General features: G+C 42.4%; 1 protein-coding gene across 1 annotated transcript; it reads right to left on the bottom strand.

Annotated features, from left to right (window-relative positions):
- Nucleotides 1-42,901: 42,901 nt before the first annotated feature.
- On the bottom strand, nt 42,902-69,199 carry LOC124622367 (leucine-rich repeat neuronal protein 2-like). The gene is made up of 4 exons (XM_047148045.1): nt 69,130-69,199; nt 63,409-63,755; nt 47,758-49,157; nt 42,902-43,149 (listed from the first exon to the last, which is right to left on the bottom strand). Exons 2-3 carry the CDS (start codon nt 63,741-63,743, stop codon nt 48,632-48,634), a joined length of 861 nt encoding a protein of 286 aa, XP_047004001.1. The 5' UTR covers nt 63,744-63,755; nt 69,130-69,199; the 3' UTR covers nt 42,902-43,149; nt 47,758-48,631.
- Between the last annotated feature and the right edge of the window lie 2,890 nt (nt 69,200-72,089).

The following is a 72,089-nucleotide window of genomic DNA, read 5'->3' as shown; positions in this document are numbered from 1 at the left end:
TAATCGAATTGCCCCCATTCTCTACAAAGCACCAGAGGCAGCTTGTATTACGTAAGTGTTAAACGCATACGAGCTGAATTTGCGATAAATACGGGCAATTTTTGCTAGTCTCAGCCTGTTCTGAGAAACGCACACCTGCGTAACTTTTTGCACTTGTCGTGATGGTGATGTGTGAAAATACGTACAGGATAACAACAGTTCCGTAATTTCCGTACCAAGTACGCTAAACATCCTCCAAGTAGGCCTACAATTTATGAGTGGCATAAATGTTTTGTAGCAACAATATGCTCGATAACACATGGGAAATCATCAGATCGTCAGTGAGAACCACCACATAGTGCACCTGGTTATGCTACAGCAATTTTTCGTACCACAGATCGATGAGGATGACGAAGAACGTAATTACCTCATGCATAATGGTGCAACACCCCACTACCTGGGTGACGTCCGGAATTTTTCAGGTCAATGGATTCGCCGTGATGCAGCAATTGCATGGTCCCCATATTCCCCAGACCATACCCTACTTCTCTTTTATGGGGATTCATCAAGGACATCGTGTTTGTATGTTCTGTGCCGGCTTTTGCACCCGAACTTAGAGCAGGAATTTACGCCGCCACTGAGCAATGCTACAGCGAGTTTATATCTGATTGGATAGTGCAGGAAAACCAACGGAAGCCATATACAACATTTTTAAGGTAAAAAACGTGATGTGTTTTCCTACAGAATAACACTAAACCCAGTTCTATATCTTCTTTCAATAAATTTGCAAGAATTTTTAAAGTTGTGACGTTCTGTATTGTTTGACGGGATGGTTTAGCTGTGCACGACTAGACAAATTGCAGAGCGCTGTGAAACAAGGTGGCAGCGGTTCTGTAAGATATTTGTTAGCCGACGCCACATAGAAGCAAGCAGCAAAACATTGTTTATTAGTAATTAAAACACTTATCGTGCAACCATAGACTGAAACACGTGCTTATCGATTACTTCGTTCATTTCTATGTTTGATATTATAAATATACCACATATTTTGTGCTCTACAATTAGTCATCCACTTTTGTCACCTCCAAAGGAACGTTACGGTTCATTTATGAACGCAAATTGTTTACGACAGATGTAACCTTAGAATGCACTTGCTAAAACTTAGGGAGCCGTAATGCAATTTTGGAAATGGGTTCAGTTGTATCACAGTCCAAAGAGCTGTAATATAGCGCTTCTGCGTCATATCTGTTGCAGGCTGAGTTGTCTATTAAAGCTGTATGCGTAGCGTGCCGAACACGATGTGCTGTTTGACTGCTCTTGTGGCCTATTCCAAGCTTCAGGACTGAGTTCGGCATGAAGACATGGAGGTACCTCGTCCCTCGCGTGGTGTAACAGTCGGTTCAACTCGCTCAGACTCGCCAGCCATTCACTTTACAAATACGGAATATGCATCAATGTGTTCTGGAAGAACTGCAATATGTTTTTTAGTTTTATCTGAGGCAACAAATTATACAGGGTGTTACAAAAAAGTACGGCCAAACTTTCAGGAAATATTCCTCACACGCAAAGAAAGAAAAGATGTTATGTGGACATGTGTCTGGAAACGCTTACTTTCCATATTAGAGCTCATTTTATTACTTCAAATCACATTAATCATAGAATGGAAACACACAGCAACAGAACGTACCAGCGTGACTTCAAACACTTTGTTACAGGAAATGTTCAAATGTCCTCCGCTAGCGAGGATACATGCATCCACCCTCCGTCGCATGGAATCCCTGATGCAGTCTTGGAGAATGGTGTATTGTATCACAGCTGTCCACAGTACGAGCACGAAGAGTCTCTACATTTGGTACCGGGGTTGTGTAGACAAGAGCTTTCAAATGCCCCCATAAATGAAAGTCAAGAGGGTTGAGGTTAGGAGAGCGTGGAGGCCATGGAATTGGTCCGCCTCTACCAATCCATCGGTCACCGGATCTGATGTTGAGAAGCGTAAGAAATGTGCAGGAGCTCCATCGCGCATGAACCACATGTTGTGTCGTACTTGTAAAGGCACATGTTCTAGCAGCACAGGTAGAGTATCCCGTATGAAATCATGATAACGTGCTCCATTGAGCGTTGGTGGACGAAACTAAAATGAGCTCTAACATGGAAATTAAGCGTTTCCGGACATATGTCCACATAACATCTTTTCTTTATTTGTGTGTGAGGAATGTTTCCTGAAAGTTTGGCCGTACCTTTTTGTAACACCCTGTATACGGGCAGCTTCAGAAAAAGCTTTTTTTCTGACGGCTGTCCGAAGTTTCGATATTGAGGAAACATTTTTGTTATTGGAGTTATGTGAAAACGTTACGGGAATGTACTCTCAGAAACATATCAAATTTTCATCTACTCCAAACCGGAATTCTGTCTGACTTTTCTAATATGATCTAATTTCAGTTAAATTCGAAGCACAACGTGGGTCGAACAGTAAGAGATCGCACGTATGGTTTCGTTCCGAGAAAGGGATAGCTAGGTTATAATTAACCTGTTATTAACTTTTATGATCTACTAGCTTATTTATAACATAATACAAATTTACGATGTTTTATCGCGGTGAGAAAACGTCTCTCTAAGTAGTCAAGATACTACTCGGGAAATTGGTTTGGCTATTACAATGCGGCAAACAAAGCCATTACTGCACGTTAAACGAGAAAATATGAATGTAATAGTACCCGTGCCAATATGGATAATGTTGTATTTTTCCCACTCGTCAGATATGGGGTGCCTAGGAAACCTGCTTTCTTGGATCCCTGGACAATAATTCAAGCAAATCGAATTAATGGATTTTATTTACGAAAAATAAATGACAATACTTAACTTTGAGAAATCCAGATGTGTCGCGGGCAAAGGGCGACAGACAAATCTCATAACACAAGGCAAGTCATTGCTTCTAGTCAGATCGCTGGTCCTGACGCTTCTCCTAGTGGTGCGGCGCTGTGTAGAGGGCGCAGCTGTCGCGTTGTGGTACTGGAAAGGGGTCGGTCAGAGTGGAATTGGCCGACGTCGTCTCACAGCCCTCTCTGCTCTGACATTCCCGTCTTGCTTGGCGGCGCTTGACTTTACTCCGGAACAGATATCATAGGGAGAATGAATCAGTCACACCACAGCCTTGACCAGCAACATACCTGTCCGCCAGACAGGCCCCGACATGAATGAAAGGCCAATTCTATCCCAATTAACGCACGGTTCTTGTCTCTGAAGCACGATATTAGAAAATAGTTCTTCAGCTTACCCATCGAAGTTATCCTCTCACAAATAAAAGTAAGCATCGGATATGTTCGTTCACATACAGAGTGTCAAGGCAGTGACGCAAAAATTCGTTGATGTTTCTCTTACGATTTGCGGAGGCTTTCAGTTTATAACACAAAAACGACATCAAACACAGCGTACAATGCATTACGGTGACAGTACTCACTAGCTTCAGTATGCTACCAAGACTTTCATTGTTCAACTGATGTACAGAGGTTTGAAAAAAGACATACAGAAACACTGCAAGAAACTCATGTTTCAATACAAATGCAGAATCTAGCTGTTCTGCAGGTTGTGCTGCTGTATTTGACAACGAACGGTTCCCGTGCAGTTTTCATGTGTTGGTGGCGGCCAGAACGGTGAATTACGTCAGAGTTCATTGCGTTCGATCGCGTTCACATTATTGGCGTTTTCCGTCATCAAAATAACCGAATTGTTTGGTATTTCAAAGATCAGTACCGCACACAGGGAAAAGTGAAAAAAAAAAAAAACATCATTCGCCTAGTCTAACGTGGACGAAAGTGAGTGTTTATTGATTATGACAGAAGTTATCTGAAGAGAATTATAACGGAGAGTAAGAGGACGACAGCTGCAAAAGTCATTGCAGAACCAAATGCTGTACCGCCCAAAATAAATAAATAAAAAAAAACGCGACAATTTTACATTCTCGAATACTGTTTCGGAATACAAAATTGCGCTGATCTTTCGGAAATGAAGTGTTTATTATATTTTACTTATTTATTTAAGATATTTGTTTAAGAAAATTCTCTGCTTGTTATTTTTTTTTTTTTGTATTCTTAGTTATGAGTTCTAGTGGTTTTATTTAGGTTTTAGCTTCAGTCTTTTAAAAGCTAAAGAATATAAGTCTTTGGTTTACCACAGGAGAGCTAGATATACAGGGTGAGTCACCTAACATTACCGCTGGATATATTTCGTAAACCACACCAAATACTGACGAATCGATTCCACAGACCGAACGTGAGGAGAGGGGCTAGTGTAATTGGTTAATACAAACCATAAAAAAAATTCACGGAAGTATGTTTTATAAGACAAACCTACGTTTTTTTAAAATGGAACGCCGTTAGTTTTGTTAGCACATCTGAACATATAAACAAATACGTAATCAGTGCCGTTTGTTGCATTGTAAAATGTTAATTACATCCGGAGATATTGTAACCTAAAGTTGACGCTTGAGTACCACTCCTCCGCTGTTCGATCGTGTGTATCGGAGAGCACCGAATTACATAGGGATCCAAGGGAACGGTGATGGACCTTAGATACAGAAGAGGCTGGAACAGCACATTACGTCCACATGCTAACACCTTTTTATTGATCTTTTTCACTGACGCACATGTACATTATCATGATGGGTGAGGTACACGTACACACGTGGTTTCCGTTTTCAATTACGGAGTGGAATAGAGTGTGTCCCGACATGTCAGGCCAATAGATGTTTAATGTGGTGGCCATCATTTGCTGCACACAATTGCAATTTCTGGCATAATGAATGTCATACACACCGCAGTACATCTGGTGTAATGTCGCCGCAGGCTGCCACAATACGTTGTATCATATCCTCTGGGGTTGTAGGCGAATCACGGTACACATTGTCCTTTAACGTACCCCACAGAATGAAGTCCAGAGGTGTAAGATCAGGAGAACGGGCTGGCCAATTTATGTGTCCTCCACGTCCTATGAAACGCCCATCGAACATCCTGTGAAGGGTCAGCCTAGTGTTAATTGCGGAATGTGCAGGTGCACCATCGACATACGTCGACGCTTTTCCAGTGGGACGTTTTCGAGCAACGTTGGCCGATCATTCTGTAGAAACGCGATGTATGTTGCAGCTGTTTGGGCCCCTGCATTGAAGTGAGGACCAATGAGGTGGTCGCCAATGATTCCGCACCATACATTTACAGTCCGCGGTCGCTGTCGCTCTACCTGTCTGAGCCAGCGAGGAGTGTCTACGGGCCAGTAATGCATGTTCCGTAGATTCACTGCCCCGTGGTTTGTGAAACCCGCTTCATCGGTAAACAGGTAGAACTGCAACGCATTCTCTGTTAATGCCCATTGACAGATTTGAACTCGATGATTAAAGTCATCACCATGTAATTGCTGATGTAGCGACACATGAAACGGGTGAGAGCGGTGACGATGCAGTATGCGCATGACACTACTTTGACTCAGTCCACCGGCTCTCGCAATGTCCCGTGTACTCATGTGTGGGTTCATGGCAACAGCAGCTAACACACCAATTGCACCCGCTTCTCCTGTGACGGGCCTGTTACGGACCCGTTTGCGTGCTACGACCATACCTGTTGCATACAGTTGGCGGTAGATGTTTTGCAATGTGCGGCACGTTGGATGCTCTCTGTCCTGGTACCGTTCTGCATACACCCTGCAGGCTTCAGCTGCATTTCGTCGACACTCGCCATAGATGAGTATCATCTCCGCCTTTTCAGAGTTCGAATACACCATGGTCACAGTTCCTACAACACTACACTATCAGAGACGTCTGGTAACACGGTGTACTACAGTTGGTCTGCGTGCGGAGACGAATCCAGAATAACAGTAGCAGTAAGCGCTACATGCGGACACTGCGACAGCTAGACCAAACCACAACAGTGCACTACAGCCATACTCGTAAACACGGTCGTCATCGTAAAAACGTTCCTGCAGATGCTGCTCGCCGATCGTTGCCGATGTTTGTTACAACACGCAACTGAACGTCGGAGGTTTCAAGCGTCAACTTTAGGTTACAATATATCCGGATGTAATTAACATTTTACAATGCAACAAACGGCACTGATTACGTATTTGTTTATATGTTCAGATGTGTTAACAAAACTAACGGCGTTCCATTTAAAAAAACGTAGGTTTGTGTTAAAAACATACTTCCGTGCATTTTGTATGGTTTGTATTAAACAATTACACTAGCCCCTCTCCTCACGTTCGGTCTGTGGAATCGGTTCGTCAGTATTTGATGTGGTTTACGAAATATATCCAGCGGTAACGTTAGGTGACTCACCCTGTATATCCCGCAGCGTCGATCTCGCCGATACTCCTCGTCGGAACTGCTAAAATGTTTATTTCGCTGCGAAGATCGTTCGGCACAACTAGGTGCTATGTTGTGTGATGCCTATGGATTGATATGTCCAACTTTTTATCAATGAAAAGTTTATTGCTTCTGAGATATTCTCTCGAAGAATATTGACCGTGAAAAGATGCAAGCTCGCACCATCATTCCACACTGCACCTCCGACCGATCTACGTCACGTGATATCTGAAGAATATTTGTCAAATCTTTTATGATTGATAAATACACACCACGAATGCGTATTATTTCGTTGAATTTGTTTATTTTGCCATCGACTAACTAAACATTCACAATGGGGCTTAATAGCGTAGCACAACAATAACAAAATCTCTCCAACATAAAACACGTCCGATCTCTGTAATCGCTTCACACAGAGTCCCCTGATATACAGCCTTGATTACTTATTCCAGAGAGATGCGCCCGTAGCACGGAACGTCCAATTCTCGCAGGCAGTTTGTACTACTCTCGGCCGGCCGGAGTGGCCGAGCAGTTCTAGGCGCTACAGTCAGGAACCGCGCGACCGCTACGGTCGCAGGTTCGAATCCTGCCTCGGGCATGGATGGGTGTGCTGTCTTTAGGTTACTTATGTTTAAGCAGTTCTAAGTTCTAGAGGACTGATGACCTTAGAAGTTAAGTACCATAGTGCTCAGAGCCATTTGAACCATTTTTTTTTACTACTCTCGGCGTTAATAATTCGTCGCATCTGTCTATAAAGTTTTCACCATTTTCGTTCCATCACAATGCCCCTTTTTGTGCGCGGATTTTCTTTGTAAGACAATACAGGGCCAAAACTGTAACAAAATTGACTCTACTGTTTCCTATATTATCACTGAGTGGAATATGCTGGCGGCTGATGACAACTTTTTCCGCTTATGAACTTTGTGTAGCTTTCATAATCACTCGCTACTTCTCATAAGGTTAAACATTTTGACATTAGCCATTTAAGTAACTCTGTAAACAGCTCATGTGGTCATGGACTTTCGATCATAAGAGCCTTCCCATTCGGGCAAGGGTTCCTAAGGGGAGCCATGGAAAACCTGGAACAAGGCTAATTTAACCTTATGTCCCACCCAGTAATTTACATAATTTAATTAAAAGTTTAAATAACGGATCTGACATTGTCTTTATATAGTGTATTCTTCCATTGGTGGAGTCGGGTAAACATGAAGATGTCTTGGTAGCGACGTCAGCACGACGTCTGATGTAGGCTGCAGGACAGGTGTGTGTAGAGATGGAGAATGACCATCTTGCTAGTGTGTGTGGGTTGGCAGGGATGGTCAGGAACGGGGTTGATCCTCAGGTAGCAGGACGGTTGGATTATACCCACGTAGGGTCATTCACAGGGCAATGATGTGTGAACATGTAACATACCCCGGAACAAGTATCAATGCTAATCATTACTGATGGGAAAGCGGTGTGAGAGAACTGGTTGGTACAAATACTCACGCTACTGGTCTGAATTTAGTGATTCGGAAGAAATAATATACCTTTTATTACTCAATATTCGGGTAATCTTTCACCACAATTTTCGATTGTTTTCTCCTTTATACATTTGTACACCTTCGTGAACTTTGGTGATAATTCGCAATCGTGACTTCACCTTTTTCTTCAATTAAGCAAAAATTGTTTTCGAATCTGATGCACATGAGTATATTCTTGCTTATTAGCACACAAATAACTACTCTCGTGTCTCATCACTAGTTTCTTTTTATGACACTGCACCAACACGGGTTCATAATTTAGTTTGTACCCGGAAACACACAGCACTTCAACGTGAAGTTCGTTACTGTTCACAGACTCCATCGGTACTCCGCACTTCTATCAGTCTTCGAAATTAGTTTTAACCGTTATAGAATATAATTACGAATTTATCTACTTCGACCAAATCTACACAAATCCAGTCCAGTCGTTTCTCCTCGCTACTTATCATACTTCAAATAATTACAATTTAATACCAAACACCCCACAACGGTCACACCACATCTCTGAATCTGGTCCAGCATCGTCCTTCCGAATACATTCTTTGGTAATCTGTCTCAATAAAATTTCCCGAAATTCCACCCAGTGAATTGACTTTTTCTTTAAAATTATTAATCTGCTATATTGCTGTGTCGTTATATATTTCTAGGGTGTTACAAAAAGGTACGGCCAAACTTTCAGGAAACATTCCTCACACACAAAGAAAGAAAATATGTTATGTGGACATGTGTCCGGAAACGCTTACTTTCCATGTTAGAGCTCATTTTGTTACTTCTTTTCAAATCACATTAATCATGGAATGGAAACACACAGCAACAGAACGTACCAGCGTGACTTCAAACACTTTGTTAAAGGAAATGTTCAAAATGTCCTCCATTAGCGAGGATACATGCATCCACCCTCCGTCGCATGGAATCCCTGATGCGCTGATGCAGCCCTGGAGAATGGTGTATTGTATCACATCTGTCCACAGTACGAGCACGAAGAGTCTCTACATTTGGTACCGGGGTTGTGTAGACAAGAGCTTTCAAATGCCCTCATAAATGAAAGTCAAGAGGATTGAGGTCAGGAGAGCGTGGAGGCCATGGAATTGGTCCGCCTATACCAATCCATCGGTCACCGAATCTGTTGTTGAGAAGCGTACGAACACTTGGACTGAAATGTGCAGGAGCTCCATCGTGCATGAACCACATGTTGTGTCGTACTTGTAAAGGCACATGTTCTAGCAGCACAGGTACAGTATCCCGTATGAAATCATGATAACGTGCTCCATTGAGCGTAGGTGGAAGAACATGGGGCCCAATCAAGACATCACCAACAATGCCTGCCCAAACGTTCACAGAAAATCTGTGTTGATGACGTGATTGTACAATTGCGTGCGGATTCTCGTCAGCCCACACATGTTGATTGCGAAAATTTACAATTTGATCACGTTGGAATGAAGCCTCATCCGTAAAGAGAACATTTGCACTGAAATGAGGATTGACACATTGTTGGATGAAGCATTCGCAGAAGTGTACCCGTGGAGGTCAATCAGCTGCTGATAGTGCCTGCACACGCTGTACATGATACGGAAACAACTGGTTCTCCCATAGCACTCTCCATACAGTGACGTGGTCAACGTTACCTTGTACAGCAGCAACTTCTCTGACGCTGACATTAGGGTTATCGTCAACTGCACGAAGAATTGCCTCGTCCATTGCAGGTGTCCTCGTCGTTCTAGGTCTACCCCAGTCGCGAGTCATAGGCTGGAATGTTCCGTGCTCCCTAAGACGCCGATCAACTGCCTCGAATGTCTTCCTGTCGGGACACCTTCGTTCTGGAAATCTGTCTCGATACAAAAGTACCGCGCCACGGCTATTGCCCCGTGCTAATCCATACATCAAATGGGCATCTGCCAACTCCGCATTTGTAAACATTGCACTGACTGCAAAACCACGATCGTGATGAACACTAACCTGTTGATGCTACGTACTGATGTGCTTGATGCTAGTACTGTAGAGCAGTGAGTCGCATGTCAACACAATCACCGAAGTCAACATTACCTTCCTTCAATTGGGCCAACTGGCGATGAATCGAGGAAGTGCAGTACATACTGACGAAACTAAAATGAGCTCTAACATGGAAATTAAGCGTTTCCGGACACATGTCCACATAACATCTTTTCTTTATTTGTGTGTGAGGAATGTTTCCTGAAAGTTTGACCGTACCTTTTTGTAACACCCGATATATATATATATATATATATATATATATATATATATATATATATATATATATATATATATTCCTTTAAATGAATATTCCCATGTACCTATTACTAACAATTACATGAAAACTGAGACAGATATGCAATATACCTACAATTAGTTTCCCTTAAGAATATACAAAATCACGTTGCTGAAAGAAAACATATATTTACATAACCATTATAATTCATCTCTTATGGATCCCTATCGACCCATCATAATATTATCTGACATCATGAAAAAATTACTTATATTACTATTAGAAAAATTATCTTCCATTTCTTATATTTCTTCATTCCCTCAGGAATGAAACTTTTAAATCGTGATGTTATAATCGCTTTATATTTCTGGAATCTGGATGTCCTAAGACATATGCTCCTGGATTTGGTATCCCAATCACTTCAAATGGTTCTTCGTGTATCAATTGCCGTTTTTTATTTGTCTTGTTTAGCAGCGACGCAGGAGGACGTGTACGTAACAATACTCTTTCACCAATTCCAAAGGATTGTCTGCGTAATATTCTTTTGTCAAAATCTACCTTCCTCTGTCTAGCTCTTTCGGTCAGATTTATTAAAGCTGTTCTTATCTTATCCTGCCATTGGGTTTCTCCTTCTAATATCTTCGGAATCTTATCTATCCATTTCTTTCTTTCTTTTCTCTCGAACACTAGTTCAGTATGTGTAAAATTTGTGGTCATATGAGGCAAACAGTTCATAATTTCCTCAAATGTATAGAGATATTCAATCTATCTTGTCTGCTTCCCATGGCAAGATGTTCCCATAAATGTATTGAATTCACGAAAAGCTCTCCGATCGGGTTCGCGCCTGGGTTATATCTGGATGTTATTATTCGTGTGATGTTGGCTCGAGCTAATACATGCCTCCACCTATATCCAGTGAAATCTGTAGCACTGTCAGATAATACTGCGTTCGGCTTTCCAACGCGCGCTATGTAGTCACTGAATAAAGGGTTCAGAATTGGCGTTGCTGTAGCAGTTTTCATTGGATAGAATTTTACATATTTTGTAAATATGTCCAAAAACCTACAATATATTTACAGCCTCCTCTAGACCTCGGTAATGGTCCACATACATCCACTGATAAAATATCTAGCAGCTTTTCCGGAATAATGGAATGTAACAGGCCTTTACTGCCTCTGTTTTCTGACATATAATACATTTTCTCAGTAGTCTGCATACTTTTATACGTAAATCTGGTAAGTAACAGTACATTCTTAGTTCGTTCGCACATTTTGCAGCATCAATGTGTCCCCAAGTGTTGTGAGTATACGTTATTAACATCTCATATTCCTCGGGTATACGTACACACCAATTCTGTCTCATATTACTTTGACGATGAAACAGTACATCATTCACTACCTTATAATACTGGTTTATTTTATCTTCTTGTGGGTTTTCTAATTTCTGTCGAATCTTCATCCATCTTGGATCACTTTGTTGGAGTCTCGTCATATCACCACATGACTCTAAATGTTATCTTCAGTTTACTTGATCTCTAATGAATAATATTGGAAATTCATATTCATTTTCATCTGAGATGATGCCTTCTTCTAATCCTTCTGGAAGACAGGATAAAGCATCTGCTGTTATATTCTCCTTCCCTTGTATGTACACAATACGAAATTGTTACTCTTGAAGAGCCATCGTCCATCTTCCTAATCTTGCAAGTAATAGCTTACAAGTTTGTAAAAAGCTAAGAGCTTGGTAGTCACAATACACAGTGTTTCTTGCTCCACATAAATAATAATTAAACTTTTTGAATGCCCACACTACTGCAAGAGCCTCTTGTTCTGTGGTAGTATACGATCTCTCACAACTTTACAGTGTCCTACTAGCGAAAGCTATTGGACAAAAGATGGACTTGCCATCTATTTTTCGAATTTGGAACAAACAAATACCCAAACCAACAGATGAAGCATCCACCATTAATCCAAATTCCAAGGATATCAGGATGATAGAGAATCTTTGTATTAGTCAAAGCTTGCTTGATTGCTTCGAATGCTCGTTGACATTCCTCTGTCCAATGGCAATGCACACTGTTCCTTAATAAATTCAGTAACGGCACAGAATTCATCGACTGATCCTCTATGAACCGACGAAAACACGATGCAAGACCTAAAAATCCTTTTAACTGCCTTTTTGTTCTAGGAACAGGAAAATTTTTTATGATGATAGCCATTTGAAAGCATTAGTAGGACCACGAGGTGTCATAAATTTGATGGTTATATCTTGCAGGTCATGAGAGACACTTATTATCTGTCCCCTGTCATACGCACAAGAAATGAAGTGGCTTACTACGAAGTCTTCTAATGTATACTGTTGTCTCTGCATTTCACACACAGTAACAGGCTGCATTTCGTGGATAACCGTTCTTGCAATGTATGTGCCACTCTGAAAAGCAACCCAGTATTGCCTTTATTGAATTTCTATCACAGGCTTCATAGAAGATCACTTTTCTTTCTTTTTTTTAAACGGAAATCCCTTAATGTACTTTCATTTAGAATTATGAGTTTCATGTTTGTTACTTATGTTGATGCTGTGTATACAGACGCAGTAGCATCTCTTGTGGCATCAACAACTTCATGCTGGAGATTAAATCTTGTTGCGAGATGTTTACAGAGGCCACCTACCACATCACATGCATTTCATCCATCACATGTTGCTGAAAATATCAGTTTTTTGTCTTAATGCCTGTTCTACATAGTCGACAGGGCTCATAAAGCTGAAATCGGTTTTTAAAATGAGATTGTTCACCATCAGTCACATACACGTATTTAGGAAAAGAGTGGTCTCTAGATACTATGTCATCAATTATCATACTGACAGCGTAACATTGATGCGTGCTGTTATGAGTGAGTTCGTCACTGACAATAGTAAAACAGTGCGACGTTCCAAGGAAGTGAGCAACACATGTTAATATTGATACCTGGCATGTGTGCACTGGTAACTTTGAATTTCGTTCTGCGAAGCAACAGACCACTTCTCAGCAAAGTCGAAATGAAGAACTAAAGTGTCAGTATTCTGGGATGTGGCTGATTTTACTTCTGCTATAAACTGTCTCTGATTCCTCCAGTTATGAAGGTGACCTATTCCTTTCATTATCCAATGCCTAACCGCTGTGACAAACTTCTCTGGCTCTACTGCTCTACTGACTTCTTTACCAACTCTCCTCCCTCCCACTATGCATAGGTTACGTCATTGTCAGTGACGTGAAGATGTAATGCTTCAACAATCGTCACTTCAGCACCATGACACATTGCACACTCCTGCAACCAACATTTATCTTGCGGCTCTTGACATATGCACAAAAGCCTCTGTGTACTTCTTTCCTGTGACACTGCTTAAGGAGAAACAAACAAGTTTCAAATCAGTGCAGTAAATACATGTGCATACTCCCTTCACTGGCTGGAACTTTACCCATTTTGGCCGTAAGGAGTAGAATTTGGTGAGACCAGTTTTTAAACTCCAGTTCTCCTTTTTCATTAGGAGATATGCTCCTCATATTAATCTTGTCATATATCTTTCTACATTTTTAACTTTTTCACTATTTTCGCTAACGGAGATAACATCAACCTTGTTAGCACCTTGCCTGCTGCAATCTTTGTCATCACTTGGCTAATATCCCAGAGCAGTAGTAAGCATATCATCTTGCAACGGATGCGAACAGCACGAATCTGGGCATGCCCAAATACCTTTCTTATTCATTATTTTACGAGCTTCTGAAATCAAATAATGTGAGGAAGTGGATATGTATTTCTGTATCTGCTGCTTAGAGTAGCTACCTGGTATCAGTATCTGTAGCTTCTCAGTACAGGTGGCTGGTGAGATAGCAGTATCCAGGTTTTGAAACGACACATCACATTTCGTACACTTATCACTATCTTCAGCTTCTGCACACTTCGCAAAGTTTTGAAGATGGTGCTTGTTTCAATTTCTTCCACTTTTCTTTTTACATACTGTTTTCTTCTCGTGCTGCTTATCTTTCCTTGACGTTTAAGGAGTGATATGGTAGGTTCTAGAGCAGAAATGCTAACATTCAACGCATCAACAACTTCACACCCAGGAATACAAACATCTGCATTGTCTTCTTCAGTTTCGCATACTGGCGATGGTGGTCGTTCAGGTGGGTTGCCACTTCTTGTAGTGAGTGTAGCAATTCCTGCGCAGTAGATGTGATGTAAATACTGTTACTTGAGGACCAATACCTTTCTGCAATAAGTCGGACAGATTTCCAATAATTGTACGGTGTTTTTCACTTTTCTTAAACACCACCTTCTTGTGTCTTTTTTCAAAGTCCACACTCCTTACTCTTTGACCACTGTATTTCCTCAGTGAGAATGTATCTAACAAAAAGTTCAAACCAAACACAAAACTCGATGCATATGGTTTATGTGCAAGTTCTCACTCGGTTGTTATGAACAGAATAGCGCTGGAAAAAATGTTGTTAGTCAACATGCACATATTACTCTAGAAATTCAGTGCTGCAAAATATGCAGAGCGTTCAAAAATTTTTTAACGCTTTACACAGAAAAATATTGCCCACGGGTGTTTGCACTGACTATTAACATATTAACCAAACAATATTTAGTGTAATTCTCAGAAGTTTTAGGATGAGGGTTTTCGAGTAAATAATTCGTAAAAACTCATGAAAATGCTGTTTTTTACATGTTTAGTAACAAATAGTTGCATAATACAGACAGCTGTAGGAGAGAAGACACTGTTCACAAATACATCAGTAGTGTCTGGTAATATGACAGAAAAGATAGAGTTCTCTGACTTTCCAAATAAGAAAAACAAAATTTGAGAGGAAAAATTAGCTTAAATTTCGTATTTCCGTCTTAAATTTGTAAGTTAAAGGAAGCCCATAAGTGTGCGGGTGTCAACTAAATTAAACTAAATTAAAGCACACTCAGAGGAAGCCTTAACGGAAAACATTTGCCAGGTCTCTAATAATTTTGGTTTATTAGTTATATTTTTTTATTCTATAATATTTTAAGAGTCACGTACTAAATACACATTTTTCAAAAGGCCATATCATTTACAAAAAGTGAAATAAAACAATAATGCATTTACGATATAGAGGTCTAATAAATATTTTTTCCACAGAAATTCATGACCACGAGTTGACGAGACCCGTATTATCTGAGATGAAGTCACCCTTTGGAAGTATCCCAGAACAACACAGCAGTCACAGTCCAGCAGCTGTCAGGCGCACTGCTGGAGAAATCGGACACCGTCCAACAAAAACTCCCTGGCAGCCTCGTGGGCTGTACGGGACCACGTCGCCACCCACAGCAATCACACGCCCTATTAAGAACCACGTCCCGTCTTTGTGATGTGCAGGGGACTATCACATACCACGGTGATTTCCCTGTAGTTATGGTCTTAGATCAAAAGTGTCATTTTCTTTCGTCTCTGTTTCTTTCAGCGTCGAAAGTGGATGTTTCGCTGGTAGCACACACTCTGTGGTTCCAATTTGTGTAAAGGGCACTAACTTTGTAGATACTGTGTGTCGAACGAAAAAAAAGAGGAATGCGAGCGTTTTGTCGAATATTAAACTTGAGGCAGCTATTGTAAACATAGCGCGAGCATCTAGAGTCAGGCTCACAAATTAATACGTACCTGTCGTAAAGCACAATGAATGTCTTTTTTGTAAGAAGGTTCACCAGAAAACTGAACGGTGTGTTGTACATCCGTTAAGTAGTACTATTAGTGTCTGAATCACATTGACGTTCGGACTATGGCGTGCAGACCTGATTTGGAAGTTCATATTAGCTGTGCGAGGTAAACCGGTCAGCTCTCTCGCGAAGCTTTATAATGGTGGCCTCATGCGGTGTGCTTAGCGCGGGCGAAAAATGCGAGTGGCGTCGTGGACGTATGTGGTAGGCAGACGCGGCCGAGCAGGTGCTCGCACGTGCCGACAGGACTGGCGCCGGGTCGGGCGGTTGGCGAGTTGTCGACCTCGGTTGGCATTACGCTGGTCATAACGTTCCGCCATCTCTGGACGCACCGCGCAGTATCGAACACCGGACCGCGATGCGTCTTGAGGGCGGCTCGCGGGAGCATCGTGCGTCATCCGTGTTGCGTCACGCGACTTACATCACTCGTCTCGAGTCATGCGCTAGCTGTCGCGTGTCTTTGTGCGGTAATATTTAATCTGGAACCTCACTGCGTTTCTGGGGCATTTCAAAAGCAATATACAGAAGTAAGATATGAGGGGAGTGGCTCTACGGAGGTCCCCTCTTAACTGGGATGTGGTATTCACTATTAGGCCAGGTACTTTGACATCCTAAACAAAGTTTTTCACTCTTGGGAGGACGGGTGGTCGCGAAGGCCTCCGGAAAACTAATCCCTCGGGTTTATTTAATAATGGTATACTTCATTCCTCATAAGAATTGCAAGCTCCCAACGACTGGTATTTAGATCGCAAATGTCGTTAATTCTCCCTGTCTGTGGCAGGCTGAGAAGGGAGTTTGCTTAATTTTATCAGCAGGGATTACTTTTATTCATTTTTACTTAAGCCTGCTGTGGAGAAGGATCTTACGCACACTTTTTCTCTCTCGGCAGCGTAACCTTCCCTGACCATTCTGCCCGCTTTAGAATTGATGTTTAGGCCCATCAAAGTTCAGAATACAATCTTATCGACTGAATTTGAAGTCTCAACGGATAACGCAATTGTGTTTTTGGGGATGGTCAGAGAAAACTACGTCCTGCACGAATCTAGTCTTATGCCAATAATTTTAGTCAAGGGGCAGCGTGATTGATATGATTCTCTTTTCTTAGGTATGGTTTAAATGAGCAAGCCGAAAACGGAAATTACTTCGAAAAACAAAGTTAATTTTCTTTTAACCAACATTAGACAAATTTATGAAGTTACTTCTTAACAATCTTTTGAATACACGTTTCACTAATTCTGCTTTGAATTTTCATTTAACTATGGACAAAGATTATTTAACTATGCACATAGATTATTTCTCCATTGAATTACAAGCCGTATTGCCTTTGATTTGCATCGTCCTGTGGGGGGAAGGAAAACCTTGGAGAGCACGTGATCACTACTACTATGTTGATACATGCACATGCACTAAGTTATCACTGAAATGCAAATATCGTAACTATTTCTCTATGCAGATTTTCTATGAACAGTGGCTGGCATCGAGCAGGACTCGTGGCTAGTATCTCCAGCGTGAAGTGCTTGAATACGAAACGATTTATCTTAGAAAAGCTACAGTCGTCACTAAATTTTCAATAAGTTGTTAAACATCGTCACACGCTAGCATAAATGTTCAGCAATCGCAAAAACTGGCTACAACTCCCTCTATTAGCTCTCTCGGCGGTTGGAGTTTGAAACTATGCACCACATGGCGGGTCGTAACGGAAATCTCGAACGGAGAAGATTATTCTTATATCGGATAAATTGAACAAAAATCAAAATATGGTTCTTAATTAATCAATCGCGAAAAAGCCTCTGATAAATAAATTGTTAACATTAAACATATTTAAACATTCAAATACCTTTGTCCTGATTTCGACGCAGCGTTCTGAAGGAACGTCTGGTCGCTCACCTGTCTTCCAACAAACTCCCCGTAACCGTTGCGCGGCTCTTTCTCCCGAGCAGCGCGAGGTGGTGGGGTAGGCCCACGACCAACCTCTGGTAAGAAAACGTTTTTCTTTAGACTTTCGCTCCTCTGGTCGAACCATCCTCTTCCTGCTCTTTGCCTTCCACTGACTGTGTTAAAGTTGGTAGAAGATTCTGAGACCCACTACATCTCTGATTTGCCTGCTACCACACTCAAAACATTCACACCTGACCACGTACATCAGGGAGAGATGTGGAAATGTAAATAGGGACACAGGACGTGCATATTGTAATGAGAATAAAAGACTTTGATCGATAATTGTTTCTACATGCATGTAATTTGGGGCTGAGATTATTTCACTGTTCATTAATTATGTAAAGTAATTGAATTTACGCTGATAATGTCTATCAGCTGATAGCAACATAACACTTATTTTAACTATGTAACGAAACCTATTGTGACTTTACAGAATAAACCCGATATACGTAAATAAACACGAACGCAGTGATTGGTCAGCAGCTACGGCGCACGTACACTGCCGTTGTTGTGGTCTTGGAGGCAGGTCCTATTTATGTATTAGATATTTTGTTGGTATGTTATGGCAAATGAAACTGTAAGATACTATAATGTGTCGGCGGCCGTCAACATATTTCTTGCTCATACTTTAGCTATAAAGTTTTTATTTCAAAAATAAAGTGCAGTCAGAGTGTCTGTGCTGTTGTGCTCTGATTGTCACGCTGTTGATACGTAGCGTGAAAATGGCTGCTGCTTCCTGCTCCGTAGTGAAACACGCGTGGAACGTCGTTGAAAACTGATGAGAAAGAGATTGTTCTCAATAATTTTCACATGTTTACAGAGGGGGACCAACTTTCGAGTTTCACCATGACTTTACTTACTAAATTCAAGGTGGTATTGTTCCTGGAATGCATAGTTGAATCGATAGCGTGTTACAATCATACTGTTAGACTAGTCCATAGACTACTGGGTCAAATCAAATTCAATTTGGAATACCTCCATCTTTTAAAGATAAAATTCATCAAATGCTAATTGATACAAATCTAATTATGATTTTTATGAAAAATGCACGTATTCTTGTTTCTAATCAAGTACAGCACGCAGAATTCCAGTTTTCATTGCTAATATAAATTCTTCAACATCTAACACTGTTTAAATTAACAAATAACAAATTAAGTTTTAGCACAATAATGGAATATTGTATACTCTTTATTTGGACTATTTTCATTGGCTTATACCACAGGCGTCGTCTCACACGAGCCAGAGTCGTAAGCGTCGTAGAAACCTGGGAAAAAATATTTTTCATTGCATCGAGCATACAGCACAAATGCTGAATTTTGCAATTGCCACCGTACCACTGCAATATGAGTTCTTGTCGCTGTTGCATCTTTAGGCTGCTCAAGATGGCGGTCATCAGCGCCCGTACGTTGACTGCACGACACGAACGGGCTAGAGTACAGAGAATGAGGATAGCCTAAAATACATCAGAACGCCACATACGCTACTTTCTGCTCTTTTTGATATGAACCCACACGACTCCTCTGAATGGTGCAGCGGAGCATGTGAGCCAAGGCAGACGATTACAACAGTGATATGAGATCTGGATGGCCACTAAGAGGCAAGTGCAAAAAAGAAGATTGGGTGATCACGAAAATACTGACTGGATGAGCCAGTTGACCACTAACAAACTAAAACCTCAGATAGAAGGGAAGACAAAACACAAAATCCTAAACAGGTGCTACATTCAGCTCATTATCACCTAAAATTGGGGTAGGTCTATCAGTAAGCCCGAGCAGTGGCGACTGGCGCTAGTTAGGCTCCACTTGAGCGTCGCTGATATCGACAATTCGCCTGCTCTTGTATCTCTGACTGTTCCGCCTTTGGTTTTCCCGCCCGGTCGGCGTTCAACGAGGCAACATGTTTTGAAGGCAGGCCCTCGTCTCTGTCCGCTATGCCTGGGTCTCGCCGTCTTCGCCGTTTTGCCGCGCGCCGGGTGTGCGGTGCTGGTAAGTCGACGCGTTTGCGTGCGAAACGGTGGCGAGTCCGTCATCTCATACTCGACATCTTCTCATCGCGTAACTGGAAGCATTAAGTTACATATAACTCATATTCTGCTGTTAACCTGTGAAGATTTGTGAAACTTGTGGTGGCATGTTGTATCTGCCGGAGATCAGTTAAGCATGGTTCTGAGTAAGAGAATGTTGTATTGAACTTCCGAAGTCTAAGGCTTCGAAGTGTTGTTTCCGAGGAGTGGAGTTTAATTATTTCGGCAAGTGAAAAGGGAATAGAGATTTACTGCTTGTTTTAAAGGTTCCTTGCAGTGTTAATTTGATGTAATATGTTAATTAGTGTGCTCTTAGCCCAGTTTTAGACTTCTTTTAATATGACTGCCTCGGGCACGGATGTGTGTGATGTCCTTGGGTTAGTTAGGTTCAAGTAGTTCTAAGTTCTAGGGGACTGATGACCTTAGAAGTTAAGTCCCATAGTGCTCAGAGCCATTTGAACCATTTTTAATACGAAGACCAGAGCTTTTGTTAAATCAGTGTAATTTTAATTGTTCTTTTATTCAGTACATGTCTGAGTTTAGTTTCCAGTTATGTTAAAGATAGTCACGTAGGTAGTAAGAGTTGCATGGTCTAGAAAAAGGCGAATCACGGGTTGAATTTGTCTGCCGCGTGAATTATTTTCTGTTGCACAAATGGTCTGGTATGTGGGGCAGATGGGATTTGTCGCCTCGGCGGGCAGGTTGAGATCGTGTGTGTGTTCGGCGTGTTTTCTGCCCTGGCTTGCAACCTTATCATCTTCGAAATGACTTGACGGTTGCTTTCTGCTCGTTTGTTCCGAGTACCACGGTGTATAAGCCACGCTTCCATCTTTTAGCTAAGTATCCGGCCTGTCCGCTGGGACGGACGAGATCTTTTCTTAAGTAACTCGAGGTGAATCATTAGCGTTGTGAAAATTTTGATTACGTAAGCAATGAACTTATTAGTGTGCTTATGGTGGTGGCCGTCTGTGATCCTTTTGCATTCAGATCTAATTATTATTTTTAAAATACTGTCTGTTATATTAATTCACGATCCAATCGCATAGTTTTCTGGTTAAAGTCAGCTGTATATATTCTTAAGACCACAAAGGTCCGAATTAAATTTTCATATTGTTATTGTGATCTTGTAATTCTGTATTAATGAAATTTGTCCTGTAGTTGAAATTAGAAAATTGTGTACCAACTACGAGTTTGTCCGTCAGCAAGGATCCCTAGATTCCTATCTCCTTTGAGTAGCTGTGGTTAAACTGCAATTTTGGTTTCTCTAGCACGTAATTTGAGCAGCAACACGGCTCAAGCCAGCTCGTTCCTTCTCGTCATTATAGAAAATGTGGCGAACTGTAATCAACACGCCACATGCTTCACAAATCGGCGGTTCTTCACGTCTAGGTCGGGGGCTGTGCCCCATTCGAAATCGCGTTAAACAGGCTTCATCAATTGTAGCTGGCCAGAAAGAGGTGCGCCGTGGCCTCACAGCCTCTTTTACTGATCTCAACTTATTTTCCGTCACGCCCAGCCAGTCTTTCCCCAAATATATACGACAGACCTTCGCAAGGGCATAGGTCGGTCGGTTTCGTTGGACAGGTTACATGCCACCTTGGCCGCAGTAGGGGCTGACTCATTCCCACTGATTCTCAGGAGTCCCGGTACCCAGAAGAATAAGACCGCCTTTCTTTGTCTGTGCAAGAACAGTATGGTGTCGTGGCTGTTCTGAACAGTTTTGTTTGGTGGGTACATAGACTGGGTTGTCTGCACTGCACTAACCGAGTCAGAGTAGATGAGGAATTTTGATCCAAGTTCACGTTTCACCAGGTCCACAGCCTTAAGTTCGGCATCAAAGAGAGTGAACTCACTGGGCTGACGGAACCTGAAGACAGGGGCAGGATAAATGACAGAATAACTGGCAGTATCCACCTGTTTTAACCCGTCTGTATATACTACATTAGAGTTCTGGTACTCAGTTAAAATGGTAGTAAATTTATTCTTAAAAACTTAGTCTGGAGGGAAAAATTTGTTGCACTCATATCTATAATTTTTCTACCCTGAAGTGCCAAAAAACTGGTATAGTCATGCGTATTGAAATACAGAAATTTGTAAACAGGTAGAATACGGTGCTGCGGTCGACAACCCCTATATAAGGCAACAAGCGTCTGGCGCAGTTGTTAGATCGGTTACTACTGCTACAATGACGGTTATCAAGATTTAACTCAGTGTGAACGTGGTGTTACAGTTGGCGCACGGGCGATGGGACACGACATCTCCGAGGTAGCAATGAAAAGTGGGTTTTCCCGTGCGACCATTTTACGAGTGTAGCGTGAATACCAGGAATCCGGCAAAACATCAAATCCTCGACATGGCTGTGCCAGAAAAGATCCTGCAAGAATGGGACCAATGAGGGCTGAAGAGAATCGTGCAACGTGACTGGAGTACAACCCTTCCAAGAATTGGTGCATATTTCAATGCCGGGCCATCAACAAGTGTCAGCGTGCGAACCATTCAACAAAACATGATCGATATGGGCTTTCGGAGCCGGAGGCCCACTCGTGTACTCTTGATGACTGCACGACACAAAGCTTTACGCCTCGCCTGGGCCCGTCAACACCGACATTGGACTGTTGATGACTGGAAACTTGTTGCCTGGTCGGACGAGTCTCGTTTCAAACTGCACGGAGCAGATGGACGTGTTCGGTTATGGAGATAACCTCATGAATCGATGGACCCTGCATATCAGGAGGGGACTGTTCAAGCTGGTGGAGGCTCTGTAATGGTTTTCGGCGTGTGCAGTTGGAGTGGTATGAGACCTCTGATACGTCTACATATGACGCTGACAGGTCTGATCATCTGCATCCATTCATGTCCATTGTGCATTCTGACGGACTTGCGCAATTCCAGCAGGACAATGCGACACCCCACACGTCATGAATTGCTACAGAGTGGCTCCAGAAAAACTCTTCTGAGTTTAAACACTTCCCCTGGCCAACAAACTACCCAGAAATGAACGTTATTGAGCACATCTGGGATGCCTTGCAGCGTGCTGTTCAGAAGAAATATCCACCGCCTCGTACTCTTACGGATTTATAGACGGCCGTGCATTATTCGTGGTGTCAGTTCCCTCCAGCACTACTTCAGACATTAGTCGAGTCCTTGCCACGTCGTGTTGCGGCATTTCTACGTGCTCTCCGGGACCATGCACGATATTAGACGGGTGTACCAGTTGCTTTGGCTCTTCAGTGTAAGTTCCAATAAGAACCAGGGTTGAGCTTTGAACCAACCCTCCCTCACTATGTTTGTCAGATACAGTCCTGTCCAATAAATGATGCTTTGCCCGCATACCGAATGATAGAGTCGTTCCAAGGATTCGCAGATATTAATAGGCACAGGGAAACGGCAGTTTGAAGCCAACAGAGCTGACTTGAAACCAAGAGAGATTTGTCGAGAGAAATAACAAGACATTTTAGCTGCCAGACGTAGTGGAACTAATGCAAGATGATTTGTCACACATCACTGCCGAATGCTGGAGGGACACAGCACGGTGCGTCATGAAAGAAGAGCAGAAAATGTGGCGCTTGGATGGCTTCGGGGATTCTGTTGTTGGTCGGCTCGTTATTAACGTAGCAGGTAACAGTTCCAGTACTGAAATGTTTTTGTCGGATTCGGATATGGAAGGAGTTCTGAATTACCAGACGTTGACGGTAAGTGACACCTTCAGTGGCTTCAGTACTTAACTGTACGACTAAATCCCTGCGATACGCCTTTGAGTCACACATAGCCTGCGCAGGAAAAATACCCTGTGATTAACTTAGGATTTTTCATTACTCTTGTCGTTGATTACAATACTACGTTAGCCAGGAACCAGAGCATGTTATGACTTCCATCTGTTCCCCTAAGAAGTGGTGCGGCATTACTAGAATTTTGTTGAATATTATTGCATTCTGTTTAAGCATTATATGACATTCGAAACTATAGGACCTACTGTTTCTCTACGCGACCCATTTTACGTCTTAACTCCAACTGCTCACATCACTGCAGGTTAGTTTGACCAGCTCGCTGGCCTGTTCTCTCCAAGTTAAATGTGCCGGTAAAGCTGTTGTCTTGCAGCATTTCTCAGTCGATGTGCGCGTAACGTACAGCGTAAAACATATCAATTGTATCGTAATTGACAGTACTCGAGACACCTTGGCTTCCGTTCAACGTGAAGCGAAATCCAATGGGATTCCAGCAAAAGCTGAAGAGTAGTGTGATGTTTACATCAGGTTTATTCTTATAACGAAAACAGTATAGAATATTCGACTAATGAATAGTTCACAGTGCGGAAGTTTGTAATCAATTACACCAACAGCGTTTCGATTTCAAATCAGTCGCAGGAAAAGTTCGGAAATCTCGTTTTATGTAATCACAGATTGGTTAGCAAATGAATATTCAATACGACGGACAGTAAACTGGTTAACAACATTACACGAAAATTTCACATCGACTCCAGTGAACCACAAGCTGGGGTAGGGATGGTACGTAGCCTGGCTGCCGAACGTGAGCACTGTTGATATGTTCGACCGACAAAAATATTCTGAAAATTTCCCGGAAATTCTCCAGTTAATTTTATGCTATTGTTTCATCAAGTGTTACGCAAAGTTTGTAACTTGCTTCATCAAATCAGCTATGCAAAAACACTGCACTAATCACCATGAGCCATGGCTGGCCCGTGTTATGCTTTGCATTGATTATGCTATTATCCTCTCTCTTCGCGAGTGGAAGTAGCAGCGTCTGATAGTTTCCGTGTGTGCCGTGTGCAGGCAGTTGGTCGCTTGGCATGGAGCAGCGAGGAAGTCCCTGTGGCACGTGTCTGGCTGGGGTCGCTGGCGGCGTCCACGTGCGGTCGGAGTGTGTGGGGCTGTTCCCACTGCTACGAGGTCCATGGCTCACCAATCCCAGAAAAGAAAGTTGAGTCTTTGCTTAATCTACCAGCAGGCCCCAATTGTTCACATTGTGTGGTCTGAATTTCGTTGTGGGCTGTTGGGACATTCCTGCGAGGAACAACGTGTGTTTTCAAGTTGACGAAATTCTAGACGCCCTCCTGTGGAGTTTAACTTAACTTGATTATTTTGGAATTGAAGTGCACCAGCGGAATCATCTGCCTTGTGGCCATTAACGTTCCAGTTATCTGCCCTCGATGTTGACGAAAATTCAGGCAGCGTATTTTCCTCGTCGTGTTGTGACCGTCCAGCACGGCGTCCAGTTTGACAGCTGAATGTGTGATTCGTTGTGGGCGCCGAGACCTTCCCGCTGTTCCATTGAACTCCCTGTTGTGTGCTGGTCGGGTGGAGCGGCAGTTATCCTGTCGCTTGGTCCGTTGATTGTCTGTCGATTGGGTTGACGTCAGATTGAGAATTGTTGGGCCGACTACCTGTCTCACATAAGCGAGCGTTAATATTTTAATTCCAGGCCGACCCTTGGAAACTTCGGAGCATCGTTTGATGCGCTACATTTTCGTATTTGTCCTTGTTGTTTGTTTACGTATGGCTTCTAGCTGATTTTAAATTAAAGTTGTTTTGCCCTTAAGGCGTGAGATTGTTTGGGCCTTCAGCCTGATTTAAAGAAATTTTACGATAAGGCATTCTGTCTTTTAAAATTCACGCTTTCAGCCATAAGTTATTGCCCTTCAGCCGATTTTAAATTAAAGTTGTTTTGCCCTTAAAGCGTGAGATTGTTAGGACCTTCAGCCTAATTTAGAGAAATGTTTTAAGATGAGGCCTTCTGCCTTTCAAAATTCAAATTCTTGTTTTTGAGTCTTAAGTGATTGGCCTTCAGCCGGTTTTAAATTAAAGTGGTGTTACCCTTGAGGTGTGAGAGTGAATGGCGCATTTAGCTGGGAATTAAGTTCTATAATTAATGTTTTCTCTTGCTCTGTTTTTAATGTTTTTTTTATTCTTGTAATGTTTGTCAAATGAATAAAGTAGTATGTTTGAGTGCAACTGATAGACACTCATTTTGGCCCCTTTCCACAAATTAAGCTATCTGTCCTGTCCTGCGGGTATAGCAGGGGATCTCACACCATAACTCACGGATTCAAAGACTTATTTTTCCCCTTTTTACACAGAAAAACAAACATCGTTCAACGAATGTAGTTACTCCCAAATAGTAATAGATGTTGTGTGTTAAATGAAGGTAGACTTTGCTACTGCCAGCGTAAAGTGTCCATTGTTAGCAGTTGTCCCTTACATGAATTACTGTTTACAACAACGTCAAGTGCTGAATATGTTTCAACTGTTGCTTTTAGAAATATCATAAAACTACAGCAAGTATATAATGGCCCTGACTTCTGCCTCCTGAACTGATGATCATACTGTCTAAATTCGTTTCTGGCATTAACGTCTGTGCACATAACCAACTTCACTTGCTTGTCGTATTTCTGGAAACAATAGAAAGTGTATTGGAAACATTGTTTTATTTGTAGGGGTTAGTATATGAGACTGCAACAGGTATATTTTCACACTCATGTATTCTTTTTCATCTAACTCTTTTAACTGAGTAATAACTGTCCTCTATGAAAACCTCAACGAGTAACGAGTCATTGCTCTTGTCACTTTTCCAAATGCTACACTACAACTTAACTTAGAATACGGCAAAAATTCAACTTATTGACACTCCTTACCCTACAAGACTAGCATTCTAGTACTATTCTCACCGAAAATCTGCTACTCCTTTATTATAACAGCAGTACAACGAAATCAATAACCAGGGAAAAATGATCCACAATAAATAACCTGCATATTGAATATCATGCTGCTTGGCTGATAAATGCCTCAGATCCAGAGGCGGCACACAGTGCGTTTTAAAGTTGAAATTATTACTCTTTCTTTTTTGCAGAATTTATTTATTTACAGTATTCTTCTGGGACATGTTGCATATGTAAAAAAAGAAACATAGTATTTTCATTTTTCAATATAATTTATTCTCAAGTCAGAAACATACAAATTTACAGTAGCCATACACATCTATATATATATATATATATATATATATATATATATATATATATATATATATATATATATATATATATATATATTCATGTGCCCAACACTTTGCAATCTCCAAGGCGCTTGGAGTGGCGTGCATCAGATCAATTTTCGTGCAGGATGTAGGGCACAAAAGGCACTGGAGCATGTGGCTTGTGGTTTGTTCTTGTCCTCAATCACAGGACGTATCTTCTGTTATGAATCCCCAGCTCTTCAGGTTGTCTCTGGATCGTCAAACTCCTGATCGTAATCGGTTTAAAGATTTCCACCACAGCCTGCTCTCGTTGTGTCCAGGTGGTAGTTCTTCAGCTTCTGGCGTCTGCAGGTGAGGCGTCGACTTCTTCCATAACTCCAGCCTTGCCTTCTCTGGTGAAATGGTGAGCTTCTCGGATGTTCTCAGGAAGCTCTTTCGCGATCTCAGCCGTTGCTGTGGTGGATTATGTCCGTGCAGTGGATGGGCACTGTCCTGTTCCACTTTCAGTCTCTCCTTGTTGACAGCCACTGTTATACGTACCCATGGTGGCGCTATTCCAGCCAGGCAGTAGAGCTTATCAGTTGGGGTAGGTCTTAAGCAACCTGTGATCAACCTGCGGGTTTCGTTGAGAGCAATGTCTACTTGTCTGGCATGAGATGACCTGTTCCAGACTGTGGAAGCATATTCAGCAGTAGAAAAGCACAGTGCCATTGCAGAACAGCGAATAGTTTGTTGATGCGATTCCCACTGTGTCCCCACTAGTTTGCGAATTAGGTTGTTTCGAGCGGAGATTTTCATTTAGGTGTTCTTGCAGTGAGTTTTGACTGTCAGAGTTCTATCGAGAGTGACTCCCAAGTATTTAGGTGCGTGATGATGCTGGATGCCTGACCATGCAATATGTAGCTCACGATTAGCTTCCCTGTTCCTTAAATGAAAGGCACACACTTGTGTCTTCCAAGAGTTTGGTCTGAGTTGGTTCCGACTGTAGTAGCTTGACAGTGTTCTATGTGCTTTTGTCAAGTTTCTTTCCACTCTTTCAAAGCATGAGCTCTGCGTAGCAAGGGCTAGGTCATCTGCATATAAGAATCTCCTTGTGCCTGGGGTCAATGGCTGGTCGTTGGTATAAATGTTGAAGAGAATTGGAGCCAAGAAGCTTCCCTGGGGTAGACCATTTTTCTGCGCTCTCCAGCGACTGCGTTGTCCTTGAAATTCAACAAAAAACATGCGGTTTTGGAGGAGGGTGCCGAGTAGTCTAACGAGGTGGGCATTCTTGATCATATTGTACAATTTTGCATGGAGTAACCGATGATGGACAGTATCATACGCTGCTGTGAGATCCACGAAGACCACGCCCGTTACTTGACTGGTTTCAAAGCCATCCTCTATAAACTGAGTGAGATTCAAAAGTTACCCTGTGCAGCTTCTGTTTGGTCGAAATCCTGCTTGTTCGTCTATGAGAAGAGGGTCTATTACTGGTAGGATTCTATTCAGAATCATACGTTCGACCAGTTTATAAAGGTGACTCAAAAGGCTAACTGGTCTGATATTGTTGGGATGATTTGCATCCTTTCCAGGTTTCAGAAGAGCTATCACCCCGCTCTTTCGCCAGATCTTTGGTATTTGGTACTGGTTCATGCAGTTGTTGAAAAGCTCCAGGATCTACTTTCTTGTTTCTGGGCCGAAATTCTTGATTTGCTCCATACGGATGTCATCTAGACCGGATGCTTTACCAGTTTTGCTCTCCTTAATAGCCTTGTTTAATTCAGATATCTCGAATGGGAGAGTCAGATCCCTCGTTCGTTCTTGGGCCACTTGCTGTACTTTCGGAACTTTGATTCTATGGCTTCCTTTCCCATTCATGAGCAGTTGGTGTGCTATCTGATATGCAGTAATGTTGAAGTGTGCTGTGGATCTGGTTGGGTCATTATTGAGACGTCTCAATAATATCCATGCTTTATGACTGTTTATGATGAGATCAAGTTCTTCCATAGTTTTAACCCAAGAATTCCTTTTGGATTCTTTCAGAGATGCAATAAGTTTATTCCGTGCCGATAGCGTTGTCTCGCCGAATGGATCAGCTTCGAATAGTATCATATATTCTATAAATTGAGCACTGAGTTCTGAAGTTAGACCAGGAATGTATGATGTTCGACAACCCCGAGAAACTGCAATTCTGGAGCACCTCTTTACAGCCCTCACAAAAGTTTCATACGAGTCAGGTGAAAGTTCAATATTGGGAACTGCAACGTCCAGCGTTTCTGTAAACTTCGGCCAGTTGGCTTTCCCGAACTTAAACCTCCTTCTGAACGGAACTGTCTGTGGTCTAACTGCTGAGTAAATTTCGCACATGATCGGTCTGTGCTTTGTATTTGGGATAGGGTTGCAGACAATTTTTATGCACTGTTGTGAGATGTTCTTACTGAAAAATATCAGATCGGGGTTGTATCCGCGTGTCCATCTGCCACTGCTGAAAGATGCGGGTTTCTTAGGGTCATGTATAAAGCTCAGATGATTGCCTTCCGCCCGTTCTTGTAATGCTGTACCATTCTCATCATCATGCTCATAGCCTCACGTGGTGCTGTGACAGTTGAAGTCACCAGTCACTATTTGTGCGTGTTGACTATAAAAGTTATCAGGTAGATTGATTTTGAGATCAACTTCCGATGGTTTGTATACGGATGTGACTGTACAGCCTTTTATTTACAAAGATAAGATTTCAATATCATTTGTTTCAGTAAAAGCTGATGATGTTATCTGTATATCTGGTTGGACAAACATAGCACTCCCGTATTTTGGGTGGGGTCTTTCCGTAGCCAGTCGCATTCCGTTTATTTTTGGTCTGCGCATTTCACAGCTTCTGTGGGTCTCCTGTATGCAGAGGACATCGCACTTGGTTTGTCTGCACAGCTCTTGTAACAGTTCTTCTTTTGGTGATGATATACCTTCTATATCCGCCGATATGATGGTCAACTGTGGTCCTGAAAAGGACGAGGATGATGTTTCTGGTGTGAAAGGTTCAGCCGCCAGAGAAACCTGACGCCCAGGGTACGCCCGACTGCAAGTCTAATCTTGTTCGGAAATCTATGCAATCTTCGTGGAGTCTCCTTCCATGTACCCCTTCAATATAATGAATCATTAGAGTTCTACCATATACGAACGACTATCAACGCCACCAATGTTCCAACAATTTCACATTAAATTCAGCAGTCACTGCTTCATTTCTGTAGACAGATATTTTCCGTCGGAACGCAGGAATGAGGGGCACCTCTCGACCTCAGTGTTAGATTTTGGCAAAATGTCTGTAACCCATTTCACTTTTTCAAAGTCCTTCACAAAGACACACCACTCTGCTGGAGTAACTGAGTGTTTAGAACCAAAACCATCTCCAATGGCGTGCCAGCCGAGACCATACTGTGCCTGTGGTGACCAACCATTAGTCATATTGGAGAACCTACATCCGGCTTATGGTAGAGCTCTGTCAGATGCAACATAGAGGCACCAGATGCAGTCATGATACTTCGATCATCATGCAGCATCTGTAATGCTATTACTTTTGCAAAAAATAGATTGGTTCAAATGGTTCAAATGGATCTGAGCATTATGCGACTTAACTTCTGAGGTCATCAGTCGCCTACAATTTAGAACTAATTAAACCTAACTAACCTAAGGACATTACACATCCATGCCCGAGGCAGGATTCGAACCTGCGACCGTAGCGGTCACGTGGTTCCAGACTGAAGCGCATAGAACCGCACGGCCACACCGGTCGGCTAACAAACAGATTGTCTGTAGTGCGAAATCACTGACAATCGGACTAATACTAATTATACTGCTGCAGCTACACATGAGCTGCTGTAGCTGGATAACTGATTACGTCTGCGGGAGAGCGCTAAACACTGCTTGCTCCCTAGCAGCTCATAAAACATGTGGATGTGGGGGGGGGGGAGGGGGAGGTAGAGTGGCGTATCCCCTCAGCCACACAGATTCAGCTTGTGTGTGCGTTATGCTTTTGTAGGTCGTCTAATACGATTACTGCAGTGTCGACAGCAAGAGCATTCGCAGTATGTTCACTGTACTCTGTATCATTTACCTGTATGTGGTGGTGTAATATAGACTGGGAAGAGCTGACGGCCTACAGCACTTTCTTGGGAAACGCCAGATATCATTTACGTTTTACACGATGATTTTCCGTCGATTATTACGTACTGTGACCATTCCGAGAGGAAATCACCAATCCAGTGGCACAGCTGAAGCGATACTCAATACGTACGCAGTTTTATTAGAAGTTTCTTATAGGAACGGTGTGAAATGTCTTCTGGAAATCTAGTAATACAAAATCAATTTGAGATCACCTGTCGATAGCATTCACTGCTTCATGCGAATAAAGAGCTAGCTGTGTTTCACAAGTACAACATTTTCTAAATCTGTGCTGACTTTGTGTCAATAGACCGTTACTTTCGAGGTAATTCACAACGTTCAAACGTAGCTTACACTCCAAAATGCTATTGAAAATCGTCGTTATTGATACGGTTGTGTAATTCGACGGATTATTCCTGTTTCCTGTCTAGAATATTTGTGTGAACGTGCAGCTATCTAGTGTTTTGGTGCGGACCTATCATGCAGTGAGAGATTATACGTGGTTGCTAAGTAGGAGGCTATTGCGTCAATACGCTCTGAAAGGAACTTTATTGATGTGTTACCTGGACCGGTTGCGTTTACTGATTGCTTTAAGCTGCTCCGCTACACCAAGGATATTTAAGTTACTCATGTTGGCAGTTGTTCTCGATTCGAATTTTGGAATACTTATTTCGTTTTCTTTGGTGGAGGAAGTACGGTAAATTGTATTTAATAGTTACCTTGTCATTGGTGATACTGTCATTTGTTGATAAATATTACACGTGTTTTTGAAGTTATACTGGCGTGTTACAGCTTCCGATCGTTTGGTGTATCAATAATTTGTTGTAACGAATACCTGAGCGCTTACATACAATACCCTGGTGTGCATGAGACACCTAAGTTTTGCAGTTGTGACACGCTTGTGACATCATAATATAGTCTGAGAACTTTAAATTAATTTCTAGTTTCACACGAACAGTGACAGTTGGAAGCTCCGTTGATGGACAGTGAGGCATGATACGTGGAGACGCGGAACTAGGCGGGGGGGGGGGGGGGGGGGGAGGTGTTCACGCTGTCTCTGTGTCCCGAAATGATAAGGAGGCACTGATGCTATATATAAAAAATGACACATGTCTGTGTTCTCAGTGTGATATAACAGCGTCCGCAAAATATAGCATGGGCTCACGTGGGGGCATATCGGTTGGTAGGTGCTCTATGCTGACAACCCACACGTATATAAATTTAAACTTGCACACCATCGGTCATGCATTAGAGTCGGGATGTGGGGATGCAGGCGGTGTTGACGTCATGAACTGTGGAATATCGCGGTAAACATCTGAACTGCAGTTGACTCTAGCTGCCAGGAAAGCAACATGCTGGCTATGCATTGCAATGGGAGGGCTCTGCATGCAAAAATTTGCAGGACCATGGGGGCCCTGTCCTATCCTTCCCTCCTTGCCTTGGATGAATTGTGAAGTGAAGGGTGCGACGTTGGGTATTTTGGAAGAAACGAAAATTTTTAAACACTTACTACATGACAAAAATAACCTTCTTAACGAGCAGCTGCAGCTGCTAAATAAAAACTTTTTTGAAGGTTTTCAGCTGTTATTCCATCCGCCATAATTTTAGGGAGTAATCATTATACCCTTGTCAACACGTTTTTACCACTCCCGTTTGTTGAATAGTTCGGATTATCTGGTAGTTCAAACCCGTAGTTATCCTCATGCGGTCAAGTTCCATGATTAGCCCGAATATGCTATGTCGGCTTAAAATAGTAAACGCATTGCTCCCTTCACTTTTGACGTCCAACAAATTATTACAAATGTAAAGTCAATCGATATATCATTGTTCCTTACACGACAACGTAAACAGCTGTTTCGCTAGCCACACCTAGTTATTCATTAAAAAAAATTGTACACTATCGCGCATGCGCTCTCGGGGCTATAGACAGTTCCAGTACGACAGCCGTTGCTGCCGCACTGCGGTCGTGAAGTGGGGCAGAGGCTGTTTCCCAGATAAGTTATTGCAATATGACGATGTATTACTATATTATAGTTTCTAGTTTTTGACGTTGTCCATTATGGACAAATCGTTGTTCCTTTTATTCTGAAGAAGGCTGGGTTTTCCCAACTGAAACCTAGGTAAATCTAGGTAAACAGTGCAACTGAGGCTGTTGTTAATTTAATATTAATATTGATACAGTTGCTGACAGGGCAGCGAAATGTTGAAAATATTATGATTCTTTTGCATAATCTTTGTAGCAGAGTAGATGATACAGTAACATGCCGGTAAGATGCCAGTCATATCATCATTATCGCTTGCCTACACAAATAGCCCCTACAATACTGACCAGGTCAATGTTTCAGTTCACACAGAGGCCGTTGTTTACAGTTGTTATACAGCAGACTGCGGTGTATGCCATAATTATGTCCAGAACCCTCCATACATAAATAGTTTAGATTACAGACTTTACTGGTCTTCTTCATACAGTGTTGGCTAATATTTGGCAAACATCAAACACAATGAATAAAAACATTGTGAAAGGCAGTTGCATACCCACTTGCCGTGTGAACTGTGTGATGATTGCTGTGGCAACTAACAGCGTTTTGTACACACTGCTGTTTAAAAACGCAAATCAGTTACAAAATACACAATTATTCTTGTTTACCGGAATAAAATATAAGATAAACCTTTCGTTCTAACGCCGTTTCCAAATAAAAATAAACGCCACAAACTTACGTACCAGCGAAGGTGTGTTATAAGAAACAAGAAACATTGCACTTCGGAGATTGCATTCGTACCCAGATTGTTAGATGTTCACATTTTCGGGCCTTACAAAAGCTGTATAATGACGATACCGAATAAAATCCCGAGCAAATAACGATATTGTTGACAACAGGAAATAATTAGAACCATCCCATGTGCAGAATAACAAACTATTTACCCTTTTAACGACAGGGGCATGAGTAATATAACAAAGTGAACGCAGCTTGGAGACGGACAGGGCAGGTGGCTAATGACATTGGAACTACAGTCTCTCTGTCTCTGTGTCTTAATTGAGTTCTCAAAGTGCTTTTACATGACGTCATCACCCCCACCTTGCTTCTACTACGTTACATGTCTGGCTTCAGCCGACCGCTCCGACGTTAAAGGTAAATTATTATTTTTCTCGCCCGGGTCTCCACTCGTTAACGTACTCTGGCCACTTACTTGCGTCCAGGCCGTGTTTATTCTGATAGATACTACACTGATCTTCGCTTATTTCTTTCTGCAATGCACCTAGGCTTTCTTTTGTTAAAGCTAATTAAGTAAGCCCCGGTGCACTGCAGAAAGAAATAAGGGAAAATCTGTACAATACCTATCAGAATAAACACGACTCAGACGCTAGTAAGTGGCCAGATTACATTAACGAGTGGAGACCCGGGCAAGAAAAATAAGAATTTATCTTTAACGTGGGAGCGGTCGGCTGGAGCCACACGTGTCACGCAGTAGAATCAAGGTGGGGGTGATGACGTCATATAAAAGCACTTTGAGAACTCAATTAAGACACAGAGACAGAGATAGTGGGCGCTCACGTCTAGCGGCCTGCCACACACCTGCGTGTGGTAAAGGCGCGACTCTGGCTCTACTTTACGTTAGCGAAGTGAGGGCGATACGCGTCACGTATCGTGGCGACAAACGTAAAGCGATAGTTAAATATTCCTGCGGGAGTCTTTTCTGGCTGAATTTTGCGCATGTCGCTTCAACCCAAAGCGAGTGTGCAATTGCCATTAATTTCGACCAGGGAAATTTGAACGTTCCACAGAACGCATAGCGTTTGAGACTGATTACTTTCAGTCAAGGCCAGAGTAGGGAATTAGCGATTTCACATCCAGCACGGAGACAATGCCGCAGCAGTTGCCATTTGGTAATGAGTGAAGCGCTTTTGGCGAAATTAAATGGTGAGTCCAATTTTTCGAGAGTTCCATACTCCAACATGTATACGCTTTCAATAGAGAAATTCAAGAGCTATTTTCTAACCTAACCTGCAATGAGTACATGAGAATAGATAAGGTAAAGTCATTCGCCCCCAACTTAGTCCAGTGTACAGCTACGTCGTAGGTGTAATTTTCACTGCTAAAGATTTACTTGTTTCAGTTGATAACATTTTCACATATAGAGATATAGTTTCTTTAATTACATACTAAGTGTTGAAATATTAATTGATTTATTGAGAGAAGCGGCAATTAAACTTGCTTATTGATTGTAACTTGATTCTTGAGAGCTTTGGTAAATTAAATGTAATATGGAAAAGGGAGAGATTGTGTTATCATTTTAGGTTAAATCTCAAACTAGTCATTACTATCAATTTATGTATTCTTGAAATTTCACACTATATCATTTTTGATTACTTTGAGATAGGGCCAGAATTAATAGCTATTTGGAATGTCTGTTTACCACCTTGGGCTCGAGAAGACAGTCAGAACGTTATCCTTTGACGCATTCAAAATTAACAAATCCATTGACACGTTACAAGATTTCTTGCAGGACCATATAAACTATGGTTTAGTTTGGCACTAAATTCATTTAGCCTTAGAGCGGGCTGGCTACTGATGTAGAAAAGATTTTGTGTTCCATATTAATGAACATGTTGTCATAGATGGGCCTGGAGGAGTACTATTATCAATAAGCTAATGTCGGTGGGCCGACGCCCACCAAGATTGCCCTCCATGCCACCGAAACCACGGCAGTCTACGTAACTAAACGGCGCCCCATCCTCCGCCATAACATCACTATTGCAGGCGTCCAGGTCCTGTGGTCCCCTGGTACCAATTACCTAGGTGTCCAGATGGATAAAAAGCTGCTCTTATATCGCCATGCTGAATATGTAACCCAAAAAGGACTCAAGCTGATAAAAGCGTTGTACCCAATATTCACCAGCAGGGAACTGCACCTCGACACCAAGCGCCGGCTGTACTGGTTGGATGTCCATGCTTCCATCACCTACGTGTCAACTGCGTGGGCTACGATTAGTGTCACATGGATGCAGAATAAGGTGCTTCGGTGGAGCCTGCATGCCCGTCCCCTCAAGAGAGGAGGCAAGACGTCCCTATGCCAAAGTAGACGCCCTACGAGACACGGTCGCTGGCTTACGAAACATTGGCACAACGCCTCTTACGCACTGGCACTGACACCCAGTTTCTCTCACCATCCTTGACGACTCCAATTCTGAACGTGGCTAACGATAACACTGTTACAGCTACTAAACAAGCGTTAGTGTTGACTTGTCCACTCAATGGGTATAGACCATCACCACCAATGTTGATCTGTAATGTCGTTCGTACTTGGTTAATATTTGCCTGCGACCTGATCTTCCACCGCTGGAGGGTGGTATGGGACATCAAGTCCCACCACCACACCTTCAATGTGCACTACTGTGCTGTCTTTGGCATGACATCGTTGTCAAATGGAACAGGTTTACTATCCACCAAGACATTAAGGCCATGAGACACTGGTGAAGCGTTATTTAAACCTCCCACAAAAGAGGCCATCTGCTGTCACCACTCTAATGAGAACATCTACCAGTGTGTGATACATATCGTGCAAAACATTGATAAATATTTCACTAATAATGTAACACATACACATAATAATGGAACAGGAGCCAGTTTGGGCTCACATTTACTAAGGAAAAACAAACAATAAACTGGAAACAGCATTTCCTATCGGAGAATATTATAGTATAATAAAATGCCGAAGGACATGGAAATGATTATTTGAAACAACTGTTTCAGAAGGCAGCCAAAACAATGATCATAAGTAATATATACTACACACTTTAAATTATTTGTAGGGCTTAGAGCAGTGGCAAGTAATGATAGGGGTATACACAATACCGCGTCACATTTCTATAAGTAATCACAGTTTACTGCTTTCACAAGAAAATCACGAGTCAAGATGTAAAGTTCATGACAGAAATGTCTTCTCCCTCTCCTGAGCTAAACATGTCACTCATCATGAGACGACGCCGACTGAGTTTCTCAGGTTGACTGGGGGGAGAACACGAAGATATCCGTGAAACATACTCGAATGTTCAAGGGCATTGACTCCGAAGAGGCTGCAGTTAGTGCAACGAGCATAGCTGTGTGTCAACGGTCCAGGAGTCGTAACTGGCTATCCTTAGTGTGTGAGACAGGGAAGAACAAAACCTTGTTCCATATTTCAAGTCATTTGACACAAACTGCGTGTAAATCAAAGACTGTGGTACATTAAGGACCAACGAAATGAGGCAGTACAGCAGTACATTGACCTCATATTCTATAGGGTGGAGATGCTCTACCCAACCATAGTGATTTCGGTTTTCCGTAGTTTCCCTGAATCACTTCAGGCAATTGCAGGGATGGTTCCTTCATCAAGGCCACGGCCGACCACCTGTTCTGTCACCATAAACCATACTAAGTATTCTGTATGTACGTATATTTTGAGCGATTAGTCATCTTTGTTTTACAATGACAACTCCTGTATCATTTTGAAATGGACCTTGGATGAAGGAAGTAAATAAATAAACAAAAAAGCAAGATCAAATAGAAGCAGTGGTAAGGGACGGTTAATTACCATAATTAAGGGAGAAGTTATAGTCAAGATTGGAAGTTCCATTAACAATACGTTTGTAAAACAAAATGTAAATCTCATGGCTTGGCTGAACAAAGTAAAACATTCAGAAAATAAGGCAAAAACTATTCAAACACACTGATTCAAATGAAATCAAGTCTCCAGAAAATAGTTCTGGCAGAAATTGTGACACTTTCAAAGTACTGGCCATCAAATTCAATGATTACTTCCTCACAGCAGCAGTATAAGATGCTTGCGCTAATGAACAATACACATTACATTTACTTGTAACGTCAGGCGTAGCCAGGGAAACGTGTACAATGGTGGCAACTTAATTTAAACGTTCATAAATGTAAAAATGTGCTTTTCAAAAACCACAGGACAGTAATATCGTGAGACCTTTACGTAAATGAATCACAGTTGCTATCAGTCAACTCATAGAAATACCTAGGTGTCACAGCTCGTAAGGATGTGAAATGGGATGATCACATGGGATCAGCCGGAGGTAAAGTCCGTAACAGGTTTTGGCTCTTTGGAGTCAGTCTTCAAACGAGAGTGCTAGCAGATCATTTGCGCGACTCGTCTTATAATACTGATTAAGTGGGAGAGACGCATAGTAGATACGACTAACAAATGACATTGGACACACTGGAAGAAAGGCACCAAGAATGCTCGCAGACTTGTTTGACTGCCGAGAGAGTGAGTCATGGAAACAACAGACTGTTGATGACGGAATCCAGCATTATCTCGTGAAAATCTAGTTCGAAGAAGGAGTGTTAAGTGAAGAATCTGGAAATAGTTTTCAGCCAACTACGTATCACCCCTGTAAGGACCATAGGGATAACATCAGACTGCTCACAGCGGCGCTTCAGCAATCATTCTTCCCCCGCTCCACAAGAGATGAGATGGGAAGTAGTTCTAACATGTGGTACCATCCTCAGTGATGTCTGCCATCCAGTTCATAGTGGTTTCTAGAGCAAAGATGTCGGTATGCAACGAGTGTCTGAAGGAGATACTCGATTCTACTAGAAAGGAAATATTGCAAGAGGTACGCACCACACTTTGTTTCACGAAAGTGAAAAATTTTCCAAGATCGATATCACAGATTGACGCTGCATTACCCACGATATATCTATCTAATCAGAACGATAAGACGTAATTGATAACAACTAGGTACTGTATGGAAGCACACAAACAGTTATTTCCCTTGTTGCAACATTCGACAATAGAAGTGAAAGTAAGGAGAATAATAAACGGTCCAGTAACTATCTCGCTGTTACTGAACAGAGATCCATATTTAGAGAGACACATCGAGAAATAACGATCGCATCAACTTGTGTTCGAAATAATTCTGACATTAGCAATATGCGTCTCACATCTTCTCAGGTGTTCATCCTGAAGTGCGTAAGCCAAGTGTCTGAAAATGTAACAGTTTCCAGATTCTGTGAATGTTTGTTTAGCTCAGTGTGACAGCAAAGTAGTCGTTACAAAATTGTTAAGGCTTTCGTGGCCACTTGTTGACAAACTGCCTATTGGCTTCTGTCTGGTTTCTTCGGCCGACGTTCGTCTAATGATTTTACTGACGTTTCGCCAGCACGAGTGACTGACACTGTCAAAGCTTCTCTCTCCATTGCCGGTGGTGAACTGGAGCCGAGCTCGCGGCCGCAGACTATATGTACCTAGCGCGCCAACGTCCGAGGGCTTCTCCGCGGTCATTTCCGGTGCGGTTCTCCTTTGCTACCTGCGACGGTCGTTCGCTGCAGTACGGGAAGCCAGGATCCGTTTACCTTAAGGCTTTCCTCTTTCTTATTGAAACTGTTCGCGTGTTTTTGTATTTCTACAGCTTCTCTGAACAAGCGCGTGTGACTATGCTTCTCTACAGCCAGAACTTCCGTGTCGGCGAATTTTATTACGTGGTCGGTCTCACTCAGTGCGTGCTCTGCTGCCACGGCCGATTTCGCCACCTGCCCCAACCTGCCATGTCGCTTATGTTCTTTGATCCTGGTGTTGATTGATCGTCCAGTCATTCCGACATAGACTTTTCCGCATGTGCATGGTATACGGTATATTCCCGACATTGCAAGTGGGTCCCTTTTCTCCTTTGCAGATCTAAGACACTCTTTGATCTTCCTCGTCGGTTTGAAAATCGTCTTTACGCGATGTTAGCGCAATATACGGCCGGTTCTGTCCGTCGCTTTGGGAATGTATGGCATTAAGGCCGTACCCGACATTTCTTTTTCTGATTCCTTGCTTCACCGAGTGTTTGGCTCTGTTACACTTCTAATATAATTTGTGGAGCAATGGGTACTCCACAAATTATATTAGAAGTGTAACAATGGGCACTCCACATGACTAAGGAAAAGAAAGATTCTGAAACACATTATGAAGACTTTTACGATTTAGAATAGGTAACATTCCAGATAGGTTCTAGCTCGTAAATAAGTGTAAAATATAGACTTGAAAAATCTTTTTTGGGTTAAATGAACTTCTCGCTCATAGAGGGCACTTATAGTGTGGAAGGCAGTGACACAGGCATTTCTCGTGTCGTGGTATAGCGACGTTATCAGAAAAGATTTATAGCATATTCTAATTACCTCCTCATACAACAAAGTGCGGATATATGTGCAAGCTCCAACTACAATTTACAGGTATACTTATACTTCAATGCTACTATGAATATAAACATGTTGAAATTATATTATTTCAAAATATTTATTCTAAATAAAAATTTAAGAATGTGCTGCTCTTGATTGGTATGAGATTTTTCCTTTCTTATATAATTCTAAGAAATGTTAGTTTCTCCATATTGTTGATGGACTAGGTGTTGAGCTAGAATCCAAGACACCAAACATTGTAGGTAATATGTTACATGTGTGAAGATCTATGAATTCGCTGCTGATAAGTTTAATATCAAAGTGATGGATTTTCTTCAATTTATTTTTTGATGAGAACATAAACAGCATTAACCATAGTACGCTGTAGTCAATTTAAAAGAATTGATAACTTGAGAGTGTGTGTTTGAATAAACAGATTCCTCACATATGTGATCTTAAAACTTTCAACAATGTAAATGTTAGTTCAATTTTTAATATTATATCACATCTGCATATCCACTTTCATGTTTATTAGTCATTTATTGTTTGTCATTACCGATGTCCTAAACACAATTTCTATTAACAGTGTCTCTAATAAAATGAAGTTTTTACAGTTGTCAATTGTAGCTCTGCATGTTTTTAGATCAATATAATTTCAAAATCCAAACTTCTCTCTAGATTTTCATAAACTAAGACATAAACTTCGACATGCCAAAACAGTTTGGAACGCTTGAACTTATTCAGATACATTTCACATGTATCTAGCGTAAAACAAAATCTTTTCCTTCTTTGTTGTTGGCTTTTGGTTTATTATGGTACTTTTCAATGATTTCCTCTTGTGCTGCTTTAAATAATGGTTCTTCATTAATTTCCTTACCTTCATGTTGTTGACTACAATCCCATTCCATTCGTAAACGTAAGCTTTCCCACATTTACATGAATTTCAAGGGCCCAATTCTTAGGAAATTTTTTGACATAATGCTATAGAATTTTATACACAATGTATTCCCCCACCCCATATTTTACTTTTAAGAACTATTCACTGTTAATTTTGTGTTTAAATATGAACATAAATCTTGTCTAGATTTATATTAATAAATTCATCAGTCCTGCACATTCGCAAATCTCTCCTTCGATTCGATTACTATAGTACTGTTTTCTTTTTTTCTTTATAAACATCTACTTCAGCACTCTACCTCATTACTCACAGCTTGTATCTGTCCAATGGCATTCTGTTATGGTTCAAAACATTAAGCATTGAATCCCATCTTACATCCACGGTACTCTGATTATTCCTTGAAATAGAAAAAATGTATAAATTTTTTTGTCCTGCTTGGTTCCTAACACTTTGGCCCTGTTTGTAAATCCTTTTGTCTTCTTTTTATTTTGCTTTATATATTGCTCTGTTTTGTCATGAAGAGACTGCACATAGAGCTAATCTGATATATCAAACACTCGACGTCTTTTTATATTTCTACCATTGTTTCAGATGTGACCTTTTCGATGCAAGATTTCGTTTATACTTAAAATTAATGTAATTTTTTACCATTGCCATGAGCCTCGTTTGTGCCATCTAGAGCTGCATATATACATCTTAAGTCAATATACTGTACATGGCAAAGGACATTTCGTGTAAGTGCTAGTTACCCTCTCTGTCACTGCATCTGAAAGGAAAAATGTCTATGTCTATAGACATGCACAAATGCTTTTTGCCTCATTTCTTAGCCACCTGAGCAAGATACAGGCCGAGTCCGCGGAATTGTTGTGCAGCCTTCCTTGAACACTGATACTGTAAATCTACCCACCACCTTTAGCGAGAAGTATACTCAAACATTCTGGTCTAGTGGTTACATGGTTAATGATTGTTCTATCTTGTGGTTAAAATAGTTACAACAGAATTACTACGTTAAAAGTAAAAATAAACTTAATTAAATTAGTCTTAAATGAACTTTCCTACAAACACCAGTTGTTAAACATTTATTAACATGATAACTGACACGTAAATTACGTCCTGAACGATGGAAATAGAATTGATATTGTGATCACAGACTGGAATAAAAAACATTGGAAATAGGAAAGACACTGCTTCAAATACACATTGTAAGAATTTATAAGGTATTTACTTAGCTTGCCATATGGTTGTTGTTGTAGTTCCCAAATCAGTGTGTGTGGTTTTCTGCTTGATAGAAATGATAGCAAGTAATAACAGGATACTTTTCTTTAGGCACGTCATCTTTTGGGAACCGGTTTGTATGGTCTCAAATGAAAAAGATGTTCTTATCTTGTTGCACAACGGTCGTAAAATGTAGTTTCTATAGTTGGCAGAAAACGAAATGCGTGACTTTCTGTATAACACGTAAGGGTTTATTCACAGAGATTTTTTAAGGCTAATGAAAGGTTTTTTTAGTTTTTATCAATGTCTGTTAAATAAATAACGGTTTTACAACATTACCTTGTAACGTAATGGCTCCTTTTCATTTTTTGTTACCCAGACTTTTTTTTATTTCTATGAACATGTTATACACATTTGCTTAGTGTATTTATTTGTATGCTAATAGTTCGTATGTATGAGAATCGTTTTGAGATGAAAAGCGTCACTCATTTTTCTAGATCTAAAATACTGACGCGCGCTCACATGATGTTGCGTCATTTGAATTTAATAGGCTTTCGCTCAGTCATGCAGTTTATGACTGATAGAACGTCTTTTTCAAATCAACGTGACTTAGCGTGTTTCTTTGTTCGAAAATTTGTTATTTCCTTACAAATTTTCTTACATCAACAGTAGCAGTTGTCCTATATTAAAACGTAAATACGCAGAGTGTTTTTTTTTAAATTGGTTGCAAAATAAATTCTGAGATTTTCAACATTTATAGACACTTTATTTGTCATATGTATTGTATTTGTTTCTCAGTTCATTAAGTTCTTGATCTTGAGTTCCTTGTGTCATGTTCCAGCTTTTGCGTCATCTCATTTCATCGTACATTATCGGTGGCGAGGAAACAAAAAGAATTCGTGTTCTTCGTGTTTCGGGTAAAACCAGAGCCCCATTATTCTGAGGTGTATGTCGCTCAGCGGTAAGTCCACATCATGTATTGATCCTCGATACTGAAAGAAAGAAGTAACATTAATTGAACAAGAAATAAACGTTCTTGTGATAAATTTTTGACAGTCTTACAGAGACAAGTGATTGACAAGTGATTGACAAGTGATTGACAAGTGTAAGGGCACAAGTGCAAATGCTAAGAAACTGAAACACAGCAGCAGACAACGAAAATGATGGTCCATCGAAGGTGATCAAGGTCACGAAAAATGAGGATCCATCGAAGGCGATCAAGATCACGATTACCCCAGTGATATACTGTGATGTAGGTTTAGATCTAAACCCCGCCCAGTCCTTGATAATTTGTAAGCGCATTAATAAAATTCCACTATTTTTCTGTTTGTTTCCTATCACCTGTTTAAGAAAAGCTGACTACTTCTTTTTGTAAGACTCAAATGCGCAAAATGACCAGATTGTGGGTTACGCAGTGATCTTTCAGCCCTCATAAGAAAATTTGTTTCTTCCTTCATCTAGTCACGGAAACATTTAGGCTCTAAGTACCGCCCATGATAAGATGCGTCCTGGAATTACCTACACGTCGTGACACTGTGTCACCGGGTCCAGCAGCAACTGCAGGAAACTTTTTTGTTACCTACGAGTGCCAGGCAGTGTAAACAATGGCAACACATGAGAGGTTAAGTCAGGCGTCAGCAGAGAGACGTTGCCGACATTAGTTTCGTTGAGTATGAGATGGTAAAGTGGAGGGATATAGATTTGGTAATTAATTCAAAGTGTTCGTAACGTATTCTCTAGATAGTGCACCACAGATCCACACGACACAAATGAGCGAAAACATTATGACCACCTGCTTGGTAGTTTCTTTGTCTGTCTTTATAACGAAATACATAACTGACTCTGCGTATCAGGGATCCGACGTTTCTTGGTAGTTTTGTGGAGATATGGGATGTCCACGCACAGGCCATGTGATTCGCGTAAATAACGGGCCGCTAATTTGCGTATGGGGTGATGGGGCCCGATAGCGACCCAGATGGGTTTCATGTTGTTGTTGTTGTTGTGGTCTTCAGTCCTGAGACTGGTTTGATGTAGCTCTCCATGCTACTCTATCCTGTGCAAGCTTATTCATCTCCCAGCACCTACTGCAGCCTACATCCTTCTGAATCTGCTTAGTGTATTCATCTCTTGGTCTCCCTCTACGAGTTTTACCCTCCACGCTGCCCTCCAGTACTAAATTGGTGATCCCTTGATGCCTCAGAACATGTCCTACCAACCGATGCCGTCTTCTTGTCAAGTTGTGCCACAAACCCCTTTTCTCCCCAATTCTGTTCAATACCTCCTCATTAGTTATGTGATCTACCCATGTAATCTTCAGCATTCTTCTGTAGCACCACATTTCAAAAGCTTCCATTCTCTTCTTGTCTAAACTATTTATCGTCCATGTTTCATTTCCATACATGGCTGCACTCCATACAAATACTTTCAGAAACGACTTCCTGACACTTACATCAGTACTCGATATTAACAAATTTCTCTTCTTCAGAAACGCTTTCCTTGCCATTGACAGTCTACATTTTGTATCTTCTCTACTTCGACCATCATCAATTATTTTTCTCCCCAAATAGCAAAACTCCTTTACTACTTTATGTGTCTCATTTCCTAATCTAATTCCCTCAGCATCACTCGACTTAATTCGACTACATTCCATTATCCTCGTTTTGCTTTTGTTGATGTTCACCTTATATCCTCCTTTCAAGACACTATCCATTCCGTTCAACTACTCTCCCAAGTCCTTTGCTGTCTCTGACAGAATTACGATGTCATCGGCGTACCTCAAAATTTTTATTTCTTCTCCATGGATTTTAATACCTACTCCGAATTTTTCTTTTTTTTACTTTACTGCTTGCTCAATATACAGATTGAATAACATCGGGGAGAGGCTACAACCCTGTCTCACTCCCTTCCCAACCACTGCTTCCCTTTGATGCACCTGGACTCTTATAACTGCCATCTGGTTTCTGTACAAATTGTAAATAGCCTTTCGCTCCCTGTATTTTACCCCTGCCACCTTCAGAATTTGAAAGAGAGTATTCCAGTCAACATTGTCAAAAGTTTTCTCTAAGTCTACAAATGCTAGAAACGTAGGTTTGCCTTTCCTTAATCTTCCTTCTAAGATAAGTCGTAGGGTCAGTATTGCCTCATGTATTCCAACATTTCTATGGAATCCAAACTGATCTTCCTCGAGGTCGGCTGCTACCAGTTTTTCCATTCGTCTGTAAAGAATACACGTTAGTATTTTGCAGCTGTGACTTATTAAAATGAGAGTTGGGTAATTTTCACATCTGTAACACCTGCTTTCTTTGGGATTGGAATAGGTTTCATAAGATTTACGAATTTACACCAGGCGAATTTGGTTGCCGAGACAAAAGTCTTAGTTCAGCATAACGCTCCTCAAACGACTGCAGAGCGGTTCTGGCTCCGAGACACAGACAATTGTACTGCTGAAAGATGACAGCGCCGTCGGGGAGGCATGAGGCATGAAGCAATGCAGGTGGTTCACAGCTGTCAGCTGGTCTTAGATTGCTACCACAGGTCCCATGCAAGCGCAGGAGAAAGTCTCCTATAGCGTGATACTGCTCCCACCAGCCTGCGTCCGTGGAACGCAGCACGTCTGGAGCTGCCATTCACCTCGGTGACGGCGTTTGTGGCGACGAGCATCGATCTAGTGTAGCAGAAGTGTCGTTCACCCGAAAAAACGACACGTTTTCGACGTTGGAACTCCGATGGTCCCGGGGCTACTGCAACCTCAACTGACGATTTCGTTGGGTCAACATGAGAACACGTAGGGGTGACGTGTTGCGGAGCTCCATGTTCAATGAAACTTCCTGGCAGATTAAAACTGTGTGCCGGACCGAGACTCGAACTCGGGACCTTTGCCTTTCGCGGCCAAGTGCTCTACCAACTGAGCTACCTAAGCACGACTCACGCCCCGTCCTCACAGCTTCACGTCTACCAGTATCTCGTCTCCTACCTTCCAAACTTTACAGAAGCTCTCCTGCGAACCTTGCAGAACTAGCACTCCTGAAAGAAAGGATATTGCGGAGACATGGCTTAGTCACAGCCTGGGGGATGTTTCCAGAAAGAGATTTTCACTCTGCAGCGGAGTGTGCGCTGATATACTGGTAGAAGTAAAGCTGTGAGGACGGGGCGTGAGTCGTGCTTGGGTAGCTCAGTTGGTAGAACACTTGCCCGCGAAAGGCAAAGGTCCCGAGTTCGAGTCTCGGTCCGGCACACAGTTTTAATCTGCCAGGAAGTTTCATATCAGTGCACAGACTGCTGCAGAGTGAAAATCTCATTCTGGCTCCATGTTCAATATTGTACTATGAACGGTGTGGTCCGAAACACTTGTGCGTGCACCAGCAATACGCTCTTTCGGCAGAGATGCCACCGATCAACATCTATCCTACTTTACAGAGCACACAAGCCTCAGAACCCCACGTTCTGTGAAGAGTCGTCGACATGCAGCTATTTAGCGCCTAGTGGTAGTTTCGCTGTCCTCCTACCTTTTTCCGTGGATGCTCACGACAGTAGCACGTGAACATTCGACCAGTTTCGCCGTTTTCGAGATACTCGTTCACAGACTTTGTGTAATAATATTCTGTACTTAGTCAAAGTCGATATCTCAGTGGTTTCCCCTTTTGAAGCCCACATGTTGCCTAGGGTGATCCGCCGTCCGTGTCTGCTCCGCTTACACTCTTTTGTTACCGCGTCACGTGACCGCAGCGTCGCGGTGGGCATGGTCATAATGTCTCGGCTGATCGGTGTATACCGGCCAGCAGGCAGTCACTTGATACTTGACTCGGCAGCTTGCTCGGTCAAGAAGCAGTCGTGTGGCCCGCGTTGAGTACCGCTTCCTGCGTACAGTGGTCACGCCTATGCTAGCGGCCCACGATACGAGAGCGAAATTAGGTGCGACATGGAAGCCTTACCAACTGTAGAGGCGAACTATATTCTTCATCTTTTTAGCAGGAATTTTAAATAAACATCTGATTTCTTCATTTTCATCTATTACTAACACAACCTAATGATTTTGTATTTTATCAGACTGTCTCGTATCAAACATCTTTTAGAGTAAAACGTAGCATGCACGTTTTCTTTCTTCTCCGGATGTTTCGTGTTTATAAGAGGCAAAAATGTTCTCACTAAAATGAACGTCTTTCGTAATGTGCACGGCTTTTTGTACTGCTAGTTTCAGTGTATGGCTAGGTCGACGGCGAGTGCTGCTACGGACGTCCGCGGATGATCGGACAGGGTTATTCGTCTGTAGAAAAACCAAGAGTTTGGCGTGCACTGCTGTTGCAATTAACAGGGCCAGCTACACGAAGCGAACTGTGAAATACTTGTCGGTTTTTGCTTCAAGGTCCACGCTTTTCACTAGCAGTCTGATAGGACAAGGTTAGTAGATTGTGAAGTCGAGAAAACAGCCTTAGCGCATCTGGGTATGTGCGGGTACGCGCCCAAGCGTACAAAACAAATTGTTTGCTACAAATGGTTTGATTTAATTCACAATGTATGATGACTTGACTCAGAATTGCCTCTAAACGTTTATTAATAATAGGTCTAAGTTAATACGTAGAAATGAAAAAAAAAATACTTACGCTTGCCGAAAAAGGTGTCGATGCGTTGGTATCATTTTATCAACCTACTTCATACACTTAGGCCTGCTGTCTTGACTCCATGAATGTCACTTTGTTTCGATACTTCGCGACATATCTCTGCCGAGTCCTCGAAAGACAGGCTGCTGCTAATTTCTTTCTTTCTTTTTTTTGGTTATCTGTTTGTTTTGTCTTTTTCGTAAGAGTATGGTTCTCGTTCTCTCTGATTGGCATCGAGGAGTGGTGGGTATATTTCCAAAATGTCTGTTCCGTATACACTCGATAAGAAAGAGAAATTTTCATAACTGATTAAATTTTAAAACGTTAGTTCCGTCGGGTCCTACACGAATAAGCTTATCCTTTACAGGTTGTCTAGAATACGTGACTAAGCACTGAATACGAACGTAGCAATGTATAAAGCTTTTCAGGCTCATCTTTGGATGATAACATGTGAGATACATGTCGGAACCTGAAAAGGTTCTAATACTGTTTTATGAGAATAAATGAAAATTTTAAAAAAGTAGCTGGGTATAGTTTACCGGATTAGTACTTAGACTGGTTTCAAAAATTAATAATATCATGAAAATTTCTAGTTGTAACTAGTTTAAAGATCCTGAAGAACCATGATTTAATTGTGCAACAACTTTCCTTCTCTACTTTTATTCCCTCCTCCTTAGAGTTCTGCGGGCTGTTCTAGAAATTTACTGTTTTTAGTCAAGTACTACAGTAGTTTGGGAGTGGGGTGGGGAATAGTTAGCAGGGAACATCCAGTCCAGCATTAGCCTGATGATCTAGAGAAACCTCCAGAGCACCTTGGTCGGAACCGCGGGATTCGAATTATTTTTGTTTCCGGAACAATAGTGAAGCATTATAAAACTCAAATAATTATGACGATAGATATAACAGCAATGGTTGCAAATGATGGTAGAATACTGGACGCAGCATTTGCAGTGTCATAGTTTTCCTTGTTCTCGACTGCGGAATCTGATTCATTGGATTCATTGTGTGATGATTCTGAAGTGCTTTCTTCACCGCCAGTGGTATCTGATTCGTTGAGCGATTCTTCTGGAGTGGCTCTATGGTCATCAGGAAAGATAGAGGAAGGGAGATCCGAAGCAGAATCTTCGCAGTCGACCCGGAGATTGGGCCGAGCCACGTTAAACTGAGTTTTCACGGACGGGCGGTGGAGACGTCGATTACCAATCAGAGAGAGAACCTTGAGGGAGGGCATCCCTTCGACGATCCCAACGTCGATGCTCGCAAGGTTACAGTTGTCCAGGTGCAGTTCTTCCACTGAAGAGCTGACCATTTGCGGAAACTGCTGGAGGTAGGGATTATCCACCAGGACTACAATTCTTAAAAATTTGTTGCAACTGACGCTCAGACTGTCCAGCAATTTCAACCTGAAACAAGAAATACGAGAAAAATTAGTTGATCCTTGCGGTGATACGTTTCAAAGCATTTGGAAGGCGAATAAAACATAGTTGAATCCTGCATAACGATGTAGCTACTAAGAACAACTGAACAGGTTCAAATAGGAGGTGAAGATAGAGGATTAACACCACCTTCTATGTTATTTCTGACCTCTTTCTCTCTCCTCTGAGTAGGGGAACTCGGGGCAGAACGGGATAGCGTGGCACAATGGGAAATTGCTCTTTTCTAGACTGGACAGTGTCGCAACCTGTTGTATGAGCATGTAACTATTTCTCCGAATGGAAGGGAAGTGAGGGCAGCCATTCTGATTTAGTTTGAAGTGCGAGATCTAAGTGAATTGTTGTCCTTCACGTTACCGCTTGAGTTGTCCTAACGTTTGGTGAATTTCAGCGCTAGGTAAGCTGTTAACTGTTAATTGTATATCCTAAAATGACACATTCCCTTAACGTGCATGGCATTTGTTATACTTTAGTTATTTAATACGTTTAAATACGTCAGTTATTACACTCCATAAAAGTTGTTAACCTCAAAAGTGCTCTTGGGGCGGAACGGGACGGAGCAGAATGGGATAGTGTCCCGTTCTGCCCCGTCATATTTTGATGCAAGTAGAAAGCAAACCCAGCCTCGATGTTCATGGATGCCAGACTCTCCCAACCAGCTATGTTCGCCGAACAACTCAGCTTTCCAGATATCGCCCGAGGCTGTCATTCCAATCCCACTAATCTGTCAAAACACTCGGCGGACTACAAGACGAAAAGGAAAAACCGTCGTATTAACAGATTCTCCCTATAAGAAGGAACTGCAGAATGTTGTCGCACGTAAAGTAGGCCTACAGAAAGGAGGACGGTGCACAAGTATGAACAATGTTAGGACAGAGACGTCAGGTGCAATGCAACTTAAGGCAAAAATATCAAAACAGAGGACATCAGAGACCTTAAGAAAAATGAAGAAGATGATGGAGAAGAGAGAATCACAGAGAGAGAGAGAGAGAGAGGATGCTGCGAGTCTCTACTGTGGGAACTTCTACTCCGTTTCTAATGAGGGCTGGGTCGCATGCCAGAGTGGGCACACAATTCATGTGCTGGCATAGACAGTGAAGATGAATAGGAAATATTGATTTGTGACTATTGTCGAAAGGGGTAGTTGTTAGTGGTTTGATGGTTATTAAGCACTGTACATTTTTCAGAATGACATTAAAATATTTTCTTATTTTGAAGAATGACTTTCTAATTGTTTAAATTACACATTCCTTAGTCTGAATTGCCTGTTACACAACATTTTGTCATAGTTTAATACGATATTCGTAATTCAAATTCAACGTTTATGCAATGACTTAACAAAAAATACCCTTATCCCATTCTGCCCCGCGGGTGGGGCGGAACGGGAAATATGCAAGACTTTCTTTGAAAAATTGTAAAAAATGCAAAATGTATTGTTTTAAGTGATTTTAAAATAAGGTACATTAGGTTACACTACAAGGAGTTTTTTTATCAGTTTAAGAAGTGTTTCCTTGTGTTCCCTTATTTTAAAGAAATTGTTAAACATTAAGTATCCCGTTCCGCCCCGAGCTCTCCTATTTGTTACACCAAGTATCTTGCAGGCAGTATATCAAGTTTCGTTTACGTCTCTGACTACGGTTTTTAACTGCAACTGTCCCTTCTGCGGTCTAATCAAACTACGTCTTAGAATATATCATACGGAACTATCCCGTTTTCTCAGTGGTAATTTCCCAGGGCCTTTTTCCACGCCTGTAATTTGATCATGCAATTCATCTCTTTGGCTTGCCAGTTTGCACTTTGATTTTCATGCTAAATAAGTAACGATTAGTGCTGAATACGCCATCAACATCGGGGTATCTAGAGACTGAACACGGACGCGGCATGGAAAGGATGGAGTAGGAAATTGACCGGGATTATGCTTAAGAAACCATCTTAGCACATGCCTCTTGTAATTGAGGGAAACTATAAGAAACTTGAAACACAATGAACGGACACGTGTTTGAACCACAACTCTCCAAAACAGAATTCCCGTGTATTTGAAACGTGGACTTGTTCATTAAATGCCCATCCAGTCGAGTTTAAAATTAGTCCATGGCCTACCATAACAAGAAATGCAATACACCCTAGGCACATTACACGTAACAAGTTACTCTGCACTCTTGGGTGTTTAAGGAGGCCTTCCACGTGTTTCTCTACCATTTTGATGCAGCAGTGCACCCGTCTCTACAGTAACGTATGAATTCTTTCAAAGACCTCAGTAACGTTAGACAAATTTTGGCAAGGTGTACAATTCCCTGCTTCAGTTGTTCAACAGTATCAATGGGCCTGCTGTACGCTCCCCTTCTGGGATCACCTGGGACAGAGAAAAGCAGTGGAGCGAGGCCAGGTGACCTTGGATGGCAAGGTACAGGTGGGCAGTGCATCAGTGCTGGTTTCGGAAACAGAGGATCCTTTGTTCTAGGATACCGTGGTCACTCATGAGACCCGTCTCCGTCCTCAACGCATGGCGAGGTCACCAAAGTACTGTGCCGTCCTGGAACAGATAATAAGGCAGCGCTCCCACGGGCCAAAAAGACATGGTAAGGCACGCCCCCTATCGCAAATATTGTTATGCAGAAGTTATGCCAACTCAAGTTGGAGACGCTCGAACTCCGGCCCTATAGTCCTCATCCCTCCTCTTTGAAGAATCGACGATTCCTCATGGAAAAGGATATGAAGCAGGCAGTTACGGACTTCTTCACCCAGCGCGACACTGTGTTTTACCAAACGGGTCTCCTCAACCTGGTGTATCAGTGGGATGATTGCCTAAAAGCTCACGGCGAGTTTGCCTGATAGCCATACCAGTTTTGAAGTGTACGGTCTTCGAACGGAAACTTTTTGATCGACCGCTATACCGTAATTACTGAGGTAAGGCTCTTTGACGTTACAGAGTGTGACTGACTACAAGAAAATGACACCAAGACATTTACTGTAAGCACTCGCACCACCTGTAGCTATTTGCCACAATCGTACCGATTTTCTTAAAATACCCATGCCCAAGTTCAACAGTTGTGTGTAAAAGAAAAAAAAAACTGACTTTCAACGTTTAGCCATTCCAGAGTGCATTACTTTTAACAAAATACACCGATAAATTAGTAACTCAGTATATTGACAAATACGCCTACAACCTGAGTAAAACAAATCCGCAGTGCAACAAAAATGTACCCTGCACTAACAATGTGTGATGCCAGTGTAAGGCTCCTAGAGTAGACTCGTAAAAGAATCCACTCATAACACAAAGAAAAAACTACGCTTTAAAGCAATTTCTCCCCTCCGATCTTTCCAGAGGAAACACTTTTGATTAAGAAAGTGATCGCTGCGTGAACGCCCAGAACACGGAGACCAACACACCGCCAGCCAGACGGTCGAGTGAGAGCCGTGTGGACTCGTTCGAGCTTAGTTTTTAGTATGTTTTTAAATAAAGTGCGTTTTTCTACTACTTCCTATCCTATGCACTATAGTCCAGACAAATGTTGCCCAGAAAGGTGAAATAGCGGCAAGTTTCGTAGAGGTCTTTTTGACAAGCTTTGTATATGTTTTCGTAGGTGATGAATTTGAATTTTGAAAGTCCCACTAAAGTTCGGCCCAGAAATGGACTTTTCGCTTATAACTAGAAAACGCCGCAATTTTCGCCAAAGCTGACTATTTATGAAAATAAGGAGCGTTAAATTTCATACAAAAAAGGTCTGCGAACGTTTTTCGTCAGACCGACTGTACGACGGGTGGTGCGTGTTGAACTTGGAGCGATTTCAAAGCTGAGGAAGCAGGTCAACTCAGGACGTTCGTCGCAGCGTTTTGTTGTGCTTCCGTTGCCGAATTTCATCCTCCAGTACTGTCACGATGTTATTGGAATGGTTGGTAGTTGATGCCTGCGGTGGTGGAGTAGTGAGATGTTTGTGAGATGGCATTGATCTCCCACTCCCGATGGAGGATGCCTATCTCGTCGAACTGTTTAACACAGTGAGCAGTCATTTTCAGATATCTTAGACAGCTACATCCCTTTCATTCAGTCAACATACAGTTCAAGATCTGTTGTAGTGTTTGTTAATTGTCTTGAGCACCAGCACCAAGGAGAACGAGTGAGCGAGAAGATCCTCCGGACGAGGCTATATAGAAATAATCTTTAACGAAACGATGGTACCCAGTGTGACTCTGGAAAAATTCCTCTCTGATTCGAAGAACACGTGTTAATGTACAAATTGGCCAAATCAGGCATAGCTTCCAAGCAAGCAGCGGAAGCTGCCAGCAGCCTACCTTGATTATCAACACCGCCATATATCCAGCCGCCCCCCCCCCCCCCCCCCCCGCTACCACCACACTCCTCCACTACATTCAATCGTCATAGTTTTGGGGGGAAACGAGGACCTTCTCATCATTCTAACAGGGTTCAATCAAGAAAGTCTTGTAGTATTGGTGAAGCCAAGGAGAAGAAAAATCCCACATCAGGTTCACTCTCCTCAGGGAACTCGTCACCGTGTTCGCGAGAATACCCTATTCTCGCATGCAGTCAGAGGCGGTGACATGCAAACGCTAATGTGGAAAGGCAGACCATAGTAGAGAGTGCTGAAGGATTCCTCATCAAGTTGCATGATCATGTAACCGAGAAAGTCTCTGAACCACCTCAGATACAGAAGATGCATCAGACTGGCAACAGAACAACTACCAACATCGCTTCCCTGCAAGAAACTGAGGATACTGCTTGTCAGCATATTCTCCGAGTATACCACAAGATACAGCACTGGCTGGGCAGAAATGAGAATCCCGAGTACTGGGTTTTGGCGATGTTAAAGGAACACCTGGCGGCTGGTTGGAACCACTATGCTTCAGTCACCAGCACCCAATGTTACTCTGACCTATATCGCATGAAAATACAGAAGTGTGTGTCTTGCCTACTCCTGAAACTACTGAAAAATAGACCTGCACTGCTCGAAGCTCTGCTGCAACTGCGATACAGTTTGCGAGAATGTCGGCCACATCTAATAGCAAGACAGCAAAACAAGGACTGCTACAGATAAAGATAAGCTATACTACACATTGTTGTTATTACAGTTTCCTGTTGTCAGCCGGCCGCGGTGGTCTAGCGGTTCAGGCGCTCAGTCCGGAACCGCGCGACTGCTACGGTCGCAGGTTCGAATCCTGCCTCGGGCATGGATGTGTGTGATGTCCTTAGGTTAGTTAGGTGTAAGTAGTTCTAAGTTCTAGGGGACTGATGACCAGAGATGTTAAGTCCCATAGTGCTCAGAGCCATTTGAGCCTGTTGTCATCTCATGACCTCATTACTGTAAGAAACACTGTACATTGGTTTCAACTCTTCTTATTTACCTACTATCTGGTATGAACAGAAACTAGTATTATCTTACTTACTGTCAGCTGTAACATACCCCTATATATCCTCATTCTACAGACGATTCAAGTGAACACGAGGTTATAGGAGCGCGAATCGCTCTTTGGAATGGCTATAAAATTATTACATTAATAACGTACCTGTAATATTACAATAATTATTATTATTACCAAATAAGAAATCAAAACTATTGTGTCATTTACACACGTCGTTTGAAAGCATTTTAATTGTGGATGTGATGAAAGCTTTCATTTTGTAGCTCGAACGAAAGTCATAGCATATGATGATGTTGGGTTTTTGGCGTTGATCCCGAAATTACGCCAACCGCAGCAACCTAAGTTACAGGCATACGGTTGGTCTGACGAAAAACGCCACTCAGACATGTTTTACAGGAAATCTGATCCTCTCCATGTGCTTACTTCAACATACTTCTTATTTCAAGACCAATATTTTGAACAAGTGGACGGTGTCGCCATGGGGAGCCCATTTTCTCCTGTGGTGGCCAATTATTTTATGGAGGACTTGGAAGATAAAGCAGTACAGTCAGCCACTCTCAAACCCTCTTGTTTTCTGCGGTATTTTGACGATGCGTTTGTGGTGTGACCACACGTACTGGATGCTCTACCTACGCTTCTTCAACATTTCAATTCGCTCCATCCGAATATTAACTTGACTACGGAAGTGGCAAAAGATGGCACTTTACCTTTTCTTTATGTTTTGGGACGAGGGAAGCAGATGGAACCTTGGGACACAGCGTATACCGCAAGCCAACGCATACAGATCTATTTTTGCAGGCCACAAGCTGCCATCATCGAGCACAATGTGGTAGTGCATTGCGTACGCTAGATCATAGAGCGCGTGTGGTATCTGACTCTGAAAGCCTGCCGAGTGAGATGCAACATTTGAAGACAGTCTTCCGTCAAAACGGTTATTCTGAGAAACAGATACGTAATGCATTCAGGCCCAAGCGAGTTCAATCTATGGAGCAGAATGAAGATACGAAGAAACCCACCACCTTGGCCTTCTTGCCGAACTTTGGTGCCATGTCGTCAAGAATCGGAAGAGTCCTCGAAAGATATGACATCAAGTGTGTTTTCCGACCATCTGCAAAATTGAGGAGCCTGTTAGGTTCGGTTAAGGATGATCTCGGTCATAGGAAACGTGGTGTGTACAAGATTGCTTGTCAGTGTGGGGCGGCATATATAGGTCAGACATGTCGCACAGTACAAGAACGTTGCGATGAACACCAGCGTCATACACGCCTACGCCAACCGGAGAAGTCGGCAATTGCAGAACACTGTCTGAACACAGGACATCACATGATTTACGAAAAGACGGAAGTTTTATCCCCAGCATCCTCTTTCTGGTACGGCGTCATTAAGGAAGCAATACATATCCGTACAGCTGATGACCTTATCAACAGGGATGCGGGATTTCAATTGAGTACAGCCTGGAACCTAGCATTGGCTGCTGTTAAATCACGACGAGAAAGCAAAGAGCTTACGATAACAGACTCGTCATAACTTTGGTAGCATGTTAGTAAACACAGCGTCAGCGCACGCGCAGAACGGCCGCTCTGCGTTTCCCGGCAGAGGGCGTTCTGCCGTCTATCTGCAAATTTTTGCGCATGCGTGGTTCCCGCGCCTGCGCAATCTTCAGCGGCTTCGATATGCGGATCTTGTCAGTCGTACCTAGCCACCAGCGAGGTTCAACCACCTGATGATGTTGGACAGTTGCTCCGAGGAAATATTGTGGGATTTGCACAACGTCATCCGGCGGCACACCCGTGAAGGGTGATTGTACCACTAGTAGCTGGGCTGATTACCAGCAGCACGAAGGCTACGGTGCGAAGCGGCGCCCGAAACCGCTTTGAGACAGGTCACAAGGGAAGCAGGGGCGGCTGGACGGCAGAATGTTGGGCACCGAGTCCTATACAGTCAGGCAGCAGCTCTTGGATTGCGTTTTTAAACGAAAGTGCATTCCTCTCCTATGGTTGTGGTAGAGGAAGTTGTATTGAAGCACAGGTTTATAATAGTGCCATCACAATTACTGTGTTGCTTCGCGGGATTTTTTTAGTTGGGATACGGGCCGTATTTCTTAAAATATCATACTATGTTTTTATCAGTATATTTTGAAATAAAAAGATCCTCAGAAATAATGATTAAAAGATTAAAATAACGCTTTCAGTCTTAGAACGGAGGTGTGGGAGTTCAGAGAAAATCGGTTAAAATTATAGAAAATAGCAACCGGAGGTTAAGATGCTTACAGTAAATGTCGTGGTGTCACTTTTTTATGGTTTCTCAGTCACACATGTTAATCCCAAACTATTTTACATCAGTAATTATGGTAGTATTTACAACTACTTAGTATGTTGCATAGCTCTGCTTCCTCTCACAACGGAGAATGGAACAAAATGACGAGGCTCTAGTTATAAAAGGACGAGGTGGGCGTTTGAGGCAAATTACCGCCAATAATAAACAAACCGGTGGAGGACAGGGGCAGCCTGTTCCCTGTCGGCCCAGAGGAGGTGTGACCTCGTTACCTGTTCCAGAACCGGCCCAGTGGTTTGCTGGCCTCGCCATAGGTTAGTGGAAGGGGGATCTCAAGTTATCAGTGAGCTTGGCATCCTAGAACAATGGACTCTTTCTTGCAGAGCCCGCGCTGATGGAGGATCCGTCGAGTTTATAACATCCCTGTTGAATGCAGAACCAGTTACGTCGCTCAATCCACCCGCACCGTTTCCGGCCGCTGTACAGAACATCGACGGCGTATTAAAACTCGAGAAGTGAAGAAATCTGCAGTTGCCGAGCACAGCCCCACAAACAAACAGAAGATACGGTTCGATGAAACAAAAGCTTTGTCCCAGGCTCCTACATACAGGGATTCTGTAATTATGAAGGTGGCAGGAATGACAATGTGCGAAAAGAACTTCAACCGTGACAGCGGATGTAATCTTAGTGGTGCATGGAAGCGAGCTCGCGATGCAAAGAGGAGGCAGAGATATTCGTCGCAATGTTTACGATACTACTGGGGCTGTGACGCCGCCAGCGCAGACATTCACACCACGTGCGATAGTATTACGTAATTACCGACCAATCAGAAGCTGTCTATGGGCTACGTAAGGACACCACAGCAGCTTTTTGACAGTCAGTTGCTCCTGACGAAGGCGATGGAGATAATATTCGAAAACTTGAGTTTTTACTCTGAACTGACGAGGCTATAAAAAAAGACGTTATTCTGGAACACCGTAATGCAAGACCTCACTGCGCAAGACGAACCCACGAGAAAATTACCTGGTAGCTATTACTTCACCCACCATACTAGCCCGATATTGCGCTATCGGGTGTCCGTTTATTCCGATCGCTAAAACATTTGCTAAGAGGCAAAATAATGTGAAAATGTGTATGATGTCCAAAATGCCACCTCCAGGTACTTTGCTCAAAAACCAATTGATTTTTTTCGATCTGGCATTAAACTTTGCACATTAGATGCAAAAGAGTTTTGGTAACGAACGTGTTTACATCACTAATTAATTATTTGAATCACTAATTATTTGTTTGAATTGAATGTAAAGAAACGACATTACATTCGGTTTTCCCATTCACACACGAACATACACACATACACGCAAACTGACATATATGTGCATTATATAATGTGTACATTTATTTCATTAGATGTTGAATAATGTAAGTGATTCACAAAATGGTAAGACTTCCTTCACTGCTCGTGATTGCGAACGTACAACAGTCCCAAAATCATTGGTTCTGAACCATCATCTACACGTCTTGCATGAGGTGTATACGAGTAGCAGCTAGTTTCTGGGTGGCAAGATATACCGAGAAAACGTCAAAAGTGGCACAAGAAATCTTACTTTACGTCATCTCTGACTGATAGTGGGCTTCAGGTGTATATTTCACCGATATAGTGTACAGGGTGAGTCACGAGGTTTTCCCCAGGTTCCTGGAGGGTATTCCTTAGGTTATTTGGAACAAAAAATGTAAATCAAGTAATGGGATCAGATCCGTAATTAAGGAGCTGCAGTAACTGAAAAACTCAGGAAAATGACAGAAGAAGCTTTATTGTAGGATTTCTCTATAAAAATGCACATAATAATTAATTTAAACAATTTGTAGCAGTCTCTTGCATTCAGAGTGGATTAAAAGCAAATGTTGAAAATTTCCTCCCTGGATCTGAAGGAAAGACTCGCACGGGAGTGAGCCGCGCGAGCAGCATTTCGTAATTTCACATGCTCGTTCCTTATTGACGCTGCGGCATCGAAAATGGGTTATATCAATTCTTCTCGTGTTTCCACCTTCACTTCGTAGACGAGGTCTGCCATCCACCCCCAGATCTGGGGATCTGGCAGGCCAGTTGACAGGGCCCCCGCGACCTATCCATCGGTGTAGGAATTGCTGATTAAGATAGGCTGATACTACATGGTGGAAGTGTACAAGTGTCCCGTCATGTTGAACGTACATGTCGCATCTTGTTTCCAGAAGAACATCTTCAAGAAGTTGCGATAAGTGTTCTTGTAAAGAGTTACCGTGCATCTGACCTTTTAAAATTGCCGGGAGAATAAACGGTCCCAGTAACTGGTCACAAACAACACCACACGAGACACTGACACTGTATCTGCGTTGAAACTGAGATACTACCGAGGCATTGGGAATTTCGTCTGCCCACACATGCATGTTATGCATGTTGTTGATGCCACCTCTTGCAAATGTTGCTTCATCACTGAACATTAGGAAGCGACAGACCTGCCGATTTCCATTTAACCAGTTACGAAAGTGCAAACGTTTGGCACAATTATGTGGCTCTAAATGGTGAACGTTCTGCACATGAAAAGGATACGGTCGATTCTCATGAAGAATCCTACATAGCTCAGATTGTGAAACGTTCAGTCGCGTAGCGAGGCGTCTTGTACTTGAACGAGGACTACGCTCTACCGAATTAAGAATGATTTCCTCTTCTTGAACGTCACGATGTCTTTCAGACTGAATACGAATACTGGGAAGAGTACCAACTTCTGGCAATGTTCGATATGTTCCACTAAATGTTTTGGTACTCGGAATCCTACGATTATACGCAGTATACCGATGGCGATATTCGGCTACAGCAGCTTTCGCATTACCATCACAGAAGCCCAAAATGTACGCAATCTCTCCATACTCCTGTGATGAAAACTTGTACGGGATCGCAAAGTTTGTACACAGGAGACAATAACAGTAAACAATGACTGCAGTATCAACAACGTGGTTGTTATGGAAACGTACCAGTCGCTGCACTTGTCTACCTGACTGATCGTGTGTCCTGCGAACACAAGCGTAGCGATCCATACACCTTGGCAAGTTTCGCAACTCTGTTGCAGCTCCTTAATTATGGATCTGATCACAGTACTGTGTTTACATTTTTTGTTCCAAATAACCTAAGCACAACCTCCAGCAACAGGGGGAAAACTTCGTGATTCACCCTCTATAATGCATTACTACATGCTGCCAGGTGTATTCAGTTTTACAGACAACTTGAATATTGTAAAAAATCGCATTTTTCAGGAATGTGATTACTGCACAAAATAGCACCTCTTGGTATATAAATTAATTTAATATTTGGTAACTCTTTAGATTTTCAAATCAAATTTCTGTTGATTTCAATACACAAGTAGAGAGGAGAGGTAACTTCTTTAGTTTCGTACTTACTGGACTAATTTAGTTTAATGTCCGATCTGGGGAAGAAAACAATTTCATTAAGATAGCGAAGATCGTCTGTAGTTTTCGAGTCTGACTTCTTGCATCAATTTGGTGGTTGTACATACCAGTATGTGGCAACTCGGAGTTTCTTTCCACTATAAGCTAAGTTACCTCCCTTGGTATATGCATCCCTGTAATATAGGTTCTCAACTTAACTTCTCAGGTGTCATGACTACGGGTGAAATCCTATCGACTCTAAATGGACGACAGTGTTAAACGGTGAATAAATTTACAAACGGAAGAGGAAGCTCACTTCGGGATGCGTAGAACACAAAAGTCTTTCGTACTGTCCTGGGCTGAGTATCGGAATGTTAGTCCGTTTTGAATGGTTTTGTCTTTGCCTTCTTGTAAAATTAACTCCAGAGACAATGCAGATACAGTAAATAACGAACTCACTCACTAATTCAGCAAAAGTAAGCAGCAAAAATACTACACAAACAAGGTAAGATTGAATTCATGGTCTCCTCCCCACACATTTATTGCTTAATGGTTTTTTCGTTATCACTAAGAATCTGTTAGACGTGAATTGCCACTTAACCTCACCATGTAATTTCCGTATGTTCTTTGTTTCTATAAAAATAAAAATCTATTCCATAGCGCACTGTTTCTTGAATTATTTTTTTATTGACATTCAAGGGTAGAGGACTTCTGTTACCTGCATGAGAAGTTACAAAGTATGTTGTGTGGATACCTAAATTCTCATGAGCATCTAGGAAATTATTCTGCTATGATAAATGTTAAAGCCTTCATATCGACATAAATATCAGGCTTTTCTATAGTAGCAGATTCTTCAAAGTAATGTGTTTCTTGCTAACTTTTCTATGTTTGTTTTAGTGTAAGTAAGCCCAAACGTTTATTGCTTTCACTAAAAGTTAATTATTAATGCAGCTTATAGCAAATACAACATGCAGCAGCTTTTGAGTGTTAGACTGGCATGCATTCGCGAGTAAATTGTACTGAGAGTTAACAGCAACTGTCAGACGGTCCATAAGTAAAAATTATCAATATACTGTTTAAATTCTTTGTGCTGCAACCGCTTTATAAATATATTTTGAGTAAAAAGATAGAAGATAGTATGTGAGGTATAAATGCTGTGGAAAAATATCAAAGTTCAGCGAACTTAAGAGACGTTTTCTTAAAAAACAGTACTGGTCGAATTTTCAGAATATTTCTACTCCAAGTCAGTAGTGATCGGAAATAAGCAGAATAAATTAGTTCCCCCATTTTTAAATCAGCCGTTACTCTGCAAGGACCTAAGTGCGTCAACGCACTAGCAACGATTTTGGTGACATCGGTTCTGTCGGCTACAGATACTGCGTAGTGAATATACGTAAAATATTGTTGCACGTATTACAGTATCGTTGTGCACAATTATTTTTATCAATGATGTCGGGTATTTAATGTAATATCTTTACTTTCTCACGCAACGGCCGTGCCGCAGTGGATAAACCGGTTCCCGTCAGATCACCGAAGTTAAGCTCTGTCGGACGCGGTCGACACTTGGATGGGTGACCATCCGGGTCGCCATGTGCTGTTGCCATTTTTCGGGGTGCACTCAGCCTCGTGATGCCAATTGAGGAGCTACTCGACCGAATAGTAGCGGCTCAGGTCAAAGAAAACCATCATAACAACTGGGAGAGCGGTGTGCTGACCACACGCCCCTCCTATCCGCATCTTCACCTTAAGGATGACACGGCGGTCAGATGGTCCCGATGGGCTCATTACGTCTACATCTACATCCATACTCCGCAAGCCACCTGACGGTGTGTGGCAGAGGGTACCTTGAGTACCTCTATCGGTCCTCCCTTCTATTCCAGTCTCGTATTTTCGTGGAAAGAAGGATTGTCGCTATGCTTCTGTGTGGGCTCTAATCTCTCTGATTTTATCCTCATGGTCTTTTCGCGAGATATACGTAGAAGGGAGCAATATACTGCTTGACTCTTCGGTGAAGGTATGTTCCCGAAACTTCAACAAAAGCCCGTACCGAGCTACTGAGCGTCTCTCCTGCAGAGTCTTCCACTGGAGTTTATCTATCATCTCCGTAACGCTTTTGCGATTACTAAATGATCCTGTAACGAAGCGCGCTGCTCTCCGTTGGATCTTCTCTATCTCTTCTATGAACCCTATCTGGTACGGATCCCACACTGGTGAGCAATATTCAAGCAGTGGGCGAACAAGTGTACTGTAAACTACTTCCTTTGTTTTCGGATTGCATTTCCTAAGGATTCTTCCAATGAGTCTCAGTCTAGCATCTGCTTTACCGACGATTAACTTTATATGATCATTCCATTTTAAATCACTCCTAATGCGTACTCCCAGATAATTTATGGAATTAACTGCTTCCAGTTGCTGACCTGCTATTTTGTAGCTAAATGATAAGGGATCTATCTTTCTATGTATTCGCAGCACATTACACTTGTCTACATTGAGATTCAATTGCCATTCTCTGCACCATGCGTCAATTCGCTGCAGATCCTCCTGCATTTCAGTACAATTTTCCATTGTTACAACCTCTCGATATACCACAGCATCATCTGCAAAAAGCCTCAGTGAACTCCCGATGTTATCCCCAAGGTCGTTTATGTATATTGTGAACAGCAACGGTCCTACGACACTCCCCTGCGGCACACCTGAAATCACTCTTACTTCGGAAGACTTCCTCTCCATTGAGAATGACATGCTGCGTTCTGTTATCTAGGAACTCCTCAATCCAATCACACAATTGGTCTGATCGTCCATATGCTCTTACTTTGTTCATTAAACGACTGTGAGGAACTGTATCGAACGTATTGCGGAAGTCAAGAAACACGGCATCTACCTGGGAACCCGTGTCTATGGCCCTCTGAGTCTCGTGGACGTGTTCAACAGCATTACGTTTAGCTACTGAACAAATCTCTCACGACCTAAACTCTTCGTTACTTTCAGGTTAAGTAAGGTTAGAAAGAAAATTTTTAAAACTATTTCAATAAATATGGCAGGTTGGAAACCGAAGGCTTTTACCACGTTTGAGGAGTACTGGGAGTGGATTCACGGAAATCAAGCAAACGGTGCAGTGACGGAAGTGCTCACGGGCGGAAGTACTCACTGGTTGCGTGACAAGTCGAGGAGGGTGAGCGCCGGCAGGGCGCAGAAGGCGTGCGCGCCGACGCTGGTCAGCGCGCCCCCGGTCACCCTCAGGGTCGTCACCTTGGGCAGGATGCGGCCCCGGAAGCTGGAGCTGTCCAGAGACGAGACTGCCGTGTTGGTGAGGAGCAGCAGCTGGAGGCCGCTGGGCAGCATCCGCGGCACCTCAGTCACCGCCATACCGGAGCACTGCTTCCCCACGTCCTGGTAGTCCGCCGAAGGGTACCACTCGCACGCCACCCCTGCTGTCGTGCAAGCCGGTACGCACAGAGACAGTACGGCTAGCTTTCCGATCATCTTTGTTTTGTTCTGTGAACAAATGAGAGTGGCAGAGAAATACAGTGATTTTCATGGGATGCATGGTCTACAGATTCCCCAATAACAGTGGAATATACCGGGTGATCTAAAACTCAGTATAAATTTGAAAACTGACTAAATCACGGAACAATGTAGTTAGAGAGGTACAAATTGACACACATGCTTGGAATGACATGGGGTTTTATTAGAACCAAAAGAAATACAAACGTTCAAAAAATGTCCGACAGATGGCGCTTCATCTGATCAGAATAGCATGACAAAGTAAGACAAAGCACAGATGATGTCCTTTACAGGAAATGCTCAATATGTCCACCACCATTCCTCAACAATAGCTGTAGTCGGGGAATAATGTTGTGAACAGCACTGTAAAGCATGTCCGGAGTTATGGTGAGGCATTGGCGTCGGATGCTGTCTTTCAGCATCCCTAGAGATGTCGGTCGCTCACGATACACTTGCAACTTCAGGTAACCCCAAATCCAATAATCGCACCGACTGGGAGGCCAAGCATGACGAAGTGGATCATTCACGTGTCTAGCAATATCAGGTGTTTTTTTTTTTTTGTTCTAATGAAACCCCATCTCATTCCAAGCATGTGTGTTAATTTACACCTCTCTATCTACATTATTCCGTGGTTTATTAAGTTTTCAAATTTATACTGACTTTTTGATCACCCAGTACATAATATAATTAATTCTTTTTTTTTTAAATTCTGATTTTATATCTGCATAATGGTCTAAAGTATTACATCTACAAAATATTACATATACATCTGCGCACTCTGACCATAACTGAATGGTTATGAACTGCTTATTAAAACTGAACAAACTGTAAAACTGCAGGTAATTAAGGAGACGGTATCTGGCTAAGCTGAAAGTAACAGAGGAGGTTGAGGTTTCAAAGGGAGCGTTAGGCAACTATTGGCTGAAACGGTGGTCATGAGCACAATAGGAAACGAGTAGTTAGTTCTGAGAGATGAAACACTGAAGGCAGCTGGGAATCAAATTGGCAAAACCCACAAATCACAGCACAAACCCGTGGATAACGCACGAAATATTGAAAATAATTGACGAAAGGAAAAAATGTGAAGATGCCGAAAGTAAACCAGGGAACAGCAACTAAAGAAGTTTAGAATTGAGACTGACAGGAAATGCAAAATGGCAATGCAGCAATGGATAAACGAGAAAAGCAAGGATTGTGAAATATGCATAACTAGATCATAGACAAATGTCGCCTATAGGAAAATTAAAGAGCCCCTTTCTACAAAAGAGATTCAGCTGTATGAATATCACGAGCTCTGACAGTTAACCGCTACTAAGTAATGAAGGTAAGCTGAAATAAGGAACTAATATGTAGAAGATAAAGAAAGGCAACATTACAGGCAAAGATGAGGAAGGAGATGAAGGTGAGCTAGGAGAATGATACTGCGAGATGAATCTGTATTGCAGTGAAAGATATCAGTCGAAAAACACCCCAGGAGTAGACGACATCACCTAGGCATTACTAAAATCCTCGGGAGATCCACCTATCACACAGATCTTCCAGCTGAAGTTGTATGAGGCAGCAGAAATACACACAGAGTTTAAAAAATGTAATAAATCCAATTACAAAGAGGAAATTGCTGACAGATGTGAGCTATAATTGAACTATCACTTTAGTTAATAATGCTAGCAGAATTCTAACATGAATTACACAGCCTGAAAAAAAAAAAAAAAAAAAAAAAAAAAAAAAAAAAAAAAACAGAAGCACCGCCAGGAAAGTATACGATGCCACTGTAACTCTGCATAAGCACATGTCACTGGCGGCGATGTAAGTGATCGGAGTTGCAATTCCTGCGACAGGTAGAACGCCCGCCAGAGTGCATTAATCTTGGTTTAGTGTTTGTTACCGGGACTGGTAGCGAAGGTATGGGGGGGGGGGAGGGGGGTGAACAGCGTCAGATGTTGCGAGTTCGCTGTCAAGGACACGGAGATTCCGCGTACTCGTGTGAGACAGCCTTATCAGCACCTGACAGAGTTTCAAAGAAGCATCATTTTGGGTCCCCCTTCGCGTGGCTAGTCGAATCATGCAATATCCAGATTTATGGTGCTTTCGGATGTGACAATGGCCCGATGTTGGACAGTATGGAAATGTGATGACAGGTATACTCGTCCTCAAGGTGGCGGCAGACCACGTTTCGCCACCACAATGAAGGTTCACCGCATTGTCCACCCACCCACATTTGCCCTTGCCATCTGCGAACAAGTAATGGACTCCCTCCAACGTACAATGACTTCCCCGTGTGTGGGCTGTAGTTAACACCACGACACAGACGGCTGTGTTTGGTGTGGCGCCGCGACGGGGAAGCATGGATTGCTGATGAATTGTGTTCAGCGCTGAATCGTGTTTCTTCACTACCCCGAATGACCATCGTTGGCGGGTGTGGCGGCGACCTGAGCAGGATCCCATTCTTCCACTGCTTTGGGGACGCTCAGTTGCGCAAGTTCTGGCGTGAGACACCGCGTATGACTTCAGGCTACAGTTGGTAGTGACTCATGTGTCTCCTCTGTAGTGATAGTACGGCGGTGACGTTTTTCAAGAGCACAGTGCTCGCCCACAGGCCGCACATGTCTTTATCAACTGTCTGTGGGGTGTTAATTCTGTGGTCAGAGAGATCGACAGATCTGTCCCCAATAGAACATGTGTGGGTCCATCTCGGACGACAAACAGACGAGGTGGCGCTGTGGTTAGCACACTGCGCCCGCGTTTCGGAGGACGTCGCTTCGAATCTGCGTCGGACCGTCCAGATTTACATTTTCCGTGATTTCCCAATAGCGCTTCCGCCAAATACCGGGATGTTTCCTTTGGAAGGGCACAGTCGACTTCTACATCCTTGAATCATTCCGAGCTTGTGTTTCGTGTCTAAATGTTTCGGTGCTGATACACTCAACAAAGGCAGACTCCTCCGGCTCATCCCAACGACGGCTGCTGCCGTGGTAGCCAGGGAACAATGCAGGGCTCTTCAACGGCACAAGCGCCACCCTTCAATGGATAATTTTAATTGCGTTCGAGAGACTCCCGGTTAAACTGCAGTTTTTAATACAGAAAAGACACCAGGAGTATTGGAATCAAAACATCCGAAATATGCTGTCCCACATCCCATCGTCCGATACATTGACTAAACTCCGCTGCATTTGCGGTCTTCCACCACCGACGGCGGTTCCTGGCATCCTTGTTGTTGGTAACCTCTGCACTGATCCCATGGTACCCGCAGACTGTTTCGCAGCTCACTTTCTTCGGACGCTAGCTCTTTTCTAAGACAGTGGTCCAGGATATCAAAGACCTGTTTCAACAGTTGTCGCCAATCTTGCCTCAAGGGAGTATACAACTGCTTTATGATTCTCTTCCCAACCGGATCAGTGCATGCCCCAGGCCAGACGGGGTGCAAAGTCGTGCTGATAAGTGGGCCCATACTGCGAAGTTCTTTGTAAATTTAACCTGATATTGTAATCATTTAAAAAAGACATAGCAGTCATTGAAAAACATTGCATCCGTTCTCAACTCGTTTCGTTCCCTCCTCTGGATATTTCACTTATCGTCGTAAATATATTTACAGAATACTGGAAAAGTGGTAGAAGTCGAGTTTAGGGAAGATAACTTTGAATCCCGGAGAAATATACGAACACCCAAGACAGTACTGGCCCCACGGCGTATCTTAAAAGAAAGGTTAAACCTGTGTTTAAAGCATTTATCCATTTAGAGAAAACTTTTGTCATTGTTGACTGGAATGCACACAACAAACAGTTCAGCTAACATAGAATATTATTTAATGGGCTTTAATGGGCAAAAAATGTTTTCATCCATTGATACAATGATGAACTAAGTTAGAGAAAGATGTCCTAGAAGAGGAAATATTAACTGGAAATGGAAAACGCTTGTAAGCAATCATACCATTACTTCCAATCAATTCAGCTAACTTACCATTCAGCTTTCAATGGCAACAATTTCCTCCAAGATTAGCGTGCAGTATAAATGAGCCCAAGGGCGAACATTCCAGAGTATCGGACAAGATTTAAAAGAATCGTGCTTCTTGCGCTGGTAACTATATGTACCGCCTTAGCGTGTTTCGAAACACAAAATTTGTTCGTCGTTGCATCCGAAAGAGGAACACCAAATGTATAACAATATACATACAGTAAGTTAAATGCTATACGACTGAGAGAATGCTAATTTTTTTCCCATTCAGAAAGCAAATGAAAATAAGCAAATTGCATATTTCCCACCTAACGAATGAAAATAAAAAGATCGAAAAGGGACTATACAAATTACGTGATGAGTTAGACAATAATATTTTGAGGTCACGCGTCCGCCATTTTGTGATGAGACTATCTGATGATGAGCACCGTAAAATTTCTGCGTAAAAATGATAACACGTACCACAGTGAGTCATTCGTCTGATCGACGTCAGTAAAACGAATATCCGGAATATCTTAAATATAACATCTCGCTCATAGCGACAATATCATTGCAATAATAAACTAGCCCGAGAGGCTAACTCAGGTCAATATGTGTGTGAGCTCACCCCACCTCATCAACAGACGTTGTCCGCCGTCGGGAAACAAACTGCGCCACAGCCCATATGTAACACTTTTTTAATAAATTTCTATCATTCTTTCTGAAATTAACTTTCTTTTTAGGGAGAGGGAGACAGGCCCAGGCAAATTTTGAAAACGTTCTGAAAGAAAATATGAGAATAGGAGAAGAGTGCGAGAAACAGTTTTGCTGAACAGTTTTAATGTGAAACAATGGACAGAACAGATGGCTTTCGAAGGTATGCAAGTTGTGTCTGATTCACTGACTATGCACGCGAAAGTAAAAGAAAACTATGAGTATTAATTTTACATGTTTTAAGCATGTGATCTAAGACACTACGCTGTAACGTCAGGAACGAGATAACATCAGCAAAAAGATAAGAACGTCAGTCCATGGAGGGGTGCCTCAGAAAAGTATTTTCAGCATTCAAGGTTCCCTGTGATTGTAGTAATTCACTTAGCAGGACAAAAATAGATACAGTTTTTGTCATTTGACAGTAGCTTGGTTAATTAATTTAGTATCTGAGACATTTCGCACTGGCTGGAAGATTGTTCATCCGAATAGACGTTGTTCCAGCTGACACATGCCAGGTAATTTTTGCGTTTTTGTTTTTCATTTACATGCAAAACAATGAAAGAGAACCATCGAAACGGATGACAAGTGTATCATGAGAAGCTTCTGGAGACGAACCTATTACGGTAAGTAATTTGTTCCTGCAAAACTTTTAAAATCGAAAACTGACATGATCCTGAAGCATCAACGTAATGAAATACTAAAGGGCAAAAAAATTACTTACCCAAATTCTCCAAAACTTCTGACTCTTAGCAGCAGCGGTCTTTGAAGACTCAGCAGCACGTATCGCGAAGTATCGGAGCAGAGGATAAGAACCCCACCTTGGGTACGGTTTTATAGGTCGTTCCCCCTCAGATAGTACTATCAGTCGTACGACAACGAACTGAGTCGAAGATCACCGAAATCCGCTCGTTCGTAGAAGATAAAAGAGAAAACAAAATGGCAGCAACTTTTTGAAGTATCTCGCCTGTTGATAACGTGTCACCATCAGACGACGCAGCGGAATAAGGGTGATAGCGAGATCGGCAGCAGCTTAACGGCCATCCCGGATCCCTTTTGAAGGGCCTCCATGCTGTCCTTAGCGAAGCCTTTCGATCGCCAAAGTGGCTTTCTGCGCCTAGGTTATTATCTAGCTCTCCAGGCCTTCACAAACCTACTCCCAGTGTTAAGTTGGACGATGTCTTTGTTATTGTAATGGCGTGGCATCCTAAACGGGGGAAAAAACAGACAATCTTCGTACCCAGTTGTGCCTCAAAATGAAATTAACGACTTTCTGAATGAATGTAAACTTCTTACTGACACTGACCCTCTTGGAAATTAAAAGGATTGGTTTATTATGCAAAACTATAAGATTAAATTCTGTTAAAGCTTAAAAATCTGTTCGAGGCCAAGAGCTCATGAAATAAATACTTTTCAATAAAGTCCAATTACTAAAGTCCCCTCCCCCAAATAAACCAGAAACGCCCAATTACGAAGACTTAGGCCTCTCGATTATCCCAAACCTTTCGTCAGCTTACTCTCTCCTTTGAGGCTAAAATGTCCTCAAAACAAAATAATACTTCTTGAAAATGAGAACTCCTCTTGACTGAAACTCATCTTGGGGACCTGTTGTCTAGAAATGCTGGGGAGCTCCTCTGCTTTAGGCCCATTTCATCAAGTGCAGACGGCCTGGAAACATCGCTACCACTGCAGTGAGTGTTCGCGCGCTACTGAGACTTTGTACTACTACGACGGGAATACGGCTTCGCACCTATGTGTTCATCATCGCAAAGTTATGTAACCATTTAGTAACTTGTTCTTGCCTACAGTAAACATCGTTAATTTTAAACGCCGTACCGAAGTGCTTTACCTCTCCTGCTCCTACTCGCTTCCTTCATTCGGCCTAGTTTGCAGAACACAGGAGCAGACCCACGGGCCGTCGTCAAGGCGGGGTACAAAAATATCAGTCTCAGCCAAAGAATTTTCTTAAAAACGTCACCTAAGTTGGGTGATTAATCTCCAACTTTGTCTTGAGGCGACTGCAATATTTCTGGCTGTGGTGCATTTTGCTAGAAGCTCGCCTTGATGCAGTTTGATACACGCGAAGTAGCATACGGGAGAAAAGTAGAGTGAGGTACAAGCAGCAGATGGTACAGTATGTACCAGTCCGTGGGTATGTCAGCCAATTGCACTGAACTTGCCTCTGATTGGTAGGCACATTCGGGTGCTGCGGGCCAAAAGCCTACCTTCTCTTATTAATTATTTATATACTTTTCACTGTATTGAACTCAGTTTCTAGTATGACAATCTCTCATGGTTACCCTACAAGTCTACTGTTCTTGCCGGCCGCGGTGGTCTAGCGGTTCTAGGCACTCAGTCCGGAACCGCGCGACTGCTACGGTCGCAGGTTCGAATCCTGCCTCGGGCATGGATGTGAGTGATGTCCTTAGGTTAGTTAGGTTTAAGTAGTTCTAAGTTCTAGGGGACTGATGACCACAGATGTTAAGTCCCATAGTGCTCAGAGCCATTTGAACCATTTTCTACTGTTCTTGTTTATTAAATTTCACTAGTTTTGAGAAACAAGAGAGTAATGATATTAAAACCGAAGACGTTCGGGTCGCTTCGGCGCGCCTGGGAGACGAAGTACCTTGCCTGCGCTACTCCCTCTGTCACGGGCGTTCTGGAGGGACGGACATGTCGTACTCTATCTCGGAAGTTGGATAGAAAAGTTACCTTTCAATTAAAAAAGCTACACTATGTGATCGAAAGTATCCGGACACCCTCAAAAACATACGTTTTTCACATTAGGTGCATTGTGGCGCACCCTACTACCAAGTATTCGATATCAGCGACCTCAGTAGACTTTAGACATCGTGAGAGAGAAGAATGGAGCGCTCCGCGTAACTCACGGATTTCGAACGTGGTCAGGTGATTGGGTGTCACTTGCGTCATACGTCTGTACGCGAGGTTTCCACACTCCTAAACATCGCTAGGTCCACTGTTTCCGATGTGATAATGGAAACGTGAAGGGACACGTACAACACAAAAGCGTACAGGCCGACCTCGACTGACACAGACCGCCGACAGTTGAAGAGGCTCATAATGTGTAATAGGCAGACATCTATCCAGACCATCACACAGGAATTCCAAACTGCATCAGAATCCACTGCAAGTACTATGACAGTTAAGCGGGAGGTAATAGAACTTGGATTTCATGGTCGATTGGCTCCTCATAAGTCACACATCATGCCGGTAAATGCCAAACAACGCATCGCTTGGTGTAAGGAGCGTAAACACTGGACGATTGAACAGTGGAAAAACGTTGTGTGGAGTGACGAATCACGGTACACAATGTGGCGATCCGATGGCAGGGTCTGGGTATGGCGAATGCCCGACGAACTGCATCTGCCAGCGTGTGTAGTGGTAATAGTTAAATTCGGAGGTGGTGGTGTTATGGTGTGGTCGTGTTTTCATGGAGGGGGCTTACACTCCTTGTTGTTTTGCGTGGTGTTACCATAGTACAGGCCTACATTGATGTTTTAAGCACCCTCTTGCTCCGCACTGTTGAAGAGCAATCCGGGAATGGCGACTGCATCTTTCAACACAATCGAGCACCTGTTCATAATGCACGGCCTGTGGCGGACTGGTTACACGACAATAACATCCCTGTAATGGACTGGCCTGCACATTGTCCTGACCTGAATC

Source organism: Schistocerca americana, chromosome 7, assembly GCF_021461395.2.
Source record: "Schistocerca americana isolate TAMUIC-IGC-003095 chromosome 7, iqSchAmer2.1, whole genome shotgun sequence".
NCBI lineage: Eukaryota > Metazoa > Arthropoda > Insecta > Orthoptera > Acrididae > Schistocerca > Schistocerca americana.
This window is presented reverse-complemented; position numbering and strand designations above follow the sequence as displayed.

Excerpts from the sequence above, each read along its gene's own strand:
- LOC124622367 (XM_047148045.1), bottom strand. The coding sequence starts at position 63,743 with ATGATCGGAAAGCTAGCCGTACTGTCTCTGTGCGTACCGGCTTGCACG. Across the intron at positions 49,158-63,408 it reads CTCGACTTGTCACGCAACCA|GTTGAAATTGCTGGACAGTC; the intron begins GTGAGTACTTCC and ends TTCTTGTTTCAG.